At 55.5% G+C, this 69,591-nt stretch overlaps 1 protein-coding gene across 1 annotated transcript; it reads left to right on the forward strand.

Moving 5' to 3' along the window:
• Positions 1-7,355: 7,355 nt before the first annotated feature.
• Positions 7,356-59,539, forward strand: BIN1 (bridging integrator 1; the record flags this gene model as incomplete). The annotated part of the gene is made up of 20 exons (XM_084253820.1): positions 7,356-7,439; positions 31,846-31,980; positions 32,065-32,145; positions 37,756-37,810; positions 38,039-38,133; positions 38,571-38,666; positions 39,541-39,648; positions 44,496-44,581; positions 44,741-44,816; positions 46,498-46,580; positions 47,894-47,938; positions 50,028-50,166; positions 51,306-51,434; positions 54,139-54,246; positions 54,635-54,658; positions 55,465-55,572; positions 56,494-56,583; positions 56,834-56,944; positions 57,207-57,308; positions 58,917-59,539. The coding sequence occupies 20 exons, from the start codon at positions 7,356-7,358 to the stop codon at positions 59,022-59,024; spliced, it is 1,863 nt and encodes a 620-aa protein (XP_084109946.1). The 3' UTR covers positions 59,025-59,539.
• Between the last annotated feature and the right edge of the window lie 10,052 nt (positions 59,540-69,591).

Genomic DNA, 69,591 nt, shown 5'->3' on the forward strand with positions numbered 1-69,591 from the left:
CTGGCGTTTCTCTTTGGAGTCTAAACAAGAAATGATTCCTCCCCTCAAATAAGCAAAACCTCCTTCTTCAGCTTGGATCATTACCAGGCCAGGAGGGCTGCGGGGGATGCACCCTTGCCAAATATCAGAGGTAAGAATGGGGGCTCAGAATGTCCGCTCATCATTGCCTGATGGAGAGGGAGGAGAAAAAGGTAAGAAGGGAAAGAAATATTCCTCGTGAGGACAGTAGGAGTGTGGTATAGGAGAGGAGTGGCTCTGTGTGGAGTTCTAGTCTCTCGACCTCCTCACTCACATCTGATGCTCTTAGTTTTTTTACTTTCAACTTTTTTGTGAGTGTGTAATATTAGCTCATGATAGTTTAACTCGCATTTCCCTAAAGATGAATGCAGTTAGCATCGTCTCACGTCTTTCTTGCCATTTTTTTAAAGATTTATTTGTTTATGCATACAAGAACTAGGGTGTAGGTCAGAGATGTGGAGGGTGAGAGGATTCACCAGAGACAGAGTGGGAAGCAGAATAGGCAGATCTACTGTAATGCACTGCTGAGGGGAGCAGCGGGTGAGGCAGGAGAGGTCTGCTGTGCCATGTGGGTCAGCTCCTCGACTGGCTGGGGGTTGAACTCATGCTGCAGCTGCAGCAGCTGGCGACAGCTCATTAGCGCTGTGTCTTTAGCCCCTGTGCCACCAGAGAGGCCCTTTCTTGCCATTTTCTTTGATGAAGGATCTCTTAAAATCCTACCTGATTTTTTAAAAAGTGATGTAAAAAATGGATTGTTTGCTCTTTGTTTTTGGATTACACTAATTTACATATTCTGGATAGAAGTCCTTATCTATCTATCTATCTATCTATCTATCTATCTATACTTATTATGAATAGTTTTCATTCAAGTACATTGCCCCTTTACCTTCAAATGATATGTTTGGAAGAGCAGGCTTTTTAAATTTTGAAGAAGTCACATTTAAAAATTTTTAATTTTATTCAAAGTATAGCTGTAGCAGAACCTTAAACAGCATGGAGGTTAGGGGTGTGGACCCCTACATGTAAAAAATTCATGTATAACTTTTGATTTCCTCAACAGTTAATAATTAGTAGCCTGCTGCTTAACTATCAGTCTGCTGTTGACCAAAAGTCTTACCCATACATGAACACTTGATAACATATAATTTGCATGTGATGTGTACTGTATTCTTACAATAAAGCAAGCTAGAAAAAAGAAATGCTACTAATAAAATCAGAAGGAAGAGAAAATACATTTATAAGTTTGCAGGAAAACCTGCAGATAAGTGGAGCAGCACAGTGCAAATCTGCCTTGTTCAAGGGCTCACTCACTATATGTCAAAATTTAGAAGTTAACTTATTGAACCAAAAGATGCTTGGACTTTGAAGCTGTTTCTAACATTTCACTGAAGAATTGGGAGGGGTATCACTGTGCCTAGAATTACAGTTTGCTAAAATGTGTTGCAGGAGGCTGTTGTTTGCAAGATTTCATTACACACTCTGAAACTGCTTTCCTAACTTATAAATGGAGCTCAGTTTCAAAGAACCAGTCAGTCCTCTTTGTATTCCCATCACTTGTTTGATTTGTTTATAGACAAGTGAAACTTCAGAAATGCTTAAAAGAAACCACACAATTCAAATGCTCCCAGACAGATGACTGGATCAAGAAAATGTGCTATATAGACACAGTGGAATACTACTCAGCCATCAAAAATGATAAGCTCATGCCGTTTGCAGCAACATGAATGGAACTGGAAGGGATTATGTTAAGCGAAATAAGTCTGAAGGAAAAAGATAAATATTAGAATACAGAGAAATCAAACAAAGGGTCAGGAAGAAGAACAACCTTACAAGCTGCCCATAGACCTGAGGCATCCAGCAGTGGAGGAGGAGGGAGAAGGTCAAAACAGGGGAGGGAAGAGCACAAGGGACTGTAGTGATGGGTCCTGGGTGCTGTCGCCATGAGAGAGCTATGGGGACTACACCTATGGGGAGAATTCAAATACTGCACAAAAATTAACGATGCTGTAAGAAAATAAATAAATTTAATAATAACTATATATACATACATGTAACATACGTGTGTGGAATTTTGTAGCCACACTCTGTCTAATAAACCCCTTTTTTTCATTGATAAGACAGAAAGCAAATTCTAGGGAGTGCTTGGCAAAGGCAGGCCTCTCACTCTTAAAGGAACTCAACAGTAGTTTATTGAGGAGCGCTGGGCAAAGGGCTGTTTGCTTTTCTGCATCTCTATTTACTTATGCAAAGTTGGTCTGCCTACTGTGTCTCCCCAGCAGAGGCCGCAAGCCAGATTGACTAAGAAAGGCTTGTCCTGGTATCCTAATAGGAACTGCCATTTCTTCAGACCACCAAGGCCTGGGCCAAGACTTTCCGCTTCACCTGCAGTCCTCAGCAGCAGCCTGGGCTGCGAGCAGCAAGGCTCCATTTAAAAGGAGCAGGCAGTGACTGGCCCAAAGTCACACGACCATTCACAACCGAGCCAGGGCCTGTAGTACTATCCTCTCCCACCTGCCCACTACCTTTCATTTCAGCCATACCATGGACCACACACAGGTCAACAAAAATTTAAAGACATGGAAGAGAATCACAAGCAAGTCAATTATATGAATATTTTCTCTTTTTTTGCTCTTGGGGACTCCATTTGGTAGTAGCAGAAGGGAGTACAATTGGGTTTTTCTGGAAACCTTGGAATTCTCTTGGAGTTAGCTGGTAGCCCAGTGACTGATCTACTCTTCAGATTCCTCCTGTAGGGGCTGGTTAAATTTGATCAAGAGGGGAGCTAAGTATCTGGGTCCAAATGCTTGAAAGGCAGGAGAAGCCTGAAGAGAGGGTCCTTTCATAAGTTCCTTGCGAGGCTCACCCTTCCATCTCTCGAAGGACCCCTTAAAGGATGACTGGACAGGCCCCTGAGAATGGACATGCAGCAATGTTCTGTAGCTGGAGCGGGGACTGTGAAGTGCGTGTCCCCAGCCTCCTTTTCCACCTTTATTCTGAGCTCCTAGCCCTTCCCCAGGCACTGCTATGTCTTCCTGCCCCCAGGATAGTCCAGGCTTATGTCTATTATCTGGGTGTAATTACTTTTCCTGATCACTCAAAACTGTTCAGAGTTTGGGCATTCTGTATTAATTCAGATGAACCATAAGGAGATGCTCTAACTGGAGGCACCTGCAGCCCGGGGCTCCAGGGATTGTCTCTCAGAAGAGCATTTATGATAGTGGCGTATTAGACATCACTCTTGATTGCAGGTGACCTCAAGTTGACTTTAGTAAGAAAAAAATGTATTGGTTTGTATTGCGGGAGAGTTGGAGGCAGAGGTAGGGGTGGGTGGGGAGGAATCAGGCATGTCTGGAACCAAATTCTCAAACGATGTTATGTCTGTCCCTCTTTTCTCTCACCTTCGCCATCTTGCCGACTTTCAGCTCCTGTTGCCTTCACACACGTTAGGTAAACTGGCCTCCGTTCCTACGACGCTGCAGTGGATTTCACATGTGAGAGGGAACGAGGATAATTTGTGTCAGGGGGTCTTTACTGGACACATAAACTGCTCTGAAACAGTGCTTCTGGAAAGACAAAGCCCCTTCTGTTTCTACCTATAGATTCTTCTAGATCCTCCTTGTCTCTGGAAGATGTGATGCTGCCATCCCAGGAGGGAGGCACGGAGCTGGTCTGTCCCAGCCATTGCGATGACCCAGCCTGCTGATCTCAGCCCAGGACCCACCAGCCCAGGGACTACAGGGAAACCTGACTTTTATGAGTCTCCAGTTGTAAAAGTCTGGCAAGAGGTCCTACTGCTGTTGAAGGCAGGGTGATTCCTACAGGCAGAGAACAAACGAAAGAACTTGTTCTAGAAGATGGAATGAGGATGATGATGGTTACAGTGCTAGCGCACAGTCAGTCTCTTTCTTAAGGCGTTAAGGGCAGAAGGAAGATGTGAGGGCAGTGTTCTTTCTCTCCAAGCAGAAGGCGAACTGCCTTTGCTCACCTGTGGGGCTTGAGAAGGCGGCATCTCTCCATCCTCACGCTGGCAGACCCCCGTGTGCTCTGCGCCCGTACTGTCCCTTTCTACTCTGCTGCTCTGTGGCTTCCCAAACTGTCCCAGGAGTTCTGGGGACAGTTTCATCATTTCAGTTTGTATTTTTAGTAACAGTTCTTTCTGATTACAAAAATAACACATTATAAAATTTGGATAATAATACATGAAGGCAAGAAAAAGAAAACCCATGTTGAAGGGCTGGACCCAGAGACACCAATCCCATCGGGATAGCGCCTAGCACTGTATGGACTGCACAATTAATACTCTGCATCCGTTTATTAATTAACATCACATTTGTTTATTGACATCACATCTGTTTCTGCAGAACTAAGCCCAAGATGGCACATAGTAGGTGCTCAGGAATGTACGGACCTGGAGAGAAGATGAACACCACAATAGTAATGTTAGTTAACACTCGTGTTCTGTTTTGTGCTGTAATAATGTATGAATAATGTGAACATTGTGTCATCAAAGCTTTCTAAAATTTTGAATTATTTTCTAGATTTGGGATGCTGGGTTGGAGATTAGGAGTATTTCAATGATTCTTAATACATATTGCAACATTTCTCTCCAGAAATTCTGTCTCTATTATACCCTCAGAAGCTGTATGTAAGCGTGTCTGCTTCTGATTTTAAGTAACAATTGAAAAATGATTGGCTGAATTGGTGCAAGTGGGGTGGGAATGGTATGTCATTGAGTCAATGAACATCTTTTTCTGGTAATACTGAACTTTTAATCTTGACTATTTCTCATCATCAGAATCTCCAATTATGTAAGCTGTCCATTGAGTTATTTTCTATTTATATGTCAGGATCTTCATTTTACTTGATGAATTGTAAGAGTTCTAGTTTATTTTCAGGAATATTTCTCTACTTTCTTAAGCTTTAATTTTTTATGTAAATTCATTTTTAAAATGGAATTAACTTTTTTTCTGATAGTAAAATCAAGGACTATCATGATGAAAAAAATCAGAGACTCTGGAAAATCATAAAGAAAAAAGTAAAAATCGCCTACATTCTTGCTTTTGGACTTACATTAACATTTTTGGATATTTTCTTTTAAATTTTAGCCCTACATGCTGAAGGAATTTTTTGAAGTTTAAAAAATTTTGATTTTTAAGTATCACCTAGTTGGCATTTTTTATTTTAATATATCCTCCAATGATTTTGTGCTTAGAAAATTCTTTCTAATCTAGAGATCAGATCAAGAATAACCTTTAAAGATAGAGCTGTGTGTTTTTGGCTATGAGGCATTAGCATATTATAGCTGATTCAGGAAATTAAGGAAAAAACCAGCCAAATGCTTTCACCTTACCATGAGCATTTATTTTTAACTTTAGATGTTTCAATTGCATGCAAAATTTCCCATCTTTTTCTTTTTATTCATAATTATAAATATCATGTAGCTACATGATCTCTTTAAAAGTTATTTCAAGTGAATACCTACTGGCTTCTCCAATGGCTGTGTCATCTACCTGACCCCATCCCATGATAACCATTTAAGTTGCTTCCATTTTTTTTGTCAAGTGATATTTTGGAACACTGAAGGCCAGCAAAGCAGACTCTCTCACTGTTCCCTGGGGCTGGCTGGAAGGAGATGTGACTTGTGCGTATTTCCTCTTTTCCTCAGAGGAGCCTTGGAAGAAAGTGCTTGAAGAGAATGGTCAGAAAAATGCCAAAGGTAAAATTAGGAGGAGTGAAGCCAGAGATGAAAGCAAACTGAGCTTTTAGGAGAAAGCTGCTTTAGAGAGACAGGCTGTACTATTTAGGTTTTTTCTTTTGTAGCTCCTAAATTGGGCATGAGTTTATAATAATGATTAGACAAAGTGCTTTCTACTTGGTGCCTTTTCTTGGGAGGTGTTTCCCTGTATCAGTTGGTGGTTTTAGGGCAGAAGAGCTGTATTTGGATTCTGCCAATTGCTTGTGCAATGAAGCCACTTTGAAACCTTTGTCTGCAAAATAAAATTAGTAATAGGGCAGGGGCTGGCCCGTAGGCATGGAGAAGTGATGGGAAGAAGCAGGAGTAGCCAGAGAGAGTGCTTGTGGGTCGTCCAGGCCAAGTGAAGAGAGAACTGGCTCTGTAAACCCAGGTTGAAGAGTATTCCTGGGTCTGTTTGTATGGGAGCTTTGGTGAGTGGTGATGATGCGCAAGGATCCTTCCTGCCCCTTCCTGAAGCTCCCAGGGACCCAGTCCTGTGCCTCTGTGTGCACTGAAATATCTGGGCCTCCAAAGCAGGGTCCTCTCTGCCTTCCACTCAGTTCACAGGCCCTAGGAAACCCTGCAGGGCCAAGGTCCAGCCTCCATGGCATCAAAATGTTACTTACCATTCATAGGAGGCACTATGATTTGGAGGACTGCTGTGGATGCGTTCAGCAGACTCAATACATATTTATTAATTTGGAATAATTGTTTTGGGGCTGTCGGTAAAGTCGGCTAGCAACAACCTTTTCTTGTCTTTGAATGATGATCCTTAACCCTTTTTTCTTTCAGCCAGAAATAGAAGCCCTCCTGGTCTGGGTCGGGTGTGTGGTTGGGGGTCTCTCCTGGCCTGGCTTGTGGCATGGAAGTAAGAGTGCTGGGGCGGTCGCGGAGAGAAATGCGATGATGCCCCTGGAGCAGGGCCAGGCACACACACACCGAGCGCTCAGTCACGCGAGGCTGCTGTGATCATAGTAATAATAATAATATTAATAAACGGGAAGTTCAAGGGGCTGGGACGGGCACAGGGTGCACCAGGCCGGGCGCAGGCACGGGGAATCCCAGGACACCCCGGGTGGAGAAGGGTGCGCAGCGGCTGGCGGCCGCGCCGTGCCAAGCGGAGTCAGCCCGGGGTGGAGGGGGGGGCGAGGGGTCCGGTGCGCTCTCCCCGCACCCCTGGTTTTAGCAGCCCATTATCCTCTCCCCGGCCCAGTTCCCAGGCCGTGGGGGTGACTCCCGGGGAAGAGAACCCAGGATCGTCGCGGTCGTCCCCGCCCCGGGGCGGTGTCACCCTGCGCCCCCCCCCCCCCAGTCCTGCGCGCCGCCCGCCCCGCACCTGCGCGCGCCGCTCCCCCCGCCCGCCCAGGCCTGGGCGCCGGGGTGGCCCTTTAAAAGGCCGCCTCCCGTCCAGGGGGGCGGGCGGGGGGCGCTGACCATCGCCCGAGGCCCGGCCCCGCCCCTCCCCGCCCCGGCCCGCGCTCGCCCGCGCACGCTCCGCCCCCCAGTCCGCCGGCGTCTCGGTGCGGCGCGGAGCCGGGGCGCGCGGGGCGCTGCCGGCTGGGGACGCGGATCGGGCCCGCCGCGGGGCGAGGGCTGCGCCGCGATGGCGGAGATGGGCAGCAAGGGGGTGTCGGCGGGGAAGATCGCCAGCAACGTGCAGAAGAAGCTCACCCGCGCGCAGGAGAAGGTGAGCCCGCCGCGCCCGCCGCACACCTAGCTCCCCGCCCCCACCCGCCCCCGGCGCCGGTCCCCGCGACCGCGGCCCCGGGGCCGCCGCCTGCACCCCTGGCGCTCTGGACGGCCTCTGCGGCCGGGGTCCTCCGCGGGGCCCGGAGGGAACGCGGCTGTCGCCGTCCCAGCCCCCACCCCGCCCCAGCGTCGTGTACCCCGCGGCGCGTCTGCGGCCAAGAGCGGCCCACGCACCGGGCGCCTCCGGGTCGCGAGGTCTGGGCGCCCCCCGCCCGGGGGCTGGAGACGAGGGGACCCCCAGCCCTGCCAGGCCGCCCGGACTCGCCGGCGGGGCGGGCGCAGACCCGCGCCTCTCCCCGGGCACCCCGCGCGCCCGCCCCGCCCCGGGCCCCGGGCGCCTCCTGCGCCGCCGACCCCGGCCCCGCCGCTCCGCGTGCTCCTCTCCTGCCGGCGCGGGTCGGGGTCGCCTCCGAGGGGCGCCCGCGCCGACGCTCCGGCCTGCCCGGGAGCCGCGGGCTGCGCGCCCCGCCGGGAGATGCCCGCTGGCCTCGGCGCTTCCGGCGGCCGGGAAGGGGGGCGGCTCGGACTTGGGGGCCCCGCGCCGGCCGGAGGGGGCGCGGCGGGGGCGTGGAGGGCCCGGCTGGGAATCCGGCCGCTTTGCGCCGGGAGTCGCGGCCCCTGGCGTGGGAACTGGGGCCGGGGCACCCCGACGGCGCAGGAAATGTGGGCTGGGGGCGGGGGTCTGCGCGGCTCTGCTCTCTCCCCCTCGCCACCTTCGGGGTATTACGGGGATCACGCCAGCGGCTGACGCCACTTCCCCTGCCGGCTCCGGCTCTGAAACCTGATAGTGCAGAGACTGCGCTCGCGCCTGGGGGGACCCCGGGGTGCCCCTACCCCTGGCGGAGCGGGGCCCTCTCCCGACCGTCGGGAGGCCACGTGGGGACGGAGGGGCTGGCTGGGCCTCCACGGCCAGGCTTGCGGCTGTTTATAAACAATGACTTTTGCAGTTGAGACCTGGGGCTCCCCAAGGATGCGGTCACGTGACTGGGCGGGAGGGGGTGTGTGTGGGGTCGGGGGCGGCGGGCGCTTCCCCTGACTCTGGCTCACGGTCCTGTAGCTCGTCCTTACGGGCCTGGACGCAGGAACCTGAAGGGCCTGCAGCCTGGCTCCAGACCCGGCTGGCCTCCGCTGCCCAGGCCCTTCCCCCGACAGGAGGAGGGAGTGGAGTGCCACAGATAGCTGGCTGGGGGCTGGGAAGGCTGCAGTCGCCCAGGTTGGGGGTGGGGTGGCAGATGCTGCTCCCCACCCTCTTCCCAGCACTGGGTAATCCCTCTAGGTGCCTGGAGCAGGCTGCTCTGGGTGACAGCACTGCCTGCCTCGCAGGGGCCCACGGAAAATGAATGGCAAGCAGGGGGTTAGCTGGACAAGGGCCTGGCCCCACTCCGCGCTGACCTGCTGCGCCCCGGCGACCCTTTAAAGGCTCTTGCTGTGTCCTCTTCACCCTGATGGCCTCGTTTCTGTGGCAGTCTCTTCCAGGCATTTCAGGAGCAGCAGACATGGGCCCTGTTCCCTCCGTGTAAGTGGGATGTGTCATTATTGACCCCACCCCTTTCAGCCCCCTGTGCTGTGGCCATGGGCAGCTGGTCGGTATGGATGTGCGCCTGGGCCAAGGGCTGGCGCCCGCTGAGCCTGCAGGGTTTCGTGACACTGGAGCTTCTTAGTGCCACTCTGCCCTGGGTGCTGGGTTAGCAGCAGCCAGAGCAACGGGGCAGGTCTGCTGGCTGCATCTCTGAAAGCAGCCTTTCTTTCCTGCCTGCCCTTGGGCTCTGCCCCATCCACACCAGTCTGTCCTTTTTGCCGTTCTGTGGCACGGAGCCTGTCACGCCCAGGTGCCCCTGACTCGGCTGCCCTCTTAGCTTGGTCTGGCTGCATTCAGGGCCAGCTTGCACTGTCGGTGGTGTTACAGGCACACATCCCTCCCATCCCCTAACCCGTCACATCAGTGAATAATGAGGCAATGTCCTGTTTTTCTAGAAGGCTATTTCCTGATCTAGGATAAGCAGGGCTTTGTGCTAGATAGTGTAGATACCAGATAGCATCCCCGTAGACGGGTCTCCTCTCCTCCCTCGATTTCTGCACTTCCCTTTCAACCCAAACACCACCAGGATTCACTGGGTGACATTGTGGTCAAGGAGAGCTAGCGCTCCTCTGCCCTCCTGGCTTGGCATCACTCATCCACCTGCCTGCCTCCTGCGTTGCTCTGGGCGCTCCCGGAGGCCATGGTGTTCACCTGGCCCCAGCCCATGTTGAGTAACTGTTATGAACAAATTGGCTGGGGAGCCTGGCACAGGCCTGTGGGCGGTCTGAGTGGTGAGGCTGCTTTACCATGTTCCCTCATTTAGCATATCCTGCCTGGATACTTCCCCTGTGCTGGTCCTGGGTGCAGCCTGTGGGGGGAGGGGGTACGCAGGGTTCTGTGCTGATTGTTCTCCGGCCCCTGGTGTAAGGAGGGCATGGGATGACATCAGCAGGGGCAGCCAGCATGTCTGTCCCTGCTGCAACTAGCCCCAGTTATCCCCAGAGTGCCGGTGCTGTGTGCCTGAAGCCCAGGCCCATGGGCGCCATGAGGTCATCTTCTCACAGTGTTTGGCTTGCTGGACCCTGTATAAATGTCTATGTCCATTTTTGGGCCTCAGAACGGTGGCTGGGCAGAGTCAGCTTTGGGTGGAACTGGATCAGATGACAGAGAGGATTAGAGTTGGCGGGCCGGGCCCCTGGGCAGTGGTTGGCATGGGATGCTTGGGGAGAAGGGACAGCTGGAGGTAGGAGTGAATCTGGCCTCCCGGCCCTGTGATCCACCGCCCAGAAGTTGTCGTGGAGTGTGCTCGGGGGAGCGGGCCTGGTACTGGTGGAACAGGGCTGAGGATGAGCACAGGAGAAAGGCCCAGCAGGGTGTGTTCACGTTCTCTCTCTCCCCCCCATGGGGTGCTGGCCCTGATCCTGCTGGGAGGGGCGCAGGCTGCTTGGTGGGGAGTCCAGCTGGGGGATGTGGGGTTCAGGGCTGTGAGTGGACACACAGCACAGGCCTGGAGGAACAGATGCTTGCTAGAGGAAGGCCCAGTGGCAGTTATTTATAGAGCCCTGACACATGGCCAGGGCAGTGCTGCTCATCTAGGGATCAGGGTCTCTTCACGCAGGAGCCATGTGGCGGCCTCCACGGGGGGAGCTGGCCTTGTCCTCACGGCTGCTATATGAATAGCCATGCCCTGCCTGGAAGCCCCCCTAGGCCCCTGGAGGGTCTCTGAGGCCCCAGGCGCCTTCCACCTCCCTTCTTGCCCTGTCTCCAGTGATAGTCGCTCACCTCCACCCACATTCTCTCTTTCTCTCTTCAGGTCAGGGCCTGTCCTTGTTCCTGAGAAGCTGAGCCCTTTTCCTGCTCCTTTCTTGTCCGGCCCTGTGCTGTCTCTTCCTCTCTTCCTCCATATTGTCTTACTCTCTTCCTCCGGTCTACATAAACTTTTTTGTATCCCTCCAGTTTGGGCTCATTTACTTATGTAGATGAGCTCGAACTGACTCATGCAGATGAGCCCGAACTGACTTGTGTAGATGGCTCATCTCGCTTGCTGGAGGACACTCCTGAGTGTATCTTCCCAAAGCGGGGTGTATATGGGGGAGGTGGACGTTGAACTAAGGAATGAGAGCAAGAGTGGGTCGGAAGCACATCCTGCAGATGTCTCTGGTCCAGCAGCCCCTGAGTGGGGTGCAGAGGCCTAGCCTGCTGCTTCATGGGAGGGCTCACTGTCAGGCAAAGGCTGTTCTACCCATGGGCCTGTAGAGGTCAGTAACTCCTGGGCTTCGTGGGCCAAGAGAAGGTTCTCAGGAGGGACAGGTATGGGTCAAGGTGAAGGGTGAGAGTGACCATCTTAAGAGAGGGGCGTCAGCACTGTGGGGGTGGCCGGAGTTAGGTTTGGGTCAGATACAGTTTTGAATGCAGGGGACATGTTTGTATCCCACAGAATCTCAGAGAAACTGAGGTTTCAACCCTTCTCCCCCTTTACTCACAAATGACTTTGTCCAATTCCCCTTCTCACCTTTGCTGCCTGGTTTCTGACCTTGTCCTGGACAGGTGATGGCAGCCCCACTCTAGCATCCTTATAAGCTGCGTGATTCGGACAATGTGAGGCGAATGCCCTAGTCACTCCCTCTGGCCTTTACCCAAGAGCCAGGCCTTACATAGTTCTTTGACCATGATATTTAAGGATTCCTGGGTCCTACCCTGTACAGGCCTTTTGTCTTGCCATAGAAGAGAAGGCCCCACAGTGCCAGAGAACGCGTGGGTTTGGCGGGCAGGCTGTCCAGGTCTTCCACTGGGCCTTCCTGAGCCCTGTTTCCTCATGTATAAGTGGGGGTAGTCATGGTCTTCTTCACATGTCCATGGTAGAGAGTGAGGCCTCTGACAAGCACCCAGCCCCTAGCAAGTGCTCACACGGTGCGAAGCGGTACAATGAGCCTGCACTGCAGCTCAGGCCCAGCCCAGGCCTCTCCCCAGCCCTCACCTGGGAGTGTCCGTTGCAGCTCTGTGGACAGCTAATCCAGGCTGAGCCTTAGCTGGTCAGGGTTTACGATGCCCATTCCTGGGTGTGTGGGGGGTGGGGTGCCCGAGTGCCTGCAGCAGGAGAGGGCTTGGACTCAGAACCACATAGTTCCAGGGTGACTCCTGACCCAGGGCAAGTTTTCTCCTTTCTGTGCTTCACTTTGGCCAACAGCACAGGGATCGTGGGTTTGCTTATTCTTTCATTTATTTGTGAAACACACACTGAGTCCCCCCTCTGTGCTGGGCACTGTTCTGAGGATGGGTGAGACCGGGGTGAATGAAACCAAGCCTCTGCCCTTAGGGAGCCTACATTTTATCTGGGGAGCCAAGGGAGAGAATGCCAGCTACCATGGCAGGTGGTTATAGGATCGGTGTGGCTGGGGTTTTCTGCAGTGGGATGGATTGCTGACTTCGCCTTTTGCCAGCATCCCCTATCTGACCCTGCTACCGGAGCCCTGAGCTGGGGACTCAGGTGAACGTGACACTCACACAGTGTAAGGGGGATTTGATGGTGGGAGGGCACCTGGGGGGTGCGGAGGGCTTCCTGTTGGGTGTCACCTGGCATGTTGTGTTTTTTTGAAGCTGCCTCTTCGGCAGGTCTTAGAATGAAGGCTGCAAAGAAAAGGACACCAGTGCTTCAGTCATTCAGCAGGGTGCTGAGAGGGGGCAGGCCTGGGCAGATGCAGCATGGCTGGTTGGGGCTCTTGCCCAGGAGGTAGGATGGGCCGTGGGAGGGGCCCCTGAAAGTGGAGGGAAAGGCAGCAAAGATGGCCCCTACTGGGGGGTTGCGGGGGCATTTGCAGGATTTTCACATCAAGCAGTGCCTCGGTGTGGTAGAGGGCACCCAGGCCCTCGCCCCATGAGTTACGACCCTTGGGCAAGTCACGTTGATCTTTGCGAGCCTCAGTTTCCTGAGATAGGGGTGTGTGCTGTGGGGAGGTGGTCCAGACCTGCCGGGGAGCTGCTGACAAAGGCTGGGCCTGTGGTTCTGCTCCCTAAAGGCACCATTTTTGTGCTGTTGAGGGGTACCCTCCTGGGGCCTGACTGGCATGCAGGCCCCCTGGACCTCCCCAGAGAGGCCTCACTGTTCTGTACTGGGCCAGAAGTGGGCTTCATGTCTGGGGTGGACAGGGTCACGGCTGGGGAATTGGGAAGAGAAAGGCAGGATCTTCTCATCCCAAGGGAAAGTGTTGTCAAATGCAGACTGAATAACAACAGCTGTGGGTTACTGCGCCCTCCCAGTGCAGGTGCTTGGGAAAAGTTCTCCTTCAATGCCCACTCAGTAGGGAAAAGTGAGGTTGAGCAGGGGTGTGACTTGCCCTAGGCCTATCCTGGCCCTCCTTCTGGGTTGTCACCTCTCCTGTTACCCTTGGGGGCTGGGAAAAGGCTGAGACATGCAAATAGATGCTTGTCTCCATGAAGCCCTCTAAGGCCTATCTGTGGGGGGCTCATTGGCAGATTTTAGTCCCCAGGAGTTTCTTTCTCCTCCTGGATCTCTACCTGGGAATGCAGCCTCTCCCCTTCCAGAATGTGTGGTGGGCTGGGGAAGGGGATGGGGCTTCCTGATGCAGGTCTTAGAGACAGCAGTTCCTGCTTGCAAACAAGGACATACAAGGTTCTCTCTGTGTGTGTGTGTGTGTGTGTGTGTGTGTGTGTGTTTCTAAATATAAAATCTGCATCCAGCTGATTCAATATAAAGAAACACCTTTTATTCTGAGATTGCATCTATTTTTATGTTGTTGCGACAGAGTTTCTTTTATAAAATGATGATAATACCAGTTGTTCCTTGATGTTCTTGGGGAGGAAGTTGTCATGCCCCTGACCACACACACTCTGGGAAGACTTCATGGTGTGGGAGCTAAAGGCCTAGGACTCGCTGCTTCTGGGGTTCTCTGTTCCACTCTGTGACTGACCCCATGAAGCAAGGAGGCCGCTGTTCTGGGTCCAGGCTGAAGGCACGCCCTGGCAGCCTGGGGGACCTGGGCTTCACTCCACAGCAGCTTCTCCCACAGCAGAATGACTCAGGGGCTTACCTGAGCAGGGGCTGCAGTGTCTGAGTGCAGAAACCTGGGTGCTCGGGAGCAGTAACTGGGCTGGGGCGGAGGCCACAGTATGGAGGGAGAGCTGGAGATGGGGCCTGGACTGCTGTGGTGCCCCAGTGCTATGACTGATTCTGGGGGCATGGTAGGCTCTCCACTGCTGCCTCTGTCCTGTGAAGGCCAGTGAGCTGCAGATAACTCCCCCTCTGCAATGTGAGGGTCCAGCTTAAGGCAGAAGGCTGCAGTGATGCGGGGCCGCAGCTGCATCATGGGGCCACCAGCAGCACGGGCTACTGCGTCGTGGGCTAGGTGTGCGTGGGCGGCTGGTGGCAGCATCCGCCACAGGACTGGGGGAAGGGACTCCGGGCTGGACTGGGCTCTCAGGCCTTCGGAGGCCCTGCACTCCACCCCATCTTGGAGCCCCTGGGGCACCTTCCTGGGGGCATAGCCTTGGTGGGGGATGCTCAGTTTCTCACACTGAATAAGCAACCAGAGACTGTGATGACTGTATTGACTGTGCTGTCATTCTCCTGCTTTTTGGCTTGCCCACTGTGGAGCCAGCAGGCGGGGTGCTGAGGGTATTCACAGAAGGATCTTCCCCTGCCCTCAGAGGAGGTGGCATCCGAGCTAGACTTGAGGGCAAAAGAGGTAGGTCGTGGGTGGGGAGGGACGAGGTCTGCGTGGGAAAAGATAGGTGGAGGGGGGACCAGGCCCTTGTGGGCTGTGAGGGACTGACAGGAGCCCCTACCCGTACAGTTTTCTTCTTCAGGCGTTGCCTGAGTCGTTCATCTTTCACCCAGTGATTCACCGTTGCTATGGGAGGTCCCCTGGCTTTTTGATGAAGAGGAGGAAGCTGGGGTTGTGGAGGATGAGTCCCCGAGTCCCCTGAGGGAGTGGTCTTGGCTTTGGGCAGGTTAGAATCCAGCCGTGCCCACAGCAGAATGACTCAGGGGCTTACCTGAGGCAGCAGGGGGTCTTAGTCAGGGCTGCTGTCCTGGAGGCCCCCCCAGACCTGGCAAGGCTGATGTGTATACAGTATCCATCACTGGCATAGCTGCTGCTTCTCTTTTCTGCATCTCTGCTTGAAGCCCCAAGGGCATGCCAACGGTGGGGTACACAACCTGGAGAGCTTGACAGCTTTGGGGCTGTCAGTAAATCTGTTCACCTCTCTTGTAGGCATCCCGTGGAGGCCAGGCTATTGACCAGTTGACTTTGTGGGCGTCTCCTTGTTCCTGAGTCAGGCAGGGGAGGGGTCCTCAGAGATAGAAAGGTCATGCCAACTGGTGGGGACCCCAGACCCCAATTGAGACTTCAGGGGGAGGTGTGGACAACTGTAAGGTAATGTGAGGACGGAGATGTGAGGCATGGGCAGTGCTGGTCAGTGAGGGAGGTGGGGCTTCCATGGAGGCCTGAGGCTTGAGGCACTTTGCAGAGGTTGTGGGGCCAGAAGGGGGTGAGGTGACAGGTGAGCCTTTGCCAGTCCAGCCTCTTTTTCCAACAGCTGCTGCTGCTTTCTTTGGACCCTTTGCTCAGCTGGCCTCTCAGGACTATCTCCAACATGCCTGAGCCCTGGGCTAGCCTGGGCACGCCATCGGGCCCTAGGGACAGACCTGGCCAGGGTGAGGCCCCTCCCACTCCTGCCTGCTCCCCCTCCCGTGGCTCCCCTGTTTCCCTGTTCTGCTATGGTGTCGGCTCTCTTAGGATGCCATCCAGTCAATTGATAGCTATCGGTGGTAAAGATACAGGTGATGGGGGAGAGGAGGGTGCCAACCCCAGCTGGCTCTGGGTGAAGGCAGGAATAGGGGCAAGGGGAGAAGAAAGTTCAAGGGGATGCGTGGGAGGGCAGACCCCAGGCAAGAGAGGAAGAGTGTGGGCCGAGGCCTATTCTGGGGCCCACAGGCAAGCTGTACACTGTGAACTGAGCCCTGTGTCTGTGACTGGGAACCAGAGTTCCTTCCCTTCCTGCCTTGCTGCCTTGTGAGGTATTCAAGAAGAAGTGAATGTGAGGGGGCCTGGCCCGTTGGAGGTAGGAGTTCTGACACCAGTGTTCTTTGCCAAGGAGCATTTTGAGGAAGCCCCTGAAAACTGTTAAAAAATTACAAACTGCTAAAAAAACAAAACAAAGTTAAATTGATTACAGTTGGCCAGTCGGCGCACATGGCACAGCAGACCTTTCCCGTCGCGCCCGCTGCTCCCCTTTGCAGTGTGTTTCGTCAGTCTGCTTGTTCTGTGCACTGCTCTGTCTCTGGTGAGTCCTCTCACCCCCCTGCACATCTGACCTGTACCCCGGTTCTTGTATAAATAAATAAATGTTAAATTTTTTTTTAAGATTTTATTGACTTTAGTCAATGATTTGTGAAAGGGACAGCATCGCATAGCATAGAGACAGACCACCTCCAAGAGCTTTTATAGGCAGAAGAGAAGGGGGGCAAAGAAATTCTACTAGTAAAAAGCGGGTAGGTCAAGGCAAGGTCACTTTCCTTTCCGGGAGACTGAGGTCTGTTAGGTAGGTGTCCTCCTGTGTGCGTTCAGGTAATTCCTGATTGACCGGTTTAAGATTCCATTTCTGGGAGAGCCAAAACTGTCATTACATCTTGGTTTGGTGACATGGGATTTAGCCTAAGGGATTCCATTTTGGGTCTTTTGTTTCTAACAGAACTCACAGATTTGAACCATTCTGGTTTTTGTGTTTTGAGCTGTTTGTCTTTGCTCATGACAGGATTCTTAAAATTGAACTGTAACATACATTTTTGTTTCCTTTTCCTGTAGAGACTGAAAAGCTAAATTGGGAGGTGTATTACCTTCCCTAGGGTATGTCAGGCCCTCTGGCCAGAGTATAATTGAATCAGGTTTGGGGTGAGCAAATGATTCCCGCTGGGCTCTGGTCTGAGGGGCCAGAGGAGGGGTATGGAGCTGGAGGCATTCATTCATTCATTCTCATGCATGCATGCATTCGTTCTAGGAGTCTGCTGTGCAGCAAAGAGCACAGGCTTGAGAGCCCTGGGTTGAACCCTACTAGGCCACCCAGCCTTATTGTGCCCTTCTGGGAAGTGGGAAGCAATTCTCCATTCGGTGACATAAAGGGAACTCCTGGACTCCTATACGTGATAATGGCCATGCTGAGCTCCTGCTGCGTCCAGCTGGGCCTAGGTGGTTGAGGAGAAGAGGACACGGTGGCATTTGTAATTAACTAGGACCTGTTGCCATTTCTCATTTGTTTCTCTGGTCACCTGTGAAGTAGGCAAAACTGGATCATTTGGCAGAAAGAATGCTGGAGGTTCAGGAAACTCTGGGGTTTCCTCCCTTCTAGTCATCAGACTTGGCCCCAGGGTGATCTTTCGTGGGTGCTGCCACCCCCACCCATGAATCCAGGGAGTGGAGGGCGGTGCAGATGCTGGGAAGTGACAAAGAGTAAATTGTGTGCTGAAGCGTTTTCAAATGAAAATCCATGTGTGTGGGCCGCCTGGGGGGTGAACACCTGGGGTGTATGTGTATAGGGGGAAGGGTGGGACCCCTGGTGGGCCCTGGCACATGGGAGGTGAAGGTCTACCCACAGAGCTGACCCTTCACTGTGTTAAAGAGGCCCCCAGGTCCCCAGTGACTCCCTCTGTGAGGGCGGTGGAGAATGGAGGTAGGTGCCTGCGGAATCAAGGGACCTGGCCGGTCAGGGTCAGATTTGAATGGAGCTGGCCTCAGGGTACCGGGAGAGCCGGGCACACATACCATGGTTCGTACCTTCCAGGAAGAGTTGTGGGGGGAGCCTGGAATGGGGGAGACTTAAGGGCAAATTGATGGCCAGGAATACAAACTAAGTCTTCATTTAAACTGAGAAACAGAATCCACCAGTAGTTGGATGTATTTGCTGAACCTGAGTTGGAACCCAAATAATGCTGTTTTTCTTAAATAGTAACTGAGCTAGGGGGTTATTTAAGTGTGTCAACCGCCCCCCCCCCGCCCGGATTCAATAGACCAGTTCTGGAAGTGGGCCTGACTGAGCTGCAGTGTCAACACCTACCCCCCATTGAACAGCCCAGCCCTCCTGGCGGGGTAGGCTTTGGGCCTGGACAAGGCCACAACTGAGGGGGACCCCGTGCCCTTCTTGGGGGGCAGTGCTGCCCTGGATCTGGGGGACCAGGCAGGTGTCTCCCCCAGTAATCTGATGCCGGTGCTGTCAGCCTGGGACACTGCGGCAGGGTCCTGCAGTGCGGTGTGGGCCACAGGGCCCGGTGGGAGGGCTGAGTCAACGCTGGTCGGCAGCACCACTGACCTGGAAGCCTGCATCCCGTTCAGAATGCTCAGGTCACCCTGCCCATGGTGCACGCCAAGAGACCAGAGGAGGCTGCCCCCAATTTCTGCAGCCTGGGCAGTGCCACTCCCGATCTAGGCAGCTGAGAGGGAGGCTACCAGGCAGCCACACTGGGCGGGGGTGGGGGTGGTGGTTCCTGGGATCTTGTATATGACCGGGGCTCTGGCAGGGCAGCCCCTAGCACACTTCCTGGGCACGTGAGGACCTGGAAGTGACCACTGGGACTGGTGTCGTGTCTGTGTGTTTGCTAGGTGTGTAAGGCTGGCTGGGGGCTGTTAAGAGCTAATTCTGGACATCAGCTGCTTTGAAAAACAAAAATAACAACAATAACCAAAATGATAGTACTAACACGCTTGGAAAAATACCACATCTTTGCTCCTTTAGCTGCTGCCTCATAGCTCCATTTTCATGTATGTGCACGTGGAGGATTCTGATGGGTAACATGTGTGAATCACCCAGCTGCACATTTAGATTGGGCTTCTCACCAGGAACGGACAAATGCAAACAGCTGAGGGATCCAGTGGGACAAGCCTCGTGCTTGGGGTGGAGTCTGAGAAGGCTGCCTGGAGGAGGCGATGTGCAGGGCCAGCATGACCTGGCATCAGTGGGAAGTGGGGTTTCCTAGTGTAGACTGTGGGGGTGCCCATGGTCAGATCTGTGCTTGGCAGATGGGTGAGCAGGGCCTTCACCTCCTCTGTGCGGTTCTGGCTTGGTGCTCTGCTGCTCCTCTGCACAGGCTGTTCCCCCACAAAACTCAGGAGCAGGTGATGAAGGGTGGGTGGGAGGCGGGTGGGCTGAGGGGCAGATTCCTGCCCTGTGTTGATGCCCAGTGTCCTGGAGCCTGGGCTGAGAATAGCTCCCACAGTTGCATGGAGAGAACAGGTGGGGCCCTGGGGGTGACTGTGCTGACATCTGTGAACAGGTGGTTGGGGGCTGGGCCTCAGTGGGATCTGGTCTATCCTTTGAAGGCCCACCCAGCCCTGCAGAAGAGGCCAGCGGGTACCTTGTGTCCCCGCCTGCTTGGCCCCCCCCCCGGGGGGTGCGTCCTCTCCTAGCCTCTCTATGAAGTGGGCTGTACGTACGCAGGCTCGGCACTGGGTTGTCCACTGCCAGGCCCATCCCAGGGCTGTTCATGGTGACCACTGCTGGTCCTAAGAGGCTGGTACTTAGGGCTGCTGTCTTCCTGGAGCCTTGGCCATTTTACTCTTTTACTGGATGGGAGGGGATCATGGGAGAGGGTGGTGAGGGGCGGGCTTGCCAGGGTCCCGTGGGCAAAGAGGCTGCTGGGAGGAGGTTGGGTCTGGAGAGGGAGGCGGGTAGGAGGAACTTGCTGTCCACTAGCGATGTCGTGAGAGCGTAAGCCGGGATGAGTCATGGGGAGCAGGTGCTCTGAAGGCAGCACCCAGAGAGGCGAGGCGTGTGTGGGCTGGGGGTGGGGACTAGGGCGGAGAGGCTGCCAGAGCTTTCTGGCTTGGGTGGGAGGAATCTCAGGTCTGTTGAGGGGCCAGGGGGCAGGAAGGAAATCAGCCTGTGCTAGGCCGTGTTCTCCACACAAGCTCATGTCATCTGAACACTCCCTCCAGGGGTCTTGCTTCCATTTCACTGATGAGGCTCAGAACTCAGCAGGGTGAAGTTCCCTGACTAGGGGTGCACAGCCCAGGCCTGCCCCCATCTCTCTTGCCTTGGTGGCCTCTCCACTAGAAGGGGTGCAGGTCAGGGGGTGCGCCTCCTTCCCAGCTGTCCAGGCCAGATACTCGGAGCTGGTCACACCCTGCACTGGTCAGCAGAGTGGGAGTGACTGCGGGGGTGGGTGGGCAGGAAGTGGGGGTGCCAGACCATGGGGTGTGCCCTGGCTGCCCCAGGCTTCCTGGCCGCTGCTTTCCCACCTTCCTCTCCCCAGCTTTCCCACCTTCCTCCTGATTCTCTGCATTCCTCAAACACACCAGGCCTTCCCCTCAGGTGTTAAGTCCCCTCAGGTGTTAAGTCCCCTAGGGTGTCCGCCTCGGGTGTTTCCATCCCTGGCAATGACAGCTCTTTTCCTCATTGCTCAAACCCTGGGGTCCCCTTCAGTTCTTTGTCACCCCACATTCGACCACTCGTCAACTGTCTGTTGCTCTCTCCTGCATCCTTTCAGTCTTCCTCTAAGGGCTCCCTGCGCCACCCTGCCTTGCTGTCTGTCCCTGCTCAGCTGCCTGGGAGCCTCCAAGTTCTGGATCAGCCCAAGCTCCCCAGGTGCTCCTTTTCCTGCTGGGTCTGCAATGCCGGAGTCTTGCCGGGGCCTCCCTTGCTTCAACCTGGCTGCCGGGCAGTTTTCCTGGTAGTCACAGGTTGCAGCCTCAGAGCCAGACTGGGGGTGAACCCCAGCCTCCCTGCGGGCTGACTGTGTGACCCTGTGGAGTTTTTTTTTTTTTAGATTTATTTATTTATGCATACAAGAGCTGGGGTACAGGCCAGAGGTGAGGGGGGTCAGAGGACTCACCAGAGACAGAGCAGGGAACAGAACAGGCAGACTGACTGAAATACACTGCTGAGGGGAGCAGCGGGCAAGACAGGAGAGGTCTGCTGTGCCATGCGGCCTGCTCCCCGGCGAGCTGGGGATTGAACCTGCACTGCAGAGGCTGTGGACCGCCTCACAGTGCCATGCTCAACCCCTTGAGCCACCAGGGAGGCTCCCCCTGTGGAGTTTTTATTTTTATTTTTTTTAAGATTTATTTATTTACCTATACAAGCACTGGGTACAATCAGAAGTGCGGGAGAATGAGAGAACTCACCAGAGCCAGAGCGGGGAACAAAACAGGCAGACTGATGAAGTACACTGCTGAGGGGAGCAGCGGTCGAGGTCTGCGCGCCATGTGGGACCCTCGCCCGTGGCCAGGGATTGAACTGGCACTGCAGAGGCTGCGGGCAGCTTCACAGCCCAGCGCTCAACAGCTGTGTCACCAGGGGAGGCCCTCCCTGTAGAGTTTTTAAAGCAGTGTCTCAGTGTGCTCATCTGCAAAGTGGGATGATATTTCCTTCAAGAGGGTGTGGAGGGGATTGCTTGATGAACCTTGCTAAGTGCTCAGCATGAAACCTGGTGCCTGGTGTTTCAGGGCATCCTCTTCCCTCCCACCTGTTCCCCTGGCTTGCTAGTTCCACCTCAGGGCCTTTGCACGTGCTGTGCCTCTGCCTGGCAGCCTTTTCTCCCTCGGTAGACAGGTAGGCCTCTGCTCTGAGGGCCTTCCCTCACTCACCTAAGTCCCTCCCCAAGGCAGCCCCTCCTCGCTCCCCTCCATGCCCTGTTAGATTTTGTTCTGAGACCCCTGTCTCCAGCCCTCAGGCCTTCCCCTGGGAGTTTTGGCCCTACCAGGGTGGGAATCTTGCTTTGCTCCCTGTGGAGCTGGATCAGGAGGGTGTCCAAGAGGAGCCGGAGTCCAGAAGAGCAAGCCCTGGGGCTCAGGGGACTCTGGGATCTGGGTTGTGAGGGGCAAAATTAAGTCAGGCGGTCTTGAGGGAGGGAGTGAATGGGGCCCACTAAGAGAAACTGGTGAAAAGTTCTCTCATGGAGTGTGGGTTCAGTGGAGTGGGGAGGGCTTGGGGGGGGGGCTGGGTAGTTGAGGGGCTCTTGTTGGTGGAGAGGGGGGGCTCTGAAGGGAGGAGAAGGCCACCACCAACCCTGAGCCCCCCATCAGCAGCCTTTAGGGCTGCTGCCCCATGCCTGTGTGAGAAGAGGTTCTGTGGCTGCTAGAGACATTGGGTTTGGAAGCTGGGGGTCGTGTTCAAATTCAGCTCTCTGCTTAGGTAGCCTGAGACCAGGGCCATTGGGTCTGTTTGCCTATCTTGGCGCACCTCCCTTTCCTCACAGGATTTGGAGAACACTTGAACACTCCACCTGTGGCCTCCACCTCAGCGCCAGCAGCCCAGCCTGGCCCCTCTGAGGACTCCTAGCTCCTGCTGCCTCTGCTTCCCTTCGGTCTGTCTCCTGAACCCAATACCATAGCCCACCCCAACTTCCTCTGAGGCTCAGGCGTCCCCACCCCAGTGGCCAGCACAGGCTTATCTGCTGAACTGGCTGGAATTTCAGGCACCTGGGAGGGGAGGGGGGAGGGGCTTTACTGGCCACCTCTGTTGGAAACTCCTTTCCTGGGGAGGCTACCCTTCCACCTGGGGAGATGGGCGTGGGGGAGGGGAAGACCCCTCCACCCCCACCTTTGTCGGGGCAGGCTTAAATAAGCCCAAGCCCCGGGCTGGAGAGGGTGTTGCTACAGAAAGGCTATGGGCCCTCTGCACCCTGGCATTGCTCTGTGGGTGACATCGTGAAGGCAGAGTTTTTATGTGGCCAGCTAAGGCTATAAAAATGGCAGCCAAACATTCTTTCAACTCTAGCTGGTAGGAAAGAGAAAATCAGTAAAAGAAATGAGACGATAATGGTGGAGAGGGAATGCAAAGAAGTCAAGTTGACCTCCTCAGCCAGCTGCTCTTACGGGGGCGCCCTCAGAAAAGGATGAGTCTGTGCTGGCTGGTGTCAGGGGACAGCAGCTTCCAGAATATGGGGACTTGTAAAAGAACAGATCGCCACGTGTGGGTGAGGCTCAGGCGCCCCCTCAGTAGGGGGTAGCCTCAGTTGGCCAGGAGGAACCTGGAAAGGTTTTCCTTGTTTTGTATTTCATTGCAAAAATGTTGGCAAACTGCATTGTAATACCGTCTGTCTGTCGATGCTGGTTATGTCACAAGAGTGTTTTCTTTACCAGTGAAATCTTTGGAACAGAGCAAGATGGAGTGCGAAGCTTTCGCGGTAGGCCCTAGACACACTGCCTGTTGCTCCCGAGTGTCTGTGAGCGCTCGCTCGAGAATCACAAGTTGAGTTTGGGCTTGGGATTCCGTCAGGTGTGGGGGCCTGGCTGTGCCACTAGCTGGCAGCTCTGTGAGCCTCCATCTCCTCATCTGTAAAATGGCACCCATGGTGGCCCCTTCAGGACAGTCTGGTGCTTTGAGTGTAACCATAAGGGCATGTCAAGGCAGGAGGGCTCCTGTCAAGGTGGGTCCTTGGCCCAGGTTCCCTGGGGTCCTGTCTCGCAGAGTGATCTTTGTGGAACTTGGGGTGACTGATGCAATGATGCAATGCCCGCAGCTGGGACCCGCTGGGGGCTGGGCTGGGTGGGTGGGCGGTGTGGCAGAGGGCATCTGAAGGTGAGGGGGGCTCTCTGGAGCAGGAGCTGGGCTCCCAACTTTTCCCCCAAGGTGGAAAGCAGGATGGCAGATGACCCTTCTCCAGAGCCAGCCTGGGGTAGGGGGGTGGGGGAGGGATGGAGGTGCCCAGGGACAGGGGACCTCCAGCCAGGCGAGTCTGCTGGGGGCAGTCATGTGGGTATATCCGGTTGGGTCAGATTGGGGCAGCTGGAGTTGGGCGCCTCCCTTTCCTCCTGGAGTCCCGCCTGCCTGAGCTGGGCCCCCCTGGGCCTGGACCCCAGCTTACCATCCTGGGCCACTATTGGCAGTGTGTACGGGGGTCTGAGTGTGCCACGGGCATTGCATGGGCAGCCTGAGTGTGGGGCACCATCTTTGCTTCCTGGGGGTGGAAAGTTATCCCTGGCTTTTGTCCAAGGCCAGTATTTCAACATGTATCATTCTTAAAAAGTCATCAAACCTTCGGGAAGTTGTAAGGCAAAGCAAGAATGTGGCGAGCATGGCTCTGTGGAAGGCCAAGAAGGTTTACTGCTGGGGCCTCTCCTGTGTTAGGGACCTGCTTTCCAGAACCCTGGGCTGCACTGCCAGACAGGAGCTGGGTTGCTTCTCCCACTGTCAACCATGCTGGGCTGGGGCCCAGGGGCCTGACTCCATCCCAGGAAGGCCAGACTCCCCTTCTGCCTCCTTGCTTTCCTCTTGACCTAGGGGCCCCGCAGCAGCTCTGGAGCTGCTAGCCATGCCAAACTTGCCCCCAGATCACCAGCCTTTGGCATTAACATTGCAGCTCTGAAGGTAGGATGGCCCTCACAGCTGAAAGATGGTTTGCGGGGGGTGGATGAGAAGGGGATGCACAGGTTCTGGCCTCTGCTCCTACCTGGCTGTGGCTGATTCCTTGTGTTTCTTATTTCTGCAGTGGGGTAAGAACCGGTAACTCAAGGCATGGCCTAAGATGCCTAGGAGCAAGGGTACCCAGTAATACTGAGCACACCAACCCCTAAAGGCAAGCAGAGCTCCTTGAGGAATGACTGGGTCTGACGGGGCAGGGAAAGTGTGCACTGAGCCCTGGGTGTCTTGTGGAGCCGGGAAGCTGGGAGGTGCTCAAAGATGATGGGGGACATCCCCAGAGGCCCCTCCTTGCTAAATTTGGGACCGTTTGAGCATCGAAAGCAATAATGATGGCAGTAGGTTATAGCACGTTGAATGCACAATGGAGGCAGGGGTGCTTAGTGGTGTACCCACCCCACCTGCCACAAAGGCTCTGTGAGGGCGGCGGGGTGGGAGGGGATCTTCTTCCTAGAGTTGGGGTAATATAGAGGAGAGAATGGATTCTCAGATGACCCTGTGGGCTCAGCGAAGACGAGAGGTGTGGGGTTGCTGACTGTCAGGTGCACACAGAACAGAGCACTGACTTCAGCAGGAGGCTGGAGCCTGAAATTCAGTGTTCCTCCTGGGCTCCCGGGTGACTGTGATGCTGCTGGTCTGTGGACCCCACTTTGAGAAGAAAAGTATTAATGGATATCACTATGGATTAAAGGAGGCAAGAGACAACCACTAGAAGCGTGTGTGAACCATGTTTGGATCCAGATGGACAAACACATAACCCAGACATAAGGGAATTTTGGGGGGACACCTGGAGATGTCTGACTATGGATTGCACATTAGATAATAATATTAAATAAATACTAAACAGATTGGGTGTGTGAATGGTAATATGGATGTTTAGACTGTCCTTAGGAAACATGATGAAGTATTTTGGGGTGAAGGTCTATCTACAGCTTACTTTCCATTGGTTTGGTTAACATACAATGTACGGACCAGACTGCTCTTACACAGAAATGAAGATAAAATACATGTGGCCTGGTGGGTGACAGTTGGGTGGAGAGAGGATGGCTATTTGCTGTACGGTCCTTTCAGCTAGTTTTGAGGTCTATATTTTAAAGGAAGAAGCTGGGAGGGGGTTTATACAATCTGGCCTGAGCAAGGTGGGGGTTGAGGGATTACCACCTCTTTCCCTTCGGCTCTTCCGTCAGTGTTGCTGAGGCCTTGCCCGCTTGGCTCCTGGGTCACTGCAGGGTCTGGGGACAGGCTCACACCGCGTTTCTGTGGGCGTCCATCATGGCCACAGGATAGCTGCTGCGTCCTGGCAGGAGGAACACGAGGCCAGGTCTGTGCTGACCCTAGCTGTGCAGGAGAGAGGCTGGAGATGGAGGTGGCCAGGGGACACTCAGAGACAGAAAACCCCTGTCTGCCTGAGGGAGCCATCTGGCCTGATTTCAGGGGCCCCTTCCTGATGTTTGCCTCTTGGGGTGACTCCTTCAGGAGAGGGTCCCCCTGAGTGTGCTGAGTGGTCGTGGGAAAACCTGATCATCTGCCTGTCTGTCTGCCTCTGTCTGTCTGGGAGTCTGTGTGAGGTGTGAGGATGTGCATCCTGTCTCTGTGGGCCCACTGCTGCCCTCCCCACCCCTGACCGCAGGCCCCACCAGGAGGAAGAGGTGAAGAAGTGACGCCCAGCTGCTGGGCCGCTCACTCCACAGCCAGCGTTTATGGAGGTCGGGCAGGTGCCTGAAGAAATGATCAGGAAGGTGAAGCTGGGTGGAGGTGCCTGGGGGAGCTGGATGAGGCCTCCCTGGTGTGTCTGAGCATGAGTGAGTGTGTGTGTGGATTAGGGGGTGCGGGGGTGGGTGGGTCCTGGAGTGGGTGGCTCCCTATCCCTGCTGGGCATGAGTGATTCCTCCTGAGTGTCTGTGATGGGGTGCTGCAGCTGCTGGAGGAGCCCTGGCTTTCCCAGTTGACCCCGAACAGGGAACCAGGACTGACTGGGAGTGGAGGCTCTGCCCCCAGTAGTGCTTCCCTCCTGGGCCTCTGGGCTCAGCTTTTCTCCCCAGCCTTGAGTTCTAGAAAGTAATTTCCCTTGCTATTTAGATGTGGGTGTATACTGCCACCAATCCAGGGGTCAGGTTACTCCCTGGGAGGAGGGGGTCCAAATCCCCAAGTAGGGATTTCTTGGAGCACAAGGCTCCAGACTGAGCTGCTCCAGCAGCTGAGCAGACTGGTTTTGCATGTGGTGTCCTGGCTGGATTGGCTCGGAGAGGGCAAGGCCTAGATGCCCCTCATCCAGTTTTGGAACTTAGGAGCAGCTCAGGGCTCATTCGTGACTCTTAGACCTTAGGCTGTGTGGCCTGATTTATCTGTGCTCATTTGCTGTCTGTCACAGGCACGCAGACACTGAACTGTGAGTTAAGTGTGAGTTGTGGGGTGCATGCTGAGCTTCCCGGCTCAGGCAGGTCTTGCCCCGGGGGCCTGTGTGTGCTTTGGTGACTGTCGGGCGCAGCTGTGCTCATCGACTCGCCTTTTCCCCAGAGCCTTTGCTGGAGAAGGGTTGGAGAGGCTCCTGTGGGGATTGGCCGATCCGGGCCTCTGGGTGCCGAGCTGTGAGAAAGGCCACAGTTGGGAGGCTGGGGAAGGGGCGCTTCCTCCTTCGCAGTCCCCGCCACAGGAAGGGCCCCTGCGGTCTGCTGGGCTGTGGCACTGAGGGGCAGTCATGTGTCTCGGGGAACCTCCTACCCTACCCAGGCAGGGGCAGCTAGTACCAGTTCACAGCCAAAGAGGCCCAATTGTGGCTGATTTCAGACAACTTGCTCCTGCCACCAGTCCCTCTTTCCTCTGCCCTGCGCTGAATGGCCCCTTCTGTAGCCCTTCACCCCTATCTGGCTGAGCTGAGGATGTGCTGAGAGGAGCAGGGTGGTGCTAATGAGGCTTTCTGGCCTGCTGTGCCTCCGCACACCCTAGCCTGTGCTCCTGTCTCCTGTCACCTCATCATAGAGGCTTTCGTACAAAGGGAGACGAGGTGACAAGTGCGTGATGAGTGTGACACACAGCATCTGCTTTCCTCCCAACAAGCCTCTGGACAGGGAGCAGAGTCCTTAGTGGGGTGTGTGAGCTCCTTGGCGGGGAGCCCCTGAGCCCCAAGCCTCCCCGCTGAATTCAGTGGTCTGTCCCCAAGCATGGCACAGGTGGTCCCACTGACCCCACTAGCCATGTGTTTGATGGTTGGCGCGCCCGTGTCCCCGAGGCCTGTGACCCCACGGCTTCCCGCTCAGTGAGTGGGACTCTGCGCATGCGCTTGTATTCTAGGTGAAACCTAGTGAGAGCAGCCTTGGGGCCTCTGTGTGGGGATGGGTGCAGATCTGGGCATGGCTGAGCTACTCTTAGGTGGCAGGGGTGGGAGCCGTTGGGTCCGGGCACCCCAGCACACAGGTGGAAGTTCCCTCCCGCTGAGGCTGGCAGGTTTCAGAAGTCCCGCGTATGTAGGTGGGAAATGAAACCAGTAGCCAGTGAGGCTGTGGGATTTTACTGGACAGAAATTTGTCTTGACCCTGTCCCGGGGCAGGTAGTGCCCAGTTTGTTTTTCCCTCCAGTAGCCACACCCGCAGTTCCATGAGGATGGGGCCCCAGTGTTTGTGCCTTTTTTTCCTCATCTGTGAAGTGGTCTCAGGTACAGTAGGATTAAATGAGGCCTAGGCCAGGATGCACTCCTTGGTGGTCCCCCGAGCCCCTGCCATGCTGCGGTACAGTTGTTACTCCCACGTCAGAGGTGGTCACAGAGCTGTGGAGAGGTTAAGCGGTTAGTCTGGGGTCACACATGAGGGAACCAGCCCTGCCTCACGATGCTGGTCACCTCCCCGGCCCTTCGGGGCCAGGATCCATCAGAAGGGGCCTGATTACCCAAGACCAGAGTTCAGATTAACATGACTGCCAATTTGAATCCTTATTTTAATGGCTGCTTCTCAAGATAGCTTTTTTTTTTTATTTAAATATTTATTTATTTATACAAGCACTGGGTACAGTCAGAAGCGCCGGAGGGTGAGAGAATTCACAATAGCCAGAGTGGGGAGCAGAGCAGGCAGACTGACGAAATACATTGCTGAGGGGAGCAGCGGGCAGCAGGAGAGGTCTGCACGCCATGTGGGACCCTCTCTGGGGGCTGGGGATGGAACTGGCGCTGCCGAGGCTGTGGGCAGCTTTGCAGCCCAGTGCTCAACTGTTGCAAAACCAGGGGAGGCCCTTCTCCAGGTAGCTTTCTGAAATGGGTCAGGCGTGGTACTTTCTGTCCATGAACCTCCCATTTTGTTTAAGAGGACTTGGACCCTCAAGGCCCAAGGCTCAGATGTACCAGTGGTCCCTAAGAATATCTGTGCCTGGCCTATGCTGGCGACTGAGGAGGGCTGGGCATTGTCCCCCACCACAGGCAGTTCATGCGGTTGGGTTAGGGCTGAAAGTAGACACTGGGGCACATAGCACAGCACTGAGGAAGTTCCAGCCCCTTAATGGTATAGAGTGATTAGGTAGGAGGAAAAGTACAAGGCAGATTCACAGAGGTGGTGTCATCTGAGCAAGGTTTTGCAGGATGAATAGGAGTTTGTTGTGTGCGTACATGCTGTGCATGTCCATACAGTGTGTATGTGCACCTAACTTAGGTCTAGCATCTTGGGATGCCATCGTGACCTGGTGTGAAAGTTAGTCTGTGTGAGCATGAGCCCCAACTATTAGAAGGCTGCTCTGAAGGCTTTTTTAGGGGACTGCTGTTAATTGACTACATTCTGTGGGCCATATATAGCCACATGTTTTACAGACATGAACATTATGGTGGGATAATGACAAATGTTAAGTTTTAAGGTGGGCTAGTGCTTTCTTCATTTTCCAGACAAGGCACTTGATGCTCAGTCAGTAAGAGTTCCTTTTTTCGGGGTTTCTGCTTGGTGTGGTCTCACTCTGGTGGCTTCCACTGTCTGGGCCAAGCGCAGAGCTGCATTTGGGAGGTGGGCTGTGTGTGAGTTCATGTGCACCCCTTGGGCCGTGGAGTCCTTACAGCAGGGCAGGGCCTGGCTGGCCCCTCTTTGCCCATGGAGTGCGTCTCCTCGGGGAGACAGAGAGGCAGTGGGGTATGGAGAGGGCCACCTCCCTGGTTCTACCTTAAGAGCTGACGGGTCCTGACCCTGTTTGCTGGAAGCCTCCGGCTCATTCTGGTGGCCCCTGTAAATGTCTGGAAGTTTTTTCCCACCTGGCGGTTCATTTCTGTCCTTGGAGGTGGTGGGACTATGGGGCTGGCATAGGATGGGGGGAGAGTCACCTACCCCAGCTCAGTGCTGAGTGGGTCAGGCACTCCCCAGCTGCACCCCGTTTCCACAGGACTACCTGGCTAGGACTTCCAAAGGAAATGGAGGGAGCCTGTGGATTGTGGAAAGTGCGGATGTTCTTGCTAATGCTGTTTCTGTTTTGCTTCTTTCCCTTCACCTCAGTGTCAGCCGTGGTTTCCTGCCATACTTGTCTGATGAGGTGTGTCCTGATTCTCGTAACACAAAGTTGTTGGTGGGCCACTGCTAATGCCCTCCTGCCACTCCCGCCCTCCCTGATGGTCCTCTGTGACCTCTAGTAGCCCTGAACTATTCAAAATTCCCAGCTTATGTACCCCATCTCATCTCTTCTTTGCTGTAAGCGTGCCCTTCTGCTACTACTTCCCCCAGGAAGTATTTCTTGATTGCCCTGATAGAATGGGCTCACCACCCTGGGACCAGAGTCCACTGTACTTCCTCTGCTCTTGCACTGGGCCCAGGTCTGATTCATCTTTGCTGCCTCTGCAGAGATGTCCAGGGCTGGCACAGAGCAAGTGATTTCTGAGAAAGGACCCAATGCACTGTGTGATGAGAAAAGCTGAGCGTTAACTGCATTTGCCGTGGCTCCTGGGTCAGCCAGAGAAGGGCTGGGAGGGCCCAGTCTGGAACTGGACATCCCTCGGTCCAGGACTCTGGCCTGGGTCCTGGGTGGCAGAGCTGGTTTCCTGGTGGTGTGGCCCATTTCAGGGTCTTTGAAGGGAGGACCTGTCTGAGGGGACCTACGAGCCTCAGATGGCTGCAGGACTTGGGTCCCCTGCTCACAGGGCAGCCCTGCCTCTTGGGGCCACATCTGGTAATCATCTTTGCCCTGGGCCCACCTTTTTGTGGCTCCACCTGCCACCTCCACCCTTTACCATTTGTCCACCTTATTCTTGTTGGGTTTTGGCCGCTGCCTCTGCTGAATGTCTTGGACTTGCCCTTTTGCCCCTAGTGGAGGCGCCTGCCCAGGGCCGCTGGCAAGAGTCTGTCTCCATCTTGGTCTCTACTCCCTGCTGTCCCCGCAGAGCCTACCCCCATCTCTGCCTCGCCATCCCTCCCTCTCCCTTCTCTTTTGCCCTGCTCTGCCTCCATTGCCCTCCCCCATCCTTGCTGTCTATTTTGTCTCCCCACCTCCCAATCATAGAAAACTCTGGGTGGGCCTCCCCAGTGGCGCAGCGGTTGAGCACTGGGCTGCAAAGCTGCCTGCAGCCTTGCAGCGCCGGTTCAATCCCCGGCCGCCGACAAGGGTCCCACATGGCGCGACAGACCTCTCCTGCTGCCCGCTGCTCCCCTCAGCAGTGTACTTCGTCAGTCTGCCTCTTCTGCTCTGCTCTCCGCTCTGGCTCTGGTGAATTCTCTCACTCTCCCGCGCTTCTTACTGTACCCAGTGCTTGTATAAATAAATAAATAAATTTTTAAAGAAAGAAAAAAGAAAAGAAAACTCTGGGATCCGAGGGAGCAGGAGCTGAGAAGAAATCTGGGAGACGCTTGGGGCTTCCTCTGATCAGGGCTTCCTTTCAGCCTCCTGCTCCAGCTCCCTTTTTTTAGGTCTCCCTCTCTGGCTTTCCCCACCCCACCCCCCTTTCCAGCTCTCCGGCCCCCATCCCCCAGCATACACCGCTGAGGAGGAACAGCTGTGACTCACCACAGGAGAGTCCGCCTCTGAGATTAACAGTGGGGAGTAGGGCCTTGACTGTGAGCATGAGTGCGTGTGTGTATGTGTGTGTGTGCGTGTATGTGTGTGTGTGCGCGCGAGAACACACACATCTGCTGGATCGTGGAGGAGGGAGCAGGTGGCTGAGTGGGTCAGCCTGGATGCTGAGTCCCAGTGACATGAGCAGCCTGACCCCCTTCCGCTGCAGCTCTCCATGCCCTCCATTCTGCAGGGGTGGGGGTATGGGCGTGTGGGGCTATGGGGGTGTGTGGTTACTTCTCAGTCCAGGGGCTGCCCTGTTCTGCTGCACCTCCCCCCGCGGCACTGTTCCTCCCTCTGGTATTCATTAACCTGGGCCTAGGAAATGGAGTCATCCTTACCTGCCCCTCATGCCCACTCTCTCCCACCAGGGTGTAGCCCCCAGGGTGCAGTGTGAGATCAGCGTGGTGGGCTGTCTTTGATGCCCCCCTCCTCCTGGTTTTGGTCCGTACAGCAAGCCTGCCCTAAGCTCCTCCTGATCGAGGATGAGCCCTGGTTAAGGGTGGAGAGGCTTCATGACCCCAAGGACTCAGCCCTGCTCTTGGGAATCACAGCATCCTCCCCTTGCCTGGGGCCTGTGATTCTGGCCGTGGGTCCCCCAGACTCTGGCTGGGCACTCTGGGCTGGCCACTTTCTTAAAATAACACTTGTGCCTTCTCCCTCTGCCTCGTAGGTCCTCCAGAAACTAGGAAAGGCGGATGAGACAAAAGATGAGCAGTTTGAACAGTGTGTCCAGAATTTCAACAAGCAGCTGGTGAGTATGGGTGCTCTTGGCCTCAGGGAGCTTGTGAAAATGGAAACGTGGCTGCCGGGTAGAAAATGTCAAGAGCTGGATTTGTGGAGTCAGGGAGCTTGGAGGAGGGGATCCACACAGGCTGCTGAGGTCACAGAGGACATCCTGGAGGAGGGAGCACTGACACTGGGTGTGAGCCTTGGGAAAGAGGAGGAAAGGGGTAGACTTAGGTCCTTGGTGAGTAGGATGGAGGGGGGCGGTGATCGGGTGGAGGTTGGGTGGGAGCAGGCACAGACTTTGGCCAGACTTTGAATATTAAGGCAAGTGGGAGTTACCGAAGCTTCTTTCGAGGAGAGTGGCATCTGCAGGGTTTCACGCGAGCAGTCTGGATTGGATGTGGGCACCCGCTGGTCCTCTGTGCCTGGCTGTGTGGCAGGTTGCAGGCTGAGCCATCTGTAGCTGCTTTGTGGGCTCCTTCCAGCAACCCATAGGCAGCTGGTATCATCGTTCCGCTTTTACAAACAAAGCAATTGGGCCTCAGAGAACTTGGGTAATATGTTCAAGGCCATCCGGTGTCATAAGTGGTTTCAGACTCATACTCGCCTTGTTCCAAAGACTGTAAGTGATTCTAAGGACACCCTTATTTTTATAGGCCAGGGAGGACTTCCTGACTGAAGGGCTCTGACTATCCTGACTGTGTTCTCTCTGGAATTGTTGCCCCACGAATCTGCTAGGTCTGGAATCAGCCACTTCCTTGGCTGTGTGCGAGGGCAGTGGAGAGGGCCTGAGGGCGGTAGAAGGGGAATGTCCCTGGAGATTCTCCCCTCACTGGGGAGGGCGAGGTAGCAGGAAGGAGGGGGAGCTGGGCCATGACTGTGGCTTCTGAGGCCAGCCGCAGTGAGTCACAGATGGGGATGGAGGCCTGAAGAGGCCACAAGGCATAGGAATGGTTGTGGGAGTGAGGTCAGGGTCTGCGCTCTGCTAAGAAAGAAGTTGGGGGCTCCAGGTGGGGGACTGCGAAGGCCGGGCCTCTTCCTCCTACTCCCTCTCCATGGCTGAGGCCTTGGAAAGCACGGAAAGCCCCAGCCACAAGCATCTCTACAGCAGGAATGGTGCTCGGGGGATGGACCTGCTTTGGGAACTCCCATGGCCCTGGGACTGGGCACATGCTGGTAGATGGCCCCAGGCCAAGTCCCGCCTCACCTCCAGAGGAGCTCAGCTGAGAGGCATGAAGGGACTGAAGCGGGAGCCATGTCTGCCTGCCTCCCAGGCCAGTAAGTGGAGGGGTTTGCAGATCCCGGAAGGTGCCGCATCTTAAGAGTCTTCTGCGTCTGCTCTGCACAAGCCCCTGCCCCTTGGGTCTGCTTTCTTACCCGCGGAATGGATGCTTGCATAAGCGTCTGCTTCTGCTGACCCTGTCCCAGGAGCCCCTGGGGCATGATTCCCTATTCAGATGGCTTCCTCAGGTTGGAGGCTGCCTCTTTCAGGAGTCTCAGCTCCTTGAGCATCTCCTGTGGACCAGGCAACATGTGTCTTTCACAGACTGGAGTCTTTCATCCTTGATGGGTGTTGCTCTTTATTGTACAGATGAGGCCTCTGAGGTTAAGCAGATGTCAAGGCTGCACTGCTGACGTGGGGTAGCTTGTGGGTTTTTATCCAGATTTGTCACTCTGAGGTTTCCTCTCTGGAGCTGAGCTCAAGCCCTGGGGTCATTGACTGGGCTGGGGAGAGCTGCAGTCCTTGGGTGGGAGTGCCTGAATGACCCCAAAGGCAGCTGGGCTGTTCGGTGGAAGGTGAGGAAAGTGTAGGTCTGGAGTAGAGGCTCTTTGAGGCCTGACCCCAGAGCTGTGGCCAGAGCATTCCCTCCCCCCCCCCCCATTTGTCCCTCAGAGTCACCCTCTCTGGCGCCCTGGCTCTGGGCAAGGAGTCACTCACTGGTCCGGGGCTAAAGATAGCCAGTGCTGGCGGCTGCCCAGTGGACATGGAGATCATTTGAGTGGGGGCCCTGTCCACCCTCAGGTTGGGTGGGGCAGCTGCCTTTTTACGGCCCTGGGGTGGGAGCAGGAGTTGGCAAATTTAATAATTCATTTGAGGCTTGGGGTAATCCTCTTGGGCAGTTAGGGATTTGACTGTGGCCTAAAGTATAGGCATCAGGGTTTAGAAGGGTGTGAGAATCACTCTCTCGCTTGTTTTTTAAGATTTTATTTTTATTTATTTATGCATACAAGGCCAGAGATGTGGGGGTTGAGAGGATTCACTAGAGACAGAGTGGGGAGCAGAACAGGTGGCTCTTCTGAAATACACTGCTGAGGGGAGCAGCAGGAAAGGTCTGCTGGGGGACTGGAAATCATGCTGCAGTGGCTGCGGATAGCTTTATAGTGCTGAGACTGAACCCCTTGCATCACCAGGGAGGCCCGAGAATCACTCTTTTTTGAGGGAGTGAAGCAGGGAGCTGCACAGGGCTGGCCTCACTGGCCAGCCTGCCGGGCTTGCGGACCCTGGGAAAGGCAGAATGAAGACTGGTCTTGGGGAGGCTGGAAAGCTAAGGGTTCATCCACTCTGTCTGTGAACACCAAGCATAGAGGCCCAGCACTAGTCAGGGCCAAGAAGGGCAGGGAATTTGGTGTTCAAGAAAGGGTATTTCCTCCCCCTTCCTGTGGGAGTGGCCCTGGGACAGAGTGTAGGTCACCCTGCTGTCACCACCCAGTTTGCGTGACTCCTCTGGGCCCACTCGGCTCTGATCACAGCACTCCCGCCCTGTGTCCCTGCCCGAAAAACCCTAGGCCCACCTGCAAACCTAGCGCAGACCTCTGGGAAGCCACCCTGGGTCCTCCTGGTGGGCTGAGTGCCCTCATAGGGCTGCCTCCTTGCACCCCAGGGCTCATCATTGCTGTTCGCTCGTCCATCTGAGTTGGGGCAGTCTGAATCCCTCTTGTCCCTGAGACCCACCCAGTGGGCATCCTACTAAGCAAAGAGTCCCTGGCATTGACTGCAGAGGGGCGATAGTGGGGTTCACGTCAGAGGGGCTGTCCCTGGCCCCTAGTCCCCGGGGAAGATGGGGGCTAGGTGCTTGGGCCACTAGGGGGATGATGTCAGAGGAGGTGGGAACACCCTGTGGAAGGAGATACAATGGGGATATGGGGCACCGACTGAGTCACCTCATGAGCTGTACTAGGTGTTGACTGTGGGCTGTGAAGCTCTTCCCGATTTCTGAGTCTGGAGCCTGGAGAGCAAACTGAGGGGATATGGCTCTAGACCTTAGCCTCGCCTGCTGCTCTGTAAGGAGTGTGTTGGAGCCCCAGGAAGCCCCAGAGCTGTCTCTCAAATGTCCTGTTTGGGGGCCGTGGAATGGAACATGCATATGCTGTGTTGGCTGGCCTGCAGCTGCCCCGCAGGAGGCCCAGGTGGGGGAGGGCTGTGTCCAACCCTGGGGCTGACGGGGCATGAGGCCTCGGGGCCCAGCTGCAGCTGCAGCCGGGAGGCAGGACCCTGGGCAGCCCCTGGCACGCCTGTGCCCAGCACGCCTGCTCACAGCGTGGCCTTGTTAAGCAGCACAAGGGGCCCTGGTACAGCCTGAAGCTGGGCAGGCAGCCCACCCCAGGGAGGCCCCTTCCTGGGCTCTCGTGGAGGTACGGAGGGGAGTGAGCTGGTGAAAGCTTGGCAGGAGGAGAAGCTGTATCTGGAAGATTCAGTGACATCAGATGAATACAATAGTATTACATCAGAGTTTTATCCTTATGTCTCCCAACAAAACATTTCATTGTTAACACTAGGGAGGTGCATCAAGAGTGGGGTGACCCTTCCTCATATCCAAGGCCAGAGGGGTCCAGTCTGATTCCCTGACAGAATTCCAAGGATGTCTGCATGCTGTGGTTGGCCTTTTATCTCGTCTTTGATCTTGACTCAGAATGCCTCAGACCTCACAGTTCATATGAATAATGTGGGGCCAGGACTGTATGCTCTACTCCATGGAGATGAGGTTTTCCCCTCTTTAGCCTCCCCCTTTTAAAATTGTGCAAAATTTTAGTTGCTGCCTACCGTCCTCCCTGCCCATGTCTGTGGCATGGAAGCTGCATGATAATAAACAGGCAGTCATGTGTGTTCTTGGGACCCATTCAACAAACTGTGGCTGGAGCCCTAGGCCTCGGAGGCTCTCGCCAGCTCTCCCCCACTCTGTGTAACCCCGAACCTCCTCATTTGTCAGGTGGGGATGGGGGTGTCGAGAAGGCATGCATGGAAAGGGCTGGCCCCAGCGTGCAGTGCTTGGAGGACACAGGGGAGGAGGACAGGTCCTAGGAGCAAGGGCCTGTTGGGGGTAGGGAGCAGGAGAGGTTTGAGGACGCTGGGGGTGAGCCTGGAAGTAAGGCCACATCTCTGCTTGTTTTTGGCAGGGGTGAGCACCCCCTTTGCCTGCAGGAACCCCAGGCTGGCCAGGCTTGTCTCTGAGACTGTGACTGGCTGCTGGGTTCAGGTGCACATCCCTCCACGAGGAGGCCAGCCTCTTGCACCTCCGTCCACGGCCCTCAAAGGACCTGCTCTTCTGTCCCTTCTCTGCTCCCCCTATGGTCTTCAGCATCACTCGTCTCCAGAGGCCGGCCTGCGAGGCTCCAGGCCCAGCCTGGCTTGCTGAGCCATGCCTGAGCGCTGTGTGGTGCTGGCGCTGTGTGAGTGCTCCAGGCATCTCTGCTCGTAGGCAGGGGTCATTCAGCCCAGGTGACAGATGAGGGGACTGAGGCTCAGAGTTTCAGGAACTCTGGCTAGTAAGGGATGGAGCTGGGTCTTCATGGCTGCAAAGCCTGTGTGTGTTTTCTCCCCCTTTTCAAATAGCTTCTGGGAACTTTAGCAGTTCACTGTTCTCAGACTTCACCTGCTGGCCTCAGCCTGCTCACTTGTCCATCCACCTGGAGCTCAGCTTTCCTGCCCCTGCTCCTGTGGAATTGAGGTGACCCAGGCGACTCCACCCTCGGCTGGTTCCCTTTCCTGCTAAGGGGCTTCAGTAACTGGCTCTTCCCACATCAGTCTTTTCCCCCTACATCCTCTACATCCCCTCTCAGCTGGCCCTGTGTCCTGAGAGCCCTGCCATGACCCCGAACTTCTCCACACCCGCTGCAGCATCCCCTCTCAGAGGAGTCTCCCAGCAGGCTAGCCTCGGTGTCCTCCCTCAGGGCCCTGCAGACCCTGTGAAAGGCTTGCTCCAGGCCGCCTCTCCTTTCACAGTGCAGTGGAGGGGCTGGTCTCATGCACCAACTAAGCTTTCAGAACAAAGTGCAGGGCTCACTGCCGCCCCCAGCCAGTGTTTGTCTTGTCCAGGGCAGACGGGGTTCTCCCTTCATGTCTTCCTTACAGTGCTGAGTCTAGTGCTGGGAAGACACAGGGGCTGGCAAACACAGGGTGGGTGTCCCTTTGGGCACAGGCTGCAGAGGCCAGGATGGGGCTGAGAACAGTCACGCAGTAGGTGGCCAGAGAGGAGCTGAGTGCCAGGCGGGCCCGGGAGCACGCACACGCTGTCCTCTAGTCTTCCCGGTGCAATAGATGGCTGATCACGGCGCTTTCCATGTGGGCCTGCAAGAAGGAGAGGGTCAGGGATGGGCTGCCTGCCAACCCTCATTGTGTCCTGTCTGTCTCTTGCAGACTGAGGGCACGCGGCTGCAGAAAGATCTCCGGACCTACCTGGCCTCCGTCAAAGGTAAGGGGTGGGCTGGGCTTCCTGGGGTACAGCAAAGGCCATTCTGATGTGCAGTGATGGCAGCAGAACTGGGGAGCGAGAGGCCACAGAGTCAGTGAGGTGAGGCAAGGATTCAGTTGTGACCCACATACCTCCTGGGCCTTTGGGGGTGGGGCAAGCATGCTTGACCCCCCCCCATTTCCCGGGTACCCTGTGACTCTGGCTGCAGTGTGGTCTTTCTGTCTGCAGCCATGCACGAGGCCTCCAAGAAACTGAATGAGTGTCTGCAGGAGGTGTACGAGCCCGACTGGCCGGGCAGGGACGAAGCCAACAAGATCGCAGAGGTGAGCACATCCAGGTGGCCCGGCCCATCGCACCTGTCCTAGCCTCTGGAACAAGCCTTTCTCCTTTTCCACTGTGGGGTGCCTGTGGGCAAATGACCCTCCTGTGAGGGTCACAGTTCTCTGGCACACCCTCGCCCTCATACAGAGATGAGATAAAGAACCTGGGCTGGCCCCTTACCTCTGTGTCTTGCATAACTCAGGAAGCCACCCTCTATGCCCTACCCCAACCCTGGCTTATCCTGACCCTCAGTCCCCTGGGAGAGGCAATAGCTTCAGAATCGCTACCCCCATTTTACAGATGAGGAAACTGGTTCTAAGAAGCTGCTGAGCCGCTAAGTGATTGGGGTGGGTGGAACCCCCAGGGCCTAGGAGGCAAGAGCTGGGTTGGGGTGGCCCAGTTCCCTGGCGACACACTCACATGCTCTTGCCTCCTGCAGAACAATGACTTGCTCTGGCTGGATTACCATCAGAAGCTGGTGGACCAGGCACTGCTGACCATGGACACGTACCTGGGCCAGTTCCCTGACATCAAGGTGAGAAGCAGTCTTTTTCCACCTGCCTTGCTCTGGCCTGGAAGCCTGTGTGGGGGAGCTAGAGAGGAATGGGGGGCAGCTCAGACATTGCCATGACTCTGCTCTGAAGGCCAGCTCCCCTCCCCTGGCATCTCATCTCCTGCTCTGTGCCTTTCTGAGCTGAGGGCTTTGAACCCTATACCTTTGGGTCTCCAGGCTGTAGAAAAAGACCCCATGGTGTGTGTGTGTGTGTGTGTCCGTGTCACTGCGCATGGAATTACTGCATGTTCGTTCGCTTGTATCAGGTATATTAAGAGGATGTATATGCCTCTAGGTGCCTGGTGTTAGGCTGTGTACCTGAAAAGAAACATTTACACACACAGAGTTGAGTGTTTTGCCTCTTACCTGGGTGTGTTTGTCTATGTATGTTCAAAAAGTCAGTTGGCGTGGTCTCCACTGAGAAGAATGGGTGCTCAGGCAATTGGAAGCAGGTGACCAGGTGGCCACTGTCATGCTAGACCTGATCCCCAGGGGTTGTGCTCCATGCTAGCCGCTGGGCTGACCTCAGGTTCCTAGGGGCCTCAGGGGCCCTGGAGAGAGAAGCCCAGGGGTCCCGGGAGACGTCTTTAAGGAGCTGAGGGCCAGGCCAGGGAAGCAGCCTGTTTGGCCTGTGGCCACTGACAGATGGCTGGGATAGCAAGGAAGCGGTTCGGCCTCTGGAAAGAAAGGGCGCAGACTGCCTGGAAGAGGTGAGCTCTGCCACCAGGAGATTTGAGCAACACTGCCTCAAGCATGCTTTCCAAGGACTTGTTGAGCCTGGGGTCTGGGTCTGAGGCACCCTCTCAGTGGGGGTGTGGACCCTGCTCAGTGCCCCCCTCCTGCATCTGTCCCCTAGTCGCGCATCGCCAAGAGAGGACGGAAGCTGGTGGACTATGACAGTGCACGGCACCATTTCGAGTCCCTCCAAACTGCCAAAAAGAAGGATGAAGCCAAAATTGCCAAGGTAAGGGCTGGAAGGGGTTTGGGGGAAGTTTTCAGGGAGGTGCAGCAGGGGGCCACGGGGGCTTGGGGCCACTGGGAAGACTGTCCTGTGCTGCGCTCACCAACCCCTTTGCCTTCTGGCTTCTCTCAGCTCCACTGTTTGGGCTACGACCCCGACCCTGTAATATCAATGGGCGGCTGACTCAGGCCCCTGACTGGAGGGGGGTGCTGGGCCAGGGGTGGGTGAGTGAAAGGCCCCCCGTGAGGGGCAGGTGAAGGCTCACCTCCTCCCCCGGACGGTGCCTGCCCTGCCCCTGGGCCTCTCTGCTCCACTCTGAAGCCACTTTCCAGAAAGAAAACAGGCCTGGCTTGGGTTTCACTGGAAGGGCCCCGCCCGCCTGGCACACACTGAGTGGAATTCCGTCACGGGATCCGGGATCATATGTGGCCCTGTCTCTGCTGGAACAAGTCTGGGGGCCGGGGAGGGGAGGCGGGTACTGGCCCTCTTCTGCATATGGCGGGGGCCGAGGGGGGAGCCTCTCCCCACCTCACCGGGACAGGACTCTGCTTGCCGAGGCCCTCTGGCCCTGCTAATGATTCTCACATTTTGCTTTGCAGTTGGAGTTCACCCCTTTTCTGCCCATGCTTGGGGTTTCCCTTATTCTCTCAACCTCAAGGGACCTTTGTCGGCTGTAGGGGCTGGCCTCCTGGAGGGGCGGCCAGCATGTCTGTCACTGCGTGTGGGGTGTGTGGACTTGGTGTTTAATATCTGTGTCTCTGTTTCTCTCTCCCCGCCCCCTCCTGTCTCTCCTCTCTCCTTTGCCTTGACCTCCCCCCATCCCCAGCCCGTTTCGCTGCTTGAGAAAGCCGCCCCCCAGTGGTGCCAAGGCAAACTGCAGGCTCATCTCGTAGCTCAAACTAACCTGCTCCGAAATCAGGTGACACTGGCTTCTAACCTTGCACGTGCTGGCGCCTTTCGGTCTGTCGTCCTGTCTGCCCAGCTGCCCTGCACCGCCCTGGGCTGCAGCGGGCGGGGGAGGGCTGGGCCCCTTTCCTGGATCTGGCAGCCGGGCTATTTTCAAATGGTCCTACTTGAGAGGAGACCTGAGGTCAAATGCGGGTGGCGACTAGGGGCTGGGGGCTCTGGCTCACGAGTGCGGGGTCTGGTCTGGTCGTGGAGACTGTCCTCGTGCTCTGGGAACTCAGACAGGTCGGGAAGCCATTCTGCCCTGTGCTCCTGCGGGGGACGTGCGGTCCCTAGGTTGCTGTCCTGGCCTGTGCCTTCTCGGTTTACCAAGGAGACACACTTGCACAGAGGCAGACTCTCCCGCCTGGACTTCCAGAGCCTGTTAGTGACTGAGCTGGGGCTCGCTCTATGGCCTCAAGCCCTGGGTCCTTATCCCCTGCCCGGGGCTCCCGGTGGGTAGGTGGGTCCCTGTCACAGACTCATGGTGACCCTTGGAACCCGTGGGCCCTCCGATGCCCCTGGAGGGGATGCTGGTGGGCTCTTCAGTCTGGCTGGGTTGCTGAGACCTGCTTAGAGGCTTGACTTTTTGGGATTTCCGTGGAGAGCAAACAGTCTAGTCCATGGTGGTCCCAGAGGACTTGCTGGAGGAGGATCTTTGTACAAAACTCTCAAACATTCCTGCTACCCTGGCAAACCTTGACTTCTCTTAGTCCCTGCTCCTGGGACGAGCAGGGTGCTGGGTGAGCATGGGTGGTTCAGGGCCGCTGGGTACAGTGGACTGGGAGAGGTGGCCTCATGGTCTGCTCTCCAGTAAAACGACTGTGATGCGACTGCAGCACCCCTTCATGGTTCTGGGGAGGGGCTGTCTGCAGAGACCGGACCTAGGAGGTTAGGTTTCTCTCCGGGCAGCTGCCCCGTTTTTCCTGGGCTGCCTCCTGATTTCATCATCTTCAACACACATGTATTAAATGCCTGCCATGTGGAGAGCTCCGGGCTCTGCATGGGCCTGTGGGCCAGTTCCTTACCTGACCTGCGGCCTGATTTCTTTCAGGCCAAAGCTGTGGGCTGACTTTGGAAGCACCCAGCTGCTGACGGCCTCACCCTGAGGTTGGGGTGACCCTGGTCTGGGGGAAATGGACTGGGGAGCCTTGGGAAGTAGACGAGGAACTCGGGGGCTGGAAGGGTCTGTCCTGTAGAGTTCAGGGTTTCGACTGCAGGGGGAATGGAGCCAGTGATGTGCATTTCTACATGCTGTTTTTGCGATGGGCTTAGCAGGAGACTGGGCGAACCTTTTAGTGGGGTGGGGAAGTCCCTGGGGGACAATGGGGCCTAGAGTGGTGCCTGCAGCTGTTTTTTTTGTTTTTTTTTTTTAAAAGATTTATTTATTTATTTATACAAGCACTGGGTACAGTCAGAAGCGTGGGAGGGTGAGAGAATTCACCAGAGCCAGAGCGGAGAGCAGAGCAGGCAGAAGGACCAAAGTACACTGCTGAAGGGAGCAGCGGGCGGCAGGAGAGGTCCGCGTGCCATGTGGGACCCTCCTCTGGTGGCCGGGGAGCAGCCGGGAATCTAACCGATGCTGCAGAGGCTGCGGGCAGCTTCGCAACTCAGCTCAATTGCTGCGCCACTGGGGAGGCCCATGCAGCTGTTTTTGGTCTCCTGGGAGAATGTGGTTGGGTATCCTGCTGGAAGGGCACCAAACCTCCACTCTGGGGGCGTGGCGGTGGAGGCCGAGGCATGGGCTCCTATCTGTGGATGTTAGCCAGCAAGTGTTTTGCCTTTTGGCCAAATCGGTTTTCCCATTTGGATCTAGTTTTTATTTTAGCACATCCACCTTCTGTCCCCACCCTGCCTCATGCCTGGGGGGAGGCCAGGAGCCTTCGGGTTTCCCAGGAGCAGCTGGCTGGCTGTGAGCTGCTACCCTGGGGCTGCCCTGCTAGCTGGTTTGACCTTGGCCAACTTTTGAGACCACTCTCACTTAAACATGTTCTCTTACTTGTCCCTGAGTTGCTCTTCACCCTTGCCACAGTTTCTCAACCCTCCCTGCAGGACCCTGGGGTGCTGCTGTGGGCTGAGCAGATGGGCCTCCAGTCTGCTTTCTGCATCCATCAGCATGCAGTGGCACCTCAGGGGCTCTGTGATTGCTCTTACAGTGGACAGTTCACTCCTCACTCCCTGCCACCACGTGATTCTGAGGGCCAGAATATGAGGATGGGACCCACAGGGTAAAAAGACACAGGCCCTGACTTCCAAGAGTCCTAAAATGGAGTCATCCTGCTCTGAGCAGCATTGCTGGGATGTATGAACAGGGTGTGGCACATAGCCGAGCTGCTGAGCTGTCACCGTGCTTCACTTGGGGACTTAAGACCAGCATGATGGCTGCAGCTGAATCCTCACTGAGAGGTGGTCTTTGTGGGTGCAGAGGCTGGGTGGGCAGGGTGGGTTCCCAGGGGGTGTGGGACTTGAGCCAGCCTTGTGGATGGTGGTGGACAAGGGAATGTATAACAGTGCAAGGTGCTTGTAGCTCGCCTTGTGGGAGTCACTCATTTGTGGGTTTTGCGCACTGCCCTTAAGACCTTGTGGGGTGCCCAGAGGAGTAAGGCAGGATGACCCAGCCCGTGGCCTGGAGGTGCGCTACATCTGGCCATTCCCAGAGTGGCCAAGGTCTGAATATTTACAAAGATAGTACTCCCCCTCCCCCCTTCTTCCTTTAATGTTTCGATGACATTTTAAAAGTTATGCAAAAGAACTCTCAGTAAGTTCCAACAATGCGATTGTAGTCGGGAGCATTGGTGGCCTCCGTCTCCTCCAGTCCTGCCACAGGTCATCAGGCTGGGCTGGGGCATAAAGGGGCGAGGGGCCCATGGGCTGCTCCTGGCCTGAAGCTGGAAGGGACAGCTGGGTGGGCTCAGGGGACATCACATGCCTGGTGGGAATTCGGTGATCCAGCCGGTTGGAGAGGCCTGAGAATGTGAGGCTGTTGGTGGGAAGCTTTCTTCTGGGCAGGGCCTGCCGCGTTCCTGGGCTGTGACTCAGACTGAATCCCATCACCCTCTGAGTCACCATTTCCAGCAGCGCCCTCCAGAAGGAGCCAGCAGAGCCCCTTCTCTGCAGGGGGTGGTGACTCACCTCCATCCTGGCCTGGTGCTCCACCATCAGGGGGTGCTGCTGCCCTTTCTCCCAAACCCAGGTCTGCCGTGGGGCCTTGGTGCCACCGCCTGGTGGGTATGAGCTGGGAGCGCCTGCTGCTCTGCCCTGGGAAGGCATGGGTGGAAGGCCCTGGAGTGGGCCAGCACTCTGTCAGCAGACCCTGCCCAGACCCTGCCCTCTCCCCCAACCTGCTGCCTCTGGCCTCTATCTAATGGGGACAGGTCACAGGAGAGAGAGGTATCCAGGGTGGGAGCAGGAAAAGACTCCCAGGGAAGTGAAGTGCAGGTTGGTGGCTGAGGCCCAGTGGGAGCTGTCCTGAGAAGGCGGGAGCGCACTTGGGCAGGACCCCAGAGAGCCGGGCAGCAGGCTAGCACTTCATGAAATGGATCGGTCCCCCCTGGCTAGCTCTGGGGTCTGCCTCTGTACCCACTTTGCCCCAGCCGCCACCTCCAATTGTTCCGTACTTATCCCTTGCCCGCCGTAGGGCCAGATGGGGGCCCTGCATTTTGCTGTGGCTCTGCCCTGCTCTTCCTGAGCTGTCCCGTAGGCCTGGCTGCAGGGACCCTAGGGCCTTAACGGGGATGTCCGTCCAGACATCCGCATCCAGTTTAGCCCCCATCTTGCCCAGAGCCCTGGGTCCAGTGCATTGGTGGGCGCTTGGGAGGAGCAGGTCTTGGGGGGTGGGCCTGGCCTGGCCTGGGCGGGCTGGGACAGAGGCCCAGCAGAGGGGAATGACGGGTCCTGCTCCTCAGGCCGAGGAGGAGCTCATCAAGGCCCAGAAGGTCTTTGAGGAGATGAATGTGGATCTGCAGGAGGAGCTGCCGTCCCTGTGGAACAGGTGAGGGCCAGGAGGAGGCGGGGCTGTGTCCCAGTGTCTACCTGCGGTGTCCTGGGCCCTCTCTGATGAGGGTGGAGGTGTGCCAGCATGTGTGTGGCTTCCCTGGGCTGACCTTTATGCTCACTTGTCCTTTTTCTTGCCTCCCCCCCCCCCCCACAGTCGTGTAGGTTTCTATGTCAACACCTTTCAGAGCATCGCGGGTCTGGAGGAAAACTTCCACAAGGAGATGAGTAAGGTAGGCACTGCTGACCTGTGGACCTAGGCCTCTGGGGATGTGCTCTGCCCTGCCAATGGCCAGGGTCAGAAGCACAGAGGGGGTGGCCGAGCTTCCTTGTCCCTGCTGGGGTTCAGCACACATCAATGACTATAGCACCCCTTTTGGACCCCGGGAGGAGCCGGCTGGCCCTTGTCCTCAAGGAGCTCTGCCTCCAGAGTGTTTGGGCTGCTGCTGGTGCCCGGGGAGGCTGTGAGTGGGCTCCCAGCTCACCCTCTCCCTCTCCTAGTCTTACTCTCATAATCTGAACAGAGCGAGCACCCCTCAAACTCTGTACAGGGTTCTCAGCCTGGGCTGAGGGAGCAGTGTCAGGAAATGGTGGTGCTTTCCAAGTTTAGGCAAATGACAAATTGTTAGAATTATCTTGATTTTGAATTTTTCTCTCATTATGGGTTTTTATTTTTTTTGGGACCCTCGCCGGTGGCCAGGGATTGAACCGGCGCTGCAGAGGCTGCAGGAAGCCTCGCAGCCCAGCGCTCAACCGCTGCGCCGCCAGGGGAGGCCCCTCTCATTATGTTTTAAGACATTGAAGCAGGTCAGCTATATCCGCCAGTCAGATGTGAGAAGGGGTCTGATTATTGGGAGTTGATCTGCACTGATTACTGGAAGTTAAACTGAATTTGAGAAACCTGGTGTGGGCGGTCCTCCCTCCTCGCAGTGGCTGCAGCGTCTGACTGTCACCCGAGTCCAGTGGGACAAAGTGGTGCAGTGGATTCCAGGCCCACCAGGGCAGGCTGGGGAAAAGCCAGCGTGGGGCCTCTCCTGAGTCACCACCCTGAGTGCAGTTCCTGCCTTTTAGGCCTCCCCTTTCCTTCCTGTTTTTCCTTCTCTTCCAAGATGTGAGATAATGCATGAAACATTTATAAAACAAGCAGGTGTTTTGAGGAAGGAAACATTTATTAAAGTGGGAGGAAAATTCCACCCTGAGCTTCCCAGTGGCCAAAGCAAAGAGGAAAATATTCTCAGTAAGGAGAGTCACTACGTGCGTGGGATAAACCTCTCTTGTGTCTATTCTTTTGGTGAAATTTGCGCCAGTTGTAAAGCATCTTGGCAAAATGACTTTAACAATTAGGACCAACAATTAATTTGCAAAAGCAATTAAATTTTTTTTAAAGAAGTATAAGTTTTATATGGCATTTTAGAAAATCTCTACAAGTTGAAAGAAAACTGTCCTCAAAAGAGTAACTGTTAGGTGCCTCCCTGGTGGCGCAGCAGTTGAGCGCTGGGTTGTGAAGCTGCCCGCAGCCTCTGCACCGCCGGTTCGATCCCCGGCTGCTCCCTGGCCACCAGAGGAGGGTCCCGCATGGCGCGCAGACCTCTCTTGCCACCCGCTGCTTCCCTCTAGCAGTGTATTTCATCAGTCTGCCTGTTCTGCTCCCCGCTCTGGCTCTGGTGAATTCTCTCACCCTCCCGTGCTTCTGACTGTACCAAAAAAAGAGTAACTGTTAGCAAAGCAACATTCTTCCTCCTTTTTTCCGGGTTTGGTGTGCTGGGGAGTGAAGAGCTTGGTCATGGAGCAGGGGGCAGGGTAGGGGTACAGGAAAGGGACTGGAGTAGGAGGAGAAGCAAGGAAGTGATTGGGGGAGACTGGGGTTATTTGGTGGCCTCGGAGGTCTCCATCTCTTTGCTGTTCCTCCTGCAGCTCAACCAGAACCTCAACGACGTGCTGGTCAGCTTGGAGAAGCAGCACGGGAGCAACACCTTCACGGTCAAGGCCCAGCCCAGGTGTGTGCCTTGCCCTACCCTCGTAGGGGTGGTGTGGGAGGGAGAGGTGGTCTGGGTGATTGCCTGGTGCTCGCTGGCTCATGCAGGGCTGCACCAAGGCTCACTGATATGGTCCTCTGTGGATTTGGCCTTCCTGAACTCTTGGTGCAGAGGAAGGTACCCCCACCCCTCCAGTGTGTTCCATTGAGGAACGAGCTCTCTCTGGGCAGTCTGCAGGTCTCTTGAGCTTGGCACGGCTTATCATCTGTGGAGCAGGAACAATCTGGTACCTTCATGGCTTTGGGGAAGGCCTGGAAAGTGAGCTGTCCTCTTACAGCTCTGGACAGTGATCTGCCTTCTTCCTGCAGGAGGGGAGCACCATTGTTTTCCACTGCTGCTCCTGTGGCAGCCCCTCCCTGGATGGCGTGTGCATCCTGCAGAGGCAGCCACATTCTTCTGCCCCACCTTCTGTGCCACCTAGGAGACCCCTGTTTCCTGTGGATAACCTGGGGGGACAAGGGGAAATATCTGCTTCTTTAGCTGTAGTGTACAGGAAGCAGTTGCAAGCCTGGGGGCTCCCTGCTTTCCAGCCATGTGTGCCCGTGTCACAGGACAGGGTGGGAACTGTGTACCTGGCTTTCCTGGCCTGTAAAAGAAGCGATTCTATTTGCTTCTTGGGGTCATTGGGGTATTACCTAGGGCTAAGAAGGCAGGTAAAGAATGGTTTGCCTTTTGTCTATCTAAAAATAAAATAAATGTGACTGACAGAGGGATCCCCACAGGATGCCCTGGGGGTTGGGGCCGGGATGGGGGTAGAAGAAAGACCGGAAGTTAACTTCCTGCAGGGAGGAATGTCCTCCCCTTGCTGCACCTTCTGGCCTGGAGGTAACTGCTTCTCCGGGAAGTGTGTGGAGGTGGTGGGCATGGTGAGCACAGGTTCCCATGGGAAAGGGACTGGTCTGCAGGGAGAGGCAAGAAAGTGGAGGCTGTGAGCCTCCTTTTCATCACAGTAGCCCATTTTGTGGTCTGGCTGCTTCCTCTCCCAGGGCCCCACCTGTGCCAGCAGACCCCCACTCCTTCTAGGCATTGGGACTCAGAGCCTCTGGGCTGGTCCACATGTGGGGTGATGCCATGGTCTCCCAGCCAGTGTCCTACCACCTCCAGGCCCCGTTTCTGGGCGGCTCCTCTTCTGCTCATTTTCTCAGCCCCAGCACGCTGAGGGTGATGGGGGTAGGGCAGCTCTGTCCCTTTGCCCTCCTCTGATCAGAGGGGTTGCTGCTGAGGGGAGACAACAGGCCAAAATGAAGGCCTCCACATCCCGTCCATCCTCACAGAAAGAAAACTAAACTGTTCTCCCGGCTGCGCAGAAAGAAGACCAGGTACCAGCAGTGTGTGCTGCGTGGTGGGGCTCCAGGGCCAGCACCCTGGGCTGCCCGTGCATGCGCCCAGCACCCTGCTCCCAGGGCTCCACTAACCCCTAACCTGCCTTCCAGAGTATGGTGCCGCCTGGGCTGGGCCACCGGTGGACAGGGCTATGGGGTAGCTGGGGTGGCACTGTCGTGTGTGTGTGTGTGTGTGTGTGTGTGTGTGTTGGGGGACAGGGGTTGCTGGGGGGCGGGGCAGATAGCCAGGACTCAGGTTAGCACAGTTCTCTGCACACTGTCTCGTGCCTACTGTGTGTCCATGTGGGAAGGCCTTGGAAGGGTCGCTGTGCACGAGGCTGGTACTTTAGAGTCATGTATGCCGTATTTAGGTGGACTCCTGCAGGAGACACACGTTCCATAAAACACAGATCCGAGAAAGATGAGGTCCCAGTGCTGTGTCTCATGTCCTCCTGAAGGCCCTGGGTGACGTGGCTGGTAGGCTCTACTCAGTCCAACACCTTAGCTGCTCACCTCCAGATGTGGCCACTGTGACTAAGGAGCCAAATTTTACATTTTATTTATTCAGTTTTTTTTTTAAAGATTTTTATTTATTTATGCATCCAAGAACTGGGGTGTAGGCCAGAGGTGTGGGGGGTGAGAGGATTCACCAGAGACAGAGTGGGGAGCAGAACAGGCAGATTGACTGAAATGCACTGCTGAACGGAGCAGTGGGTGAGGCAGGAGAGATCTGCTGCACCATGTGGGTTACCTCCCTGGCCGGGAATCGAACTCATGGCTCAGTGTCTGGCGATAGCTTCATAGTGCTGAGACTTTAACCCCTGAGCCACTAGGGAGACCCCATTTTATTTAGTTTGACCCTAAGTTTAAATGGTCTTGGTCAGCCCTGTTCTAGCCCAGCTCTTCATGTAAGCATAGACATTTTCAATGCAAGGATGTATTTTCAATGCAAGGAAATATCTTCGTTTTTGCACCCAAGTGGCAGATTCTGCACACCCTTTGCCCTTGTTCTTGGTCCTGCCCTTTGTAGCCCGGAAACATCATTTGTCCTCAGTGCCGCTCCACCAGGAATCCGCTGCCCATGTTCACCAGCCTGCCCATGGTCTCTGGTTAGGGACTCTGAGGGGCGTGTGGGAGCAAAGGTGGCTTGTCTGTGCATGTGGTGTGCGCAGGGAGTGTGGGCCCTCGAGCGGGGCTGTGGTTGGCCTTCCGGCGTGACTGGGTGACAGGCAGCGAGGTCAGCCAGGGAGTTCTTTGGGGTCTAGAGTCTAGGACCCTCCTGCTGTGTGACATTGGGGTGAGACTTACTTCGCCTCTAGGATGTTTGGCTTCTTCGTGCTGTGAGTCTGGCTCCTCCCAAGCCACGGTGCGAGCGCCACAGGCCTGCTGGGGCCCTGCGTCTTTCTCCTGGGAGCTGCAGCTCTCCAGCGGGAGTGCTGTGTCGTGCTTCCACTGTGTCCGTGAGCGCTCCCTGCCCTGTCCCTCCATTTCTGCCCATCTCACGTATGAGTATATGCAGGGTCACACGTGGACACACGGACACACACTTATACACACAAGGTGGTCACCTTTTCACATTGAACCTGTGTGGACACATACATACATACACTTGCAGTTTCACACATTGATCCACATGAGTGCACACTCCTATGCATATGTGTCCATGGGCCCCAGGGCACCTGTGTGCACACTCTTCACACACTCTTTCACACACAAACGCACACCCCTTCACACACACACACCTCCTTCCCATACTTACACCTCCTTCACACATTTACATCCCTTCACATATATATCCCCTTCACACACACCCCTTACACACGCACAGCTTTTTTTTTTCACACACCCCTTTACACACTCCCACCACTTCATCCTTCACACACATCCCTTTCAGCCCTTGCACCCCTTCACACACACCCCTTCTCTCACACACACTCCTTCACACACTCACATACCTCTTCACACACACACACCTTCACTCCTTCACACTCACACCCCTTCACATGCATGCCTGTGCATTGGCACCTTCTCTACCTAAACCGTGACCTCCCTCCACCTGCCGCCTTCTCTTGTCTTGCCTCCACAGTGACAACACCCCTGCAAAAGGAAACAGCCCTTCTCCTCCACCAGATGGCTCCCCTGCTGCCACCCCTGAGATCAGAGTCAACCATGAGCCCGAGCCCCCCACCACACCCGGCGCGGCCCTCACCAAGTCCCCTTCTCAGGTATGCACTGGCCTCTCCCCTCCTTCCTCTTGCTCGTGCTCTGCTGTTCTCCCCCCTCCTGTTCTCTTGTCCTCTGCTGGGGCCTGGGCCTGGGCCTGGGCAGGTTTGGAGCCGGAGGCTTTGCCCAGCAGGGCTGGATGAGCTGGACCTGGACCTCAGTCTCCCTCACCCACTGCCCCAGGCTCCCCTCCTCAGCCCTTGGTCCTTTCTGGGGCATCTGTGACTGTGCGTCTCCTGCCACCCTCGCTGCACCCTCTCCTGCTCTGTCTCCCTGGTGCGTGGGCTTTTTGACTTTCTCCGTCTCCTGCCTCCCAGGACATAGGCTCCGGGTGCGCGGAGCATCCAGGCTGCAAGCTGCCTGCCTTCCGCTCGTCTCGCCTCTCTTTCCAGCCTAGGCCGTGCAGGACCTTTAAAGGGGTAGCCAGAGGCGCTTGGTGAGCCCTCGCACACTTGGTCTCGGCCCTTCCTGGCAGCTTCTGGTTTCAGGCCACGGCCCTCCGACAGCTGCAGGGACGGCCTTAGGCGCCTGGAGAGCCCACACTCGGGCCTCTTACCTAGGCTGGCCCTGTGCCAGCGCTTTCCATGCAGCCATTCACGGAATCCTCACGCTGTCCTGGAGGAAGGTGGTGTTATCATCCCAATTTGACAAATGAGGGCACCCATGCTGGGGGGGGTCTTGCTCGAGTTCCCCCAAGTGGGTGGACGTGTGGCCTCTCCCAGGCCCTCTCCACGGGTCCCCACGGGTGACAGGCTGAGCTGAGCTGCTCCACGGGGGTGGGCGGGGGCGGGTCCTGCAGAGCAGAGGCTTTGGGCACAGGGTGCTTCTTGCATCCCATTCTCTCTTAGTCTTCTCGCCGGGGGGTGCGAGCCAAGCACCCCCTCCAGCGGCCTGGCGCCTGGCAGGCCTCTCCTGTTCCCCCTTCTTCCACTTCCCCTCCTTTCCTCTCTGCTCCTTGACCTTCCTTCTGGGGTATCCCTGCGGTTCCGCTCTCTGTCTTGGGAAACAGCAGCTTTTGTGGCTTCGTGCTCCTTGGTTGCCTGGGTGTGACTAACGTGGCTTTGTCTCTGTCTGTCTCCCCCAACCCCCACGCTCTGCTGTGCCTCCCTGTGCGGTCCCCTCACCCGCCGCCGACCCACAGCTCCGGAAAGGCCCACCAGTCCCTCCGCCTCCCAAACACACCCCGTCCAAGGAGGTCAAGCAGGAGCAGATCCTCAGCCTGTTTGATGACACGTTTGTCCCCGAGATCAGCGTGACCACCCCCTCCCAGGTCAGCCGCGGCCGCCGCGGCCCAGCTCTCTCGGGCGTGCATGGCCTTCTCCCTCCATCCCACGCCCTGTGCCTTGCCTCAAGAATCAGGAATCTGGCTGGCGAGACTGACCCTGAGCTTCCCTCTTGCTCGTCCATCCATTCCCCCATCCGCCATTCTTCATCCGCCTCTGAGCATGTCCCGTAGCCAGATGCAGGACACGGGTGAACAGTCCTCACTCGCCAGGGTCTTCAAGGTTCCCGTCATACTGTGGCCAACAGGGAGCATGGAGAATTTGGCCTGTCAGGGGAGGCTCCTGAAGGAGGTGATGTTTACCAGGTGTCTGGGGAAGACACTGCTTTAACCAGAGGCAGTGAGGGGAGGCAGCAAGAGCGTAGTTGGGAAGATTCTAGAATGTCTGCCAGAAGCACCTAGATGTTAGCTCCCAGAGCTGCCGATAGCCACTTGGAGGTGGGGCAGTGGCTGAACTGCAGAGTATCAATATGAGTTGCAAAGGGTCTGTGCCCTAAGAAATGCCTGCTCCTAAATGCCCTGCTCATAAATGCACTAAGATAGCATGAAATGTCCATTTGCAGATGGACAAAGGGGTGGGGCTGCTGCCAGGCCGGGCTCTCAGGGCTGTGCCTCTTGCAGGCTGCTTTGCACAGGGTCAGAGGCCGGAGGGGAGGGCCGGCTGGAGGGGCGGGTATGGAGGGAGAGGCAGCTGGAGTAGTGATCAGTGCTGAAAGGGGTATATGGGTGAGTGGGTTTCAAGTTGCTGGGGGGATTAGATACTTTCAGTGTAGGGAGGCCAGGTGGGCGAGGCCCTGACTCAGGGTCCAGGAGTCTTGGGAGCCACTGGGAAGGTGGCCAGGCTGGCCCCAGGGTGCTCTTGGAGCCACCTGGAAATGGGAAGCAGGCCTCCAAGTAGCTGCTGGGATGCTCAGCATGCAGGTCCGGAGCCGACACCGCTAGCAATCACAGTGGTGTGCCAGCCCTTAACCACAGGCCCTTGTTCTCCCCTGCCCGGCCCACTTGTTTGGTTTCAACCACCTCCCGAGAGGGGGTTTGTCCCCATTTGACAAATGGGGAACCTGTGGGCCTAAAGTGCAGGCAGCCTGTCTGCAGGAGTGTGTCCCTCCCAGCTCACAGCATGCCTTCCAGCTCCCCCTCTGCCACCCCAGGGAGCAGGGTCTCTACCCAGCGGGGGCAGGACATGCACACTGTGGCTGCTGTTGCCAGGGCCTGGGTAGGCTGGTCCCTGTCCATGTTGCTGTGCTAACGGGGCTGCTCAAGTGGGCCATGGTGAGTGGCCTGCATCCTGGTGCCAAGGACAGCTGTGCATGGGGGGAGGCTGGTCTGCCAGGAGGGGGGTCAAGGGGACATGTCTGCCCTTCTGCCTGGTGGCCCTAGGCCCTGGGAATGGGGGGGCACTGTCTGGTCTATGATGATGACTTGTGAGAAGGGGTGGGGTCGTGGGGCTCTTGGGGGATGCTGCCCGCTGGTGTGGGAGGGCACCTAGAGCTCATGTACCCACGGTGCCCTGGGCATTCGTTCCTTAGAGATGGCACCATGGTGGGGACAGAACAGTGGCCTCCCCAGGCTCATTGGACTTGGCTCAGTCTGGAAGTCAGTGTCTGGGAGTGAGTCTGGGGACACGCCCCCTGTTCAGGAAGTGTGTCCACTTGGCCTGGACTCTCTGGACCCTGTGCCTTGTCACCTAAGCTGCGGGACAGCTGGCACCCAGTGTTCTTAGGACCGAGAGTCCTGGCTAGCTTCAGACAGGCTACGCCTCCCCAGAAGGCCCTTCTGGGCACGCCTGCACCATGCTTTCAGCTCTCTCGTCCTCCTCAAGGAAGGGCACCTCCAGCCCCACCTGGGAGCCAGCCAGATCCTTCTCTCTATTTGGGCAAAGTCCTCTCTGGCCCCCAAGGGGAAAATGTGGTCCAAGATGGAGGCAAGTCCTCCCAGGGAGACAGCGTGTCCTCTGGGCACTGTGGCCAGGCCGGCCATCCTCCTTGAGGGGGAGACCCTTTTCCCCCCTGGTTATCTGACTCAGCTCTCCATAGGACGGGCACGGGCCTGTGCCCTAGTCTTTCAGCACTGTGCTATTCCTTGTACATTCCTGGGCTGCACCCAGACCCCCGGGGACTCGGGGGGTGGCTGGGGTGGGGTCTGCAGTTTGCAAACGGATGTGGACATGTTGGGACTCAGTGTTGAGGACCGGACTTCCAGGCAGAGTGTGCTAGCTCAGCCTCAGCCCTGCTCCTGGAGCTGCTGGTGTTTGCACGGCACCATGTGTGATCTGTCTGTGGGGCAGTGAAGGGAGGTCAGTGCTCAGCCTAGGGCCCTACCAGACAGGGCAGGTGAGCTGGTTTAGTCCATCAGGCTGTAGCCTGTGATCTTCTGGGGCAAAGGGCAAGGTTGGGGAGTTCGTGGGATGGGAGAGAAGTGATGTGGGCACTGGGAGGCCTCTGCTGGCCTGCAGGAGGGAGACAGGTGGTGGGATTGGGGGCTGGGTATTGGTCTGGCGGGTGGCTGTCCTGGCAGCCTATTGTTGATTCTGAGGTGGATGCCAGGATCATCCGGTGTGGATGGAGCCTGTGCCAGGGCAGTGCCCGTGTGTGTGAGTGTGAGTGTCTGTGTGCTGGATGTATCTGAGTGCCCTTGTCAGATGTTCCCAGCTTATCACTAACTGCCTTCCTCCTCTGCTGCTGTTGCCAAGTTCGAGGCCCCGGGGCCTTTCTCGGAGCAGGCTAGTCTGCTGGACCTGGACCTTGACCCCCTCCCACCTGTGGCGAGCCCTGTGAAGGCACCCACGCCCGCTGGTCAGGTTGGTCTGAGTCCACTGCCACCCACCAGCCGCTAGACCAGGCCTGAGGGTCCTGGGGTCACCAGATGCTCTCCCTGGTGCTCTGGCCGCGGCTCTTGCCTCCTCAGCTCCAGGCACAGGCCAGCCAGAGACCCTCAGGTGGAGGGGCCGCTGAGCACTTGGCCCGGCTCACACACTGCCTCTGTCATGCAGCGGCCCTGTGCGTGGGCACCCCTCGGCCTGGGGTCATAGCCCCTGGGAGGTCAAGGACACACCCCTCTGGAGATCTCCGAGTCCAACTGCACGCCTCCCTGTGCCTGCTGGACAGTTGGGGGGTGGAGGTCCCTGGAACTTCTTACCCGCACACCCATCTCTAACCTCTGTGCTTCTCCCCTACTGCTGCGCTCAGCCAATTCCGTGGGACCTCTGGGAGGTAAGCCGTGCTTGCTCTGCACCCACCCCCGCCCTGGGGAGCTGCTCTGGTACAGGGCCAGCTCCTCCACCTGTGCCTGCCCTGGTCACAGGTGCCCTCACACTCGTGGGTCTGGGCCTGGATCGCTGGGAGCTGTCTGGCTGCTGACCCCTCTGTGGATAGGCTGTGTCCGGTGCGAGCCCCAAGCACAAGGCTCCACAGTGTAGCCTGCGGAGAGGGCCCTCCGTGGTGCAGTAGGCAGCCCCCTGAGGCACCCTGGATAGCCGTTAGCTGGTCACCCAGATGGAGGGGGTGTCCTTGTGCTTGTTGGGGCCTGTGTGCTGGGGGTCTCTTGGGGTGGAGAGTCTCAACGCTTGAGGACCTTCCTGTCAGTGGGGCACCGTTGGGCAGTGGCATCAGGGACCTGTTGGGACAGAGGGGGAGGAAGGGATGACTCAAGGGACAGGAAGGGCAGGTGAGGCCAGGTGCTCTCTCGTGGGGGTGCCTAGTGTCATTATCTTCAGAGTACTCCAAAGAAAGTCAGGTGAGGGTGTGCAGAGGCATTTGGCAAGGTTTTGGTGGGTGCTGAGCTGTGTGCATTGTATTTGCACCTGCTGCCCCTGGAAGTGGTAAGAACAAGGTCATGGGAGTGGACCTCCCTCCAGGGGTTCTCTGATGTCCCCCATCAGCCAGACTGCCCACTTTCACCACGCTGCCCCCTGCCAATACTGGGCTCACGACTGTCTTCTCTTGTCTCGTGTCCCCACCTGACACCTCCTCCCTGGCCCTGCCCCTCCTGCCCTGCTCTCCCGGTGGCCCTTCACTAGTCCACAGAGAGTCCAGCTGGCAGCCTGCCTTCCAGGGAGCCCAGCGCTGCCGAGGGCACCTTTGCGGTGGCCTGGCCCAGCCAGACGGCCGAGCCAGGTCCTGCCCAAGTAAGTGCCTGCCCCCATCTGTCCTTGGCCTCTGGGGGTGTAGCATGCAGAGCTCAGAGGAGAGGGCACTGATAGATAAGGCCACCATGGGCCTGAGGGTGAGACGGGCATGAGCCCCAGTGAGGGGCATGTCATTTGTGCTGGGGGGAGGGGCTGAGGTCACATGTGCCCTTCCCTCACCAGCTTCGCTCCAGCCTCCCGGTTCAGTCTCTACAGAGGGAGGGATGAGCATTTAGAGCACTCAGTGGCTTACGGTAGACACTTTCTGGAATTTTCTATTTGATATCCACCCTAATCTAGATATTTCCCCCTCTGACAGATGAGGGCAGGCAGCTAGGAAGGTTGAGTAATTGCTCCCAAAGCTCGGAAGTGGCCGAGGCTCAGGTTGGCCCCGGTCAGCTGGACTGTGACCTGGCATCGTGCGCTTTGCCTTGCCGGCCGTGCCTGCCACCATGTTGCCTGGTGCTGTGCCTCTCCCTTCTGGGGGAGCTGGCATCCAGCGTTGGCAAGGGCTGCTCTGGCCAGCCTAGCGTTGTGTTCAGGCAGGGACAGTGTGCTTCTGGTGCCGAGCGTGGGGCTCCGGAGGGGCTGGGTGGATCGGATCGGGGGAGGGTGGGAAAGCTGAGGTTTGGCCAGGTCTTGGGCTTGGCGGGCAAGGTATTTGAGGGCGAGTCAGGGTGGCATCCAGGGCTCTGTGCCTGTCTTCTCCACAGCAAGTCATTCAGCATTCTCGTGCCTACCAGCACCTCCTGCAGCTGCTTCCGGAGCCCAGGACCCGGCCTTCCCCCCGGCTCCCTGTGCTGAGTGGCGGCACTGGTCTGCTCCAGACACCACTTGGGGTGCTGCCCCACATGGTCCTTTCTCTTGTCCCATCGAGTTGTCCAGCCTGTGCCTGACCCCTTGCCGGCATTTATGTTGCAGCCAACAGAGGCCTCGGAAGTAGCGGGTGGGACCCAACCTGCGGCCAGAGCCCAGGAGCCCGGGGAGACGGCAGCCAGTGAAGCAGCTTCCGTAAGGCGACAGGACCACGGCCCTGTCTTCTCTTCCCTGCTGTCTGTTGGTCTGCTGCCCGCCCACGGCCCCCTGGCCCTGTGTCTTGCCCATGCACCTTGCTCCTTGCTGGCCCAGGTCGCAGTTCCCGTCGGCGAACCCAGAGGCAGGCCGTTCTGGTTTTGGGCACAGAACCCTCTTCCCCTGCCTGGTCACCCCTGCCCTCTGGTACCCCCTCCCTGCCTGCACTGACTTGTGCTCCCTCCCCCAGAGCTCCCTTCCTGCTGTGGTGGTGGAGACCTTCTCAGCAACTGTGAACGGCACCGTGGAGGGTGGCAGCGGGGCTGGGCGCTTGGACCTGCCCCCGGGGTTCATGTTCAAGGTGAGCTCAGTCTAGCTGATCCCTCAACTGGGGACTTCCACCTTCTGGTAGGGCCCCCCGGGTGCAGTTACCGTTTGCACAAGCATGACATTGAGCAGGAGGCTATGTGGTTTTCCAGAGTCCTATCCCTGTGCTCCCGACCACCCAGCCTGTGAGGCCTGAGTCTCGCGGCTTTCCTGGGTCACCAAAGCCACCCCGGACCTAAAGCCCAGGGTAGCCCAGGGCGTCAGAGGAAGGGGTGTCGAGCTCTCAACCTTTTCAGGTACAGGCCCAGCATGACTACACAGCCACGGACACTGATGAGCTGCAGCTCAAGGCAGGGGACGTGGTGCTGGTGATCCCCTTCCAGAACCCCGAAGAGCAGGTGAACTTGCGCGGTGCTTGCACAGCTGTGTGGGGAGCGGCCAGCAGGGGGCAGCAGAGGCCTGCGCACTGGGCCTCCTTCCTGCAGCTCCTGATTTCAGCTGTTCCTCCCTTCCTGGCTCTTTCCTCTCTCCCTTCCTTTTGGCCTGGTTCCCAGGGCATCACATTTCTCCTTCTGTTGCTCTCTTCCTGTCTCCCTTTCTCTCGGCTGCCTCATGTTCTTCTTTCCCCCATCACTGTCTTCTGTCCTTTTCCCGAACTCCACTTTCCCCAGGCTCCGCTTTTCTCCCCTCCCGCCCTTGGCCGAGGCCTCCTTCCTCCTCCTCCCTCCCACGACGGGATCTCTGATCTCCTCGCCATGAGCCTCTGGATTCCCCCAGCCCTGTCCTCAGCTGTCCTCACTCCAGCTGCCTCCCCGGTGCCCCTCCTTCTGCCCTCAGAGCGGGCTCCCCCAGCAGGGCAGGCCACCAGAGCTGGGCACAGGTGCCCCCTGGGTCTGGACAGTTGCTTTGTTCATGAGTCATGGCCCTTTGGTAGGGTCCTCCGTGGGGGTGTAGGTGGTGGGGTGGGGGTGCCCACGTTGATATCAAGGCATCATCGTGTCGTGTAGGAGTCCTGGTAGATTCTTCTTCCTTTTAGAGACTCCAGGGAGTCGCCAGCACATCCGTGTGATTTCCATTGTCGGGGTGTCTGAAAGTGGAAGGAGGGGGCAACAGGGCCTGGGATGTGACCCCACCCCCACCCCGTATGAGGCCCTGGGCTGGGACTTGAGGGCACAGGTGTTTATGAGGCTGTAGTGTGCTGGGAGATTTAAGAAACAAGGGTTTCTTGTGCCTATTTCTGAATCAGTCTCTTTTTCTGTGCTCTCCCTTGCTTCCCTGGGGGCTGGCCACAGGCTGGGTGGGATTTTCAGAGGCAGAATCCTGCCAGCCCATAGTAGGAATGGGGGGTGGGAGTGGCTCAGGTTGAAGACACACTACGCGGGTGATGACAAGACTGAAACACCAGAAAGACCCAGGTGGCTCCCAGCTGCAGCCCAGCAGCAGGGCAGCGAGGGCCTCAGCCATGAGTGGGGCTGAGAGGCCATGCAGCCCAGTCTGGGTCAGGGTGGACGACCGCTGTGAAGAGTCAGCAGTAAAGCAAAGGCTGAATCTGAGTTGGAGGGCTCGGTGGGGCGGTCTCAGGTCACTCTTAGAAGCTTTTAACTGTTCAGCAATCACCAACATTTTTTGGTATTTGTGGGCAGTCTGGAAGGACCGCTGATGTCCTCCTCAGGACACGTCCTCTGTGGCTCAGGAGCCTGGGGTTGGGAGAGGTGTTAGATGTGCTCAGGCAAGTGCACTAGCCAGGCTGCCTTTCCGAGATGGGGAGGACTTCCCAAACAGCAAAGGGTCACATCCACCCCACCCACGGGCGGGAAGACTGGTGCGGGTCGGTGGCTTTGGGAAGCAGGAAGCAGGGTCTCCCTGGGAAAGCCGGAAGGCTGCCTGGAGGAGGAGGTCTTTGGCATTTGTGACAGGCTGGAACCTTCTGTAGGAGGGGCAGCTCCTGGGGCCCACACCCTGTGGGGCTCCCCCCTTCCTGTGCCAACTGGTGCTGTGCTTCCCAGGATGAAGGCTGGCTCATGGGTGTGAAGGAGAGCGACTGGAACCAGCACAAGGAGCTGGAGAAATGCCGGGGCGTCTTCCCCGAGAACTTCACCGAGCGGGTCCAGTGAGGGCAGCTTTCTGTGCGTGTGAAGAACACCTTTTCCCGAAAAATGTGTGTTTCTTTTCTTTTTTTTTTCCGTTTTGTTTTTAAACTTTTGAAAAGTGAAGGGAAATCACGGGGAGAGACGGGAGTCGAGAGGTGTTCTCCCAAAGATTGGGTGGTTTTCCAAAGAGCCTGGTGCCGGCAAGTCCAGCGGAATCGCCAGCGTTCCTGAAGCTGCTGTGTCCCCTAGTTGAGTTCCTGGCCGCCCTGCCCTGCTCCCCCCAGGGCGACGCCGCATGTGAGCCCGGCCGCAGGGGCCGGGGCGCTGAGCCACCACGCTTGCCTGAGCTTCGGCCCCGCCACCGCCACCCGGGCACGGTCCTCTAGTCCTGGCAGCTGCTGGGGGAGGGGCCCAGTGTCTCCAGAGACTGCAGGGCCCAGATGACAGCCAGGCCCGGCCCTGGCCCGCAGACTGTCCGTGTGCTGTTTGAAAATAAATCTTAGTGTTCAAAACAAAATGAAACAAACAAAAAAATTGATGAAAACACTATGAAAATGTCTGTTTCTTTTTTCTCCCTCCACGTCTGTCTTCAGGGCAGTGGACTGTGATTATCTGTGACTTTTCTGCTGAGCTAATCCTGTCACCCTCTGCTCCGGCAGGTGCTGGGGGCAGGAGACTGGATCCTATGGTCCCTCCAGCTGTGGCCTGCCATTTGTTTTGAGTTTGACTGGGCGGGCCCTGGCAGGCCTTGGCCCTGCCCCGGTGTGCAGATGGCAGTTGGTTGGGAAGCAGGTGATGGGAACTGGTGATAGGCGGGGAGGACGGGCCGGGTGGCCAGCTTCATGTCTTGGTGGGTGCCGCTCGGTGATGTTTCATACATCTGAGCCCTAAGTGCCAGCACAGCACGCCATTGCAAAGATGAGAAGGAAGTCTGGGGTCTTGCGGGGGCCTGTAGGGGCTTGAGAAGTTGGCCCTGTAAGAGGCTGAGCTTGGTGGCCATGAGCCCAAGCTTGGCAGCCGAGCGCCACTTCCTCCAGCCGTCTGCCTCCCTTTCCTCTACCCACAGCAGAGGGTTCTGCAGCTCCTCAGCAATATGCCACACAGAGGTGGCCCAGCTCCTTCCCAGCACCCCCTGGAGCATGAACAGCGGAATCTTAGCTTGCTTTTTGGGTAAAAACTCTGGCTTTGCTTCAGGCGGCAGCACTGTCACTGCTCTAGCCCTGCCTTGTCCTGTGGCTGGCAGTGTTGGCTCTGCCAACCGTAGTATCTGTAAGCAATAAAAGTTACAAAGTCGGGTGCAAGGAGCTTCTTTCTAGTTATTTCACTGGAAATTTAACTCCTTCCATTCATCCCCTCTGTCACTCCCTCCCACACAGACAGGTGGTTTTCTTGCCCAAGGCCACACATAATTGTTGGTGCAGCCAGGGGTGCAGCCCGGACAGCTCTCCTGTGCTGTACAGGGGGTGTGTGCCCGGGGCAGGTGGGGAGCAGCCAGGGGCAACACTCCTCTCTCTCCATGAGGTGAATGAAGCACAGAAGTCATTAGTGTGAAGTTTGTCACACTGAGATTCGAAGATCTGTAGGACATTGGCCGTGGACTTGAACCTGTGCCCCTCGAGGGGTCCCTGGAAGCTGGGGCAATTAGACAGGAGAAACCTGTATCACAGGGGAAGCCACAGGGAGGCTCCTGCAGAGACAGCTCCCCCGGGTGGGAGCCCAGGGGCAGTGCCTGTCTGGTGGGTCGGAACAGCCTTCCCGAACGAGCCTGGGAGCTGGGGCACTACCATGTTCCTGTCAGCCCAAGAGAATTCAGGGCCACGCAGCCTGAACAAGCAGGCCAGAGAAGTAGGCAGAGAGAGCCAGGCTGAGGGCGGGATGGGCAAGAGGCAGAGTGAGGCTGGGGAGAGTAGACACCTCAACAACCATTTGGGAATGACTTCCTTTGGGGAAGGGGGAGTGAAACTCAAATCAGGGAGTGTCTACTCCTCGTGGCTTCTAGAAAGGGCTACGGCCAGGGAATATGGAGAGAGAGAGAGAGAGAGTGTGTGTGTGTGTGTGTGTGTGTTTGAGTGAGTGATCTTTGCGGGGCCAGGGAACAGCCCACATAGGTAGGTTTGTTCCTCCATGTTCCAGGGGGAAATTTCATTGGATTTGTCCCAGAACCCGTCCTGCCCTGCAGTCTATAGACATTGGGTGGCTTTTCTCATGAGCATTCACTCACATCTGCCTGGCTCCCGACCCCTGAGCATGCGTTCACTCGTTCATTCCTTCACTTAAAGCGCTCAGCGTTTCCCAGAGGTACTGAGGTCACGGAGATTAACGTGTGGTTCTGCCACCTGGTCACTCACAGCTTTGGGGGAAGCCAACAAGAACTGTTTTGGCCACAGTGATGCTGCACAGTGGTGTGTTTAAGATTGGCAGTGACAAAAAGGAGCCACCCTCGCACGGGAGGGGCATGGCTGCTGAGGCCTTAGAGTCGGGGATTCCTAGAGCTGATGCACAGACACACGCGCGTGCACACAAACACACACATGCATGCATACACACACACGGGAAACTCACGCCTCAGAAGAGCAGGTGCAAAAGCAGGTCACATTGGAGAGGCCGGCAGGGAAGCCTGATGCCCCGGAGAGAGAGGGAGGCTAATGGTGTCGAGGTGGAGATGGGGGAGCAACGAGGCCATGTGGGAGAACTTGCAATCCAGGAGGAAGGAGGCTCCCAGAAGGGGTCCTGGCCACAAACATGAGGGGAAGGGTGGGGGAAGTTGCGTGAGCATGCCATGCCAAAGAGCTGTGAAGTGCTCTTTTGAGAAGAAATCCCTCTCCAAGAAGCTGTGTGTGGGGAATGAAGCCAGAGAGCGTGGAAAAGAGTCAAGATCGGCTTGCCCAGCCCACTCTTAGGTCCTGGGGGCTCCCCAACAGGGGCTGCTGTGGAGCTGCCAGAGAACACAGCAGGCTGCCCCCTCCCAGGCCTTCTCTGGGTATGCTGAAGAGCAAGTCGCTGAGGATAGAAAGGCCCTTCTCAGCATAATTAAAAAGGATAGTTAACAGCGAGCCAGGAGGCTGCCTTCCCGACAGGCGCTGATTGCAATTGAGAATCCAGACTGTGATGGGAAGGGTGCAAGGGACATCTCCCCTCTATCAGCCAAGGGTAACACAGCGGTTAAGATGCTCGTGGGGTCTCACCAAAGGAAGGACTCTGCACCACGGAGGGAGCAGAGGCGCTGTGTGCTGTGTGACTGCCAAGCTCACTGCGGGCCAGCGTTCCTTCACGGGAGCCATCCAGAGCCTTGGCAGCACTCTCTTCTAGAAGTCTGGTCCAGCACCTCCTGCTTACTTCGGTAGTCTAGAGGACACATCGTTTCCATAGGGCAGAGTCATGGGATGGGCTGGGAAACTTCTAGAAGCAGCTGGCCACCCTGAACTTCTGGCTTCAGGTGGGTGTCCCCACCCGACAGTGTACATAATTGCTCACTCTCCCCATGCCCACGGGCACCTCAAACTTTATGTGACTCTTGAGCTTGTCACACCTGGGGCATCCCCTAGATCCTGCCAGGTACTCACCCCTTACTCATCCACTCCTCCTCCCGAAATGAGCTCTGATTCAGGGCACCAAGGAACCCCTCTAGTGTCACCCACCCTTCCTTGCAGTGATGGGTGTCCTCACAACACAGTCTTGGCCAAGGAGAAGAGCGAGGGGAATCCCTTCCACCCAGCCCACCTCCCCAAGTCAAAGCCTTCTTCAAAGAGAGGTGCTTGCCTGTTTCTGGAGGTAGTGTGCTCCACAAAGTGGCGTGCCAAGGGATGATGGTGACTGGTCACGGGGGATTGGTGGTGGGGATTTTATGGGGACTGCATTTGAAAGGAGAAAGCATGCAAACATACATTGTACAAAAATAAACAAAGATGTAAAATATGCGTATATAAATAAGTAAATATAAAAAAATAAAGCAGTGCTCATCCCAGCACCACTGCCAGCCTCTCACTAGTGTGTGTGTGTGTGTGTGTGTATGTGTGTGTGTTAGGAGTTGGTGCCTCAACTCCGTCCGGGGTTCCCAAAGACCACACGGAGCCAGAGATGCAAAAGCAAAAAGGCTTTATTGCTAGCTTAAGCTAGGGCCGGACTCTGCCTGGAGTACTGACACAGCAGTCTCACCAGGTTGGGAGAGGGACCCCCTCCCAGAGCAACCAGCTGTTTTTGTACTTTGTTGACAGGATGCGGGGACTTTTCACACCTGGGGCGGGGTCCACCCTGATTGGATAGCTCTCATGGTGCCAGCTAGGTTTCGTTTACCCTTGGCTGTGGTTTTTGCCCCGAAACGAAACCTAGCTGTGCCCTTCTGAGATGGCAGTTATTTCTCAAAATGCCTGCAGTCTTGCTCATCTTACGTGTGTGTGTGTGTGTGTGTGTGTGTGTGTGTGTGGAGACCCTGAAGCTGGTGTGCACTGTTACTGCTGCTGCGCCTGTGACTGCTGCTGCTTCTCACTCTGGTCTGATTGTGAAAAGCAGAATTTTTGTTTAATTTTTTTAAAGATTTATTTATTCATGCATACAAGAACTGGGATACAGGCCAGAGGTGTGGGGTGAGAGGATTCACCAGAGACGGAGCGGGAGCAGAACAGGCGGACTGACTGAAATACACTGCTGAGGGGAGCAATGGGGAGACAGGAGAGGTCTCTGCACCATGTGGGTAGCTCCCTGGCCTGTGGGGATTGAACTCATGCTGCAGAGGCTGTGGACAGCTTCATAGGTTGCTTATTAACCCCTTCCGCACCAGGGAAGCCCAAGAAGCAGAAATTTAACCCTCAAACCACCACAGGTTCTTGTCCCACGAAGCTGTTAAAAGGAATCTAAAGACTTTATCTCTTGATAGGTGAGCAGAGAGAAGCAAACTTTACTCAAGAAAGTAAAGAACAGTTTATTTAAAGGAAGCAAGCAAGGTCTCCCTGGTGTACCGTGACTGGGAGGGACAAGGAAGCCTCTATGAGCCTGTGTCTAGGGGTATTGAAACCTATTTTCTCTACTCTAAAATCTCATCCTCCCACTCTGTGACTGTCTCTCTCCCTCAGTGGCCCTACTTCTCTGGGCACATAAGCCCATTTTCCCAGCTCTTATCTTAGAGTTTCTCCTTTTACCTCCCCTATCCAAGGTCTTATTCTCTAAAGACTTACTGTCCTTGTTTATTTAGTCCTCCTGGATTTCTGCCCTCATCTCGGGAGTGTGTTTTGGTTAGCACCTCTGAGAATTTACTGTCCTTGTAAGACTGGCACATATCAAAAAAAAAAAAAAAACCCAAAAAACTAGCAACAACAAATGTTGGCGAGGGTGTGGAGAAAAAGGAACTCTCCTGCACTGCTGGTGGGAGTGCAAACTGGTCCAACCACTATGGAGAGTTGTGTGGAGATTCCTCAACCTGCTAAAGATGGAGCTTCCATATGATCCCGCAATTTCACTCCTAGGGATCTACCCAAAGGACACAGAAACACTGATTCAAAAGATCACCTGTAACCCTATGTTTATTGTAGCACTATTTACAATAGGTAAAACCTGGAAACAACCCAAATGCCCCAAAAATAGATGACTGGATCAAGAAGATATTGTTTATATACACAAGGGAATATTACTCAGCAATCAAAAAAGATAAACTCATGCCATTTGCAGCAACCTGGATGGAGCTAGAAGGAATGATGCTCAGTGAAATAAGCCAGAAGGAAAAAGAAAAATATCGGATGGTTTCACTTATAGGGGGAATATAGGGGAACCAAATAAGACATCAGTGTAAAAAATAATAACAGTACAAAACACAACAAAGCAAAAATGGACAATTATAAATCAGAGACATCCTGCAGGGGAGGAGGCGGGAGAGGGATCAGAGGGAGGGAGGGAGGAGCACAGGGGACTGAGGTGATGGTGCACGGGAGCATTGGTGGAGGAAATTCTATGGGGACTACACCTGAGAAAAGAAAGCAAACATTGTTTAAAATTGAATAATATAAAATATATAAATAAAAAATAATAAAAAAGAGCATTTACTGCCCTTATCTCAGAAGTCCCTGTAATTCTCCCCCAATTCCCTGCCTGTGCTGTCCCTGAAGCTGCCTCCTTAACCCCGACTTGCCCTAGGACTCAAAGCCAATAAGCCCCTCACATTTGTGGGGGCTCTGACTCTTGAAGCAGTCACACCTGCTCTGTGTCCCCATGTCTGTCTCATGACCTCTTAAGGAATTCTGAATCCATTTCTCCCTTGCTCCGCCCCTCCTTGCTCAGGCCTCGTCACCTTCTCTGGCACTATGCCACAGTGACCCGGTCAGTGTCCCTTCCTCAGTGGCACGTTTGCCTAGTCTATCCTGGGGTGAGCCATAGCTGCCAGGGTGATTTTTCAGCAACTCATTGCTGGCCACATGGCTGCCATGTTTGAACCCTCCAGCAGTCTCTGTTTCCCACACCCGCCCAAATCCTGTACCCATGTCCTTCAGGGTTTGCGCACTGACTGTCTCTACCCCTGTCTTCATTGCCTCCCTGCATTGAATTTACTGTCCCGGAGATGTAGCCGGACTGCCCACCTTCCCACCTGCCCAACTTTTCTCTGCCACGCTGCAGCCAAGCCCCAGGCCCAGATGTGGGCTGCGTCCTCTGTCCAGCTGTCTGTCGCAGCACATGTTGTGCTGCGTGAGGGGACTGAGTTGCCCATTCTCTTATCCCTGCCTTGTGTGCACCCAGGTCCAGTCCAGGCGTGGGGTGTTCTGGGGTGCTCCACTCCACTGCAGTCCTGCTGTGCTGTCACCGCAGCTCTTCCAGAAACCTTGGAACATTGTTTATTAAAAAGTGGGATAAACTCATCACCTAACCCAGGAACCTGTTTCATTTTTGCCTTGTTGGCTGTTGATATAAAAACTCAAGGGCAGGCTGGTGCTTTTGCTTGCCACACCTGACCATATTTAAGGAAGAGGTTGGTGAAGGGATCAGTTATAAAAAAACAAAAACAAAAACGCTGACATGGAATCAACCACCCCCAGGGCCCTGGGGCACACGCCCCAGAGAGTATTTTCTTCCGAAGTGTAGGTTTCCCTCATTTTGGTCCCCTTTCAGTGCCTGTGTTCTGCTAATCTTTTTGTATTTTATTCACCAGAATTCTTTGAGAAACTAGGAGATTCCCAAGGGAGGAATTACATTTTAAGATGTGTGTCCATAAATTTTGGGGCCAACATTTCATCCAATGAACATTCATCTTACAAAATAGTGTGTGTGTGTGTATGTCCTTATTCCAACAAAAGACTGCTGTCTTTTGGCACGTTCTAGAATTTTCTCTCTAGGAAGCATCTTCAGGCTGGCTGCATTGTTTGGATGCATCCCAAGCTGACAGTTTATCGTTTCTGACAGGAAATTTGATTTTTGTGTAATAGGAAGAAAACATTTTCTATTTGAAAAGTTGCTTGAAGTTAGAAGTTGGAACGGATTGGCCTAGAAGGAAAAACAAAAACTTTCTCTCGCAGGGTCAAAAAGTCATTTGGCTCTGAAAGATGATCCTTCCTTCACCCCTTCCCTTCTCTCCGCCCACCTCCACCCCACCGTGGCCTGGATGGGAGAAGTCAAAGAAGTGAATTTTTTTCTTTTTTTTTTTTTAAGATTTATTTAATTATGCATACAGGCCAGAGATGCAGGGGGTGAGAGGACTCGCCAGAGACAGTGGGGAACAGAACAGGCAGACTGACCGAAATACACTGCTGAGGGGAGCAGCAGGTGAGTCTGGAGAGGTCTGCTGCGCCATGTGTGTTGTTCCCTGGCCGGCCAGGGATTGAACTCGTGCTGCAGAGGCTGCGGATTGCTTCACAGTGCAGTGCTTAACGCCTTGTGCCACCAGGGAGAACCAGAAGTGAATTGTATTCATGACAATTTTCTTCTGCTTGTGCATTATGAGCAAGTGGGTGTGAGGACCCCAGAAGGGGAAGGGGAAGGAGGTAATTAAAACAATCTGGAGGGAGAGAGGGGCCTTGAGGAGCACTTTGAAGACAGGCCTGAGGCAGGGCCGGGCCACAACAAATACCCTTGGTAGCCCCCGCTGGTGAGGTTTGTAGGACACTGAGGAGTGACACTCAGTTTAAGTTGCTCCTAATTCTGTGCTGAGCTGAAAATCCCACCTGTAATCTGAACCTTTATTGTGTCCGTGTTGCTTTGAGGAGCTCCAGGAGAAGGGGCTGAGTCCCTGGTCCCTGGTGGAGAGATGTGGCCAGGAGAGAGCCGAGAGCCACTGCAGAGAGCCGGGACTTGCCAGGAGCTGGAATGGAAATGTCATCTCTCCCCAGCTCTGCCAGCAAAGTTCCCCTCAGACCCTGGGGCAGGAAGTGAAACTTTCAAAACATGTAGGAAGGGATAGTCAGGCACATCACATGGGAGTGAAGGGCAGAGTGATTCCAGAAGATGCAGGGCACTGGGCACGGGCAAGGCCCACATGGGGTTGGACTGCGCACCTGGAACACCTAGAAGCAAGTGTTGGGTGGTTAAGGGCTGGGCTGTGGTGCCAGAGGCCTCTCACCTTTTTCATGCAACACTGCCTTGGCCTCAATCTGTTTTTCCTCAGACAGTGGTGATAAGGCGATTCTTAATACACAGGGTTGTTGTGTGGCTTAAGAAGTGTTATAGAATATTTTTTAAAGTAAAATCATACCATATATATATATGCATTTGTTCATACAAATAGAAAAGCAACATATTTTAATTAATGAGGAACTAGTAAGATGCTACAGGTAATTTAAATGAGTGCTGTGCATTTATAGAGATTTAGTGTCTCCTGACAAGATTCATATGTGTTGCTTAGAAAAAGAATGCTGTACATTTCCCTCGGTCCCCGTGAGCTGACTCAGTCTCCACAAAACTGCAAAACAGCCAGTCCCAGTCAAAGACATCTACCCTATGGACTCTCCCCGTACCCCAGCCCCCCACTAGGAGCTGCTAGGTGATGCCCAGAATTTTACTCAGTAATTTTTTCATTTTACCATTTAAACTTTCAAGACTTTAAAAAGAACATTCTTCCCTTATCTCCCCCAGGATCATCGTAATCTCCAAAAATTATTCTTGATAACAAAACAGCAGGCCTCCTTAGGTTTGGCCTGATTATTTATACAGGTGTAGTGAGAATGTTCATGAACTTAAAGTCATGCTCGAGTTGGCTCCCAAATCCAAGCAGGCATGCCGCCTGGAATTGGCTTCTGTCTAGAAGTTTCACAAAGAGTCTCAGCCTAGATTTTAAAAAGTCTCTTTATTTGCTAGGAAACCCACCCCAGGGTACTGGTGCCTGAATGGTTTCCTCTCCTCTGAAGCCCCCAGGCTGGGCAAGCCCTTGGTGCTCAGGAAATGACCTTTGTACCACCTGTGAGACTGGGAGGGCGTGTCCTCCTGGCAGGGCTCTGTGGCCTTGACTCCGTGTATAAAGTGCCTCAGTCACACCAGATGGAATGAGAGTCATCTCCAAGTATGCTATCCCAAAGGCATAATCCTATTATATCCTAGGAAAGGGAGTGGTTTCTCATTGAACCCATGGAAATGACATGTCTATGAAAAGTTGAGGATACTAAGCAAAAGTGTCTGAATTTGAGGGGCCCAGTGAAAATCAGATAACCATGTCACATCTGCAAGCAGAGAATGGCCAATAGCAAGGGCAGTAATAGGCTGTCGGGAGCTATGGCTTTGGGAGTCAAAAGTTACACTTGACTTTTTTTTTTTTCCAAAAAATAATCTCACATATTTATGACTAGGCCAACCTGCTAGGCACAGAAGCATACTAAGAGAAAATTAATTTCCTAAATATGTTCAAACAGCAATGTTTTACTTTTTTTTTTTTTAAAGATTTATTTATTTATACAAGAACTGGGGTATAGGCCAGAGGTGAGGGGGTGAGAAAATTCACCAGAGACAGAGCAGGGAACAGAACAAGCAGACTGAGTGAAATACACTGCTGAGGGGAGCAGCGGGGATACAGGCAAGTTCTGCTGAGCCATGTGTGAATCTCCCTGGCCATCCGGGAATCGAACCTGCACTGCAAAGGCTGCAGACAGCTTCACAGTGCTGCGCTCAACCCGTTACGCCACTGGGGAGGCCCTGTTTTCCATGTTTTATAAGATGCTAGTGATCTTGGTATGGCGATTGTCCTTATAGACCCAGCTGGATCTTCTCCATGTCTCCTTTTGGAGTGCTCCTGACCTCATTACTAGTCTTTGTTCCAATCCATGGGGGGTGGGGCTATTCTGATTTTGTTCCATGGCCAGGAACTGCTTGATCCTGAAAGTGTCATGAGAAGACGTGGTGAGGAACAGCTTCTACCACATACAAGTCAATGCTGGAGAACAGGAAAGAAAGACTATACTTGAATTTTTCACAGTTCCAGGTCAATTGTATATGCCAAATTCAGAACAACAGCTGCCATTGAGGAGGGAGAACGTGGAGAAAAGGATCCAGGGACTTTGGTGTTTTTTTTTTTTAAATAACTTTTTTTAATCTACAAAAGCAAAGTATGTTTAATTATAGACTAAGAAAAAGAGAAAGGACTTCCTCATAGACTTATACATAAGACTAAAGCAACATCAACAATATTTCA

This window comes from Talpa europaea (genome assembly GCF_964194135.1).
Source record: "Talpa europaea genome assembly, chromosome: 1".
Taxonomy (NCBI): Eukaryota; Metazoa; Chordata; class Mammalia; order Eulipotyphla; family Talpidae; genus Talpa; species Talpa europaea.